The sequence below is a fragment of the Plecotus auritus genome, assembly GCF_963455305.1.
Source record: "Plecotus auritus genome assembly, chromosome: 1".
NCBI classification, from domain to species: Eukaryota; Metazoa; Chordata; class Mammalia; order Chiroptera; family Vespertilionidae; genus Plecotus; species Plecotus auritus.
In genome coordinates this window covers 80952746-81024834 of record NC_137770.1, presented here as the reverse complement: position 1 = coordinate 81024834, position 72089 = coordinate 80952746, and the positions used below count along the sequence as shown (strand labels likewise).

General features: G+C 41.1%; 5 protein-coding genes and 1 pseudogene across 6 annotated transcripts; 2 read left to right on the top strand and 4 right to left on the bottom strand.

Moving 5' to 3' along the window:
* Nucleotides 1-5582: 5582 nt before the first annotated feature.
* LOC308254558 (olfactory receptor 11G2-like) lies at nt 5583-6524 on the top strand (the record flags this gene model as incomplete). Its single annotated transcript, XM_080680748.1, has 1 exon — nt 5583-6524. One exon carries the CDS (start codon nt 5583-5585, stop codon nt 6522-6524), a length of 942 nt encoding a protein of 313 aa, XP_080536874.1.
* A 5367-nt stretch (nt 6525-11891) lies between these two features.
* Nucleotides 11892-12639, bottom strand: LOC308254725 (small ribosomal subunit protein eS1-like; annotated as a pseudogene). Its single transcript has one exon. The product of its transcript is annotated as a small ribosomal subunit protein eS1-like (transcript).
* Nucleotides 12640-25978: 13339 nt separating this feature from the next.
* On the bottom strand, nt 25979-26944 carry LOC308236822 (olfactory receptor 11G2-like; the record flags this gene model as incomplete). The annotated part of the gene is made up of 1 exon (XM_080646915.1): nt 25979-26944. The coding sequence occupies one exon, from the start codon at nt 26942-26944 to the stop codon at nt 25979-25981; it is 966 nt and encodes a 321-aa protein (XP_080503041.1).
* Nucleotides 26945-35484: 8540 nt separating this feature from the next.
* On the bottom strand, nt 35485-36492 carry LOC308254499 (olfactory receptor 11H6-like; the record flags this gene model as incomplete). Its single annotated transcript, XM_080680589.1, has 1 exon — nt 35485-36492. One exon carries the CDS (start codon nt 36490-36492, stop codon nt 35485-35487), a length of 1008 nt encoding a protein of 335 aa, XP_080536715.1.
* An 8989-nt stretch (nt 36493-45481) lies between these two features.
* On the bottom strand, nt 45482-48244 carry LOC308254430 (toll-like receptor 11; the record flags this gene model as incomplete). The annotated part of the gene is made up of 1 exon (XM_080680530.1): nt 45482-48244. The coding sequence occupies one exon, from the start codon at nt 48242-48244 to the stop codon at nt 45482-45484; it is 2763 nt and encodes a 920-aa protein (XP_080536656.1).
* A 12896-nt stretch (nt 48245-61140) lies between these two features.
* Nucleotides 61141-64891, top strand: LOC308236777 (olfactory receptor 4Q3-like; the record flags this gene model as incomplete). Its single annotated transcript, XM_080646788.1, is given in 3 exon segments — nt 61141-61187; nt 63926-64854; nt 64857-64891. Coding segments are annotated over 3 exon segments (1011 nt in total).
* Between the last annotated feature and the right edge of the window lie 7198 nt (nt 64892-72089).

The window sequence follows — 72089 nt, the reverse complement described above, 5'->3', positions numbered from 1 at the left end:
GTCAAATTCATCAGTCTCCCTGCCTTGGGGAGGAGCCTGCTCGGACACCAAGGCTTAAAGTCAGGTAGAGCTGCCACTGCTGTGTGTGTGCAGAAAGCCTTATTGTGCGGCTGGGGTCTGGCAGTTCCTATCCGCTGCTGTGGGGCAGTGGGGAGGGGGATTGGCTTTGTGACTCACAGAAATCTGCAGTCGGGGTGTCTGGAGTCTTGGTGTCTGCAGCTGTGGTCATAGTCTTCTACCAGAGCGGCTGTAGGGTCCCAGTTTGCTACGAGACCAGACTGGGTGGTGGCAAGGCTAGGATCCTAGTCTCAAGCAGTTCTGGTTTTCAAGATGGCGTGGTCTCTGTGCCACCGGTGTGCCCTGGAATGTTTGCTGCGGCAGTGGGGTTTTGCCGTCTAAGACTGCCCGGATTGGCAGCCCCTTGGAGGACCTGCAGGGTCTAACTGTCCCTAATTCACTCACACACACACCCACTCAGGTCCACACACTGCTCTATCGCTCCCTCATTCTCTCACACACTCTCCCTCCCTACCTTCCTGCCAGTCACCATCTTTTCCCTTCCAGAGCTCTGCACATCAGTTTTAATTGTATTCTACTGACTAGAGCTCAGTTACATGAGCACACCTACCTGCAAGAAGGCTTAGGAAAAAATGTAGTTTTTGAAGAGGAAATGGACTTTTCTCTCTCACAATGTTATAACTTCCTGGTTGACCAGCATCTATCTTGTTTGATCTGTATGTGGAGATAAGGAGTTTGTAAACAATGGAGATAGGTACCGTGTTTTCCCGAAAATAAAACATCCTCCTAAAATAAGACCTACTTACAGGTTTCCTTCTGAGTGAAATATAAGGTATCCCCCCTAAAATAAGGCCCCCAGGCTCTGTCTCAGAATGAAAATTAATTTACCATAAACTGGTTGCTAGGGCCGCCCCGACTGGCGTCTAGCAACCAGTGACGTTACGCGGAGTCCTGACATCACTGCTGTGTGGAGGCGAAGCGGAGGTCGGAGTGAGCGGTGAGCACGGGGTGGGAGAGAGGAGGAGACTTTCGCAGATGCGTGTAGAAGAACAGGAGGATTAGAGCGGATGGGACGTGGCGAAGGTGGTGAGTGCTGGTCTGTCTCTGGTGACACTACCTGATGCTCGCAGCCGCCTTCATGATGACTGAAGGTTCTCAGTCAGTGGCAGACCCTGCTCCAGCCCAGATCCAGGCCCCAGCAAGCCCAGTGACAGTCTCCAGGCAGGCCCCAGGGGGTAAATGTCTGATAAAGGGGTAGGGGGGATATTGGTGAAGGTGTTCAGTGGCACAGGAGTGGGGTGAAGGGGATCACTTAAAATGACACAGGAGGATCAGAGGGGGCAATCAAAATGACACAGGAGGATCAGAGGGGACAATCAAAATGACACAGGAGGATCAAAAGGGGTTACTAAAATGGTAATCCCCCCTCTGATTCTCCTGTGCCATTTTGATTCCCCCCTCTGATCCCCGCTGTGTCATTTTGAGTGATCCCCCTCCCCCCACCTTGATACCCCAATTCCTTTTTTTTTACCCCTAGAAATGAGCGCAAAAAGAAAAAGCTACTCCGTGGAGTACAAGAAAGGAATCGTGGAAGACTCTTGGGGCCAAAATCTTACTGCTTTCTGCAAAGAGAAGATGTTGAGTATCCGATTGGTTCGAAAATGGCGAGCAGAGTATGGTAACCTCATTGAACAAGTGGACAAGGGAAATGCTAAAAAGCGCAAGTGTGGATCAGGTCAGCAACCATTATTTTCCGAGCTGGAAGACCTGATCTGTGAATGGGTTGTTGACAGGAGAGCAAAGGCTTTGGTTGTGAATAGGGCTCAGATTCAAGAATTTGCCCTTGCAATGGCACCACAGTTTGACATAGCCCCCAAAGACTTCAAAGCATCACAACACTGGCTGGATAATTTCCTTCAGCGAAGTGAACTGTCTTTAAGAAGATCTACAACATTGTTTAGGTTGGAAGATACTCAAGTTATTAAGCGAGCACTTGCATTCAAGTCCTTTATTGATGATGCTGACTTCTCTAAATACAATCTTTCCAACATGATTGCTATGGATGAAACTGCAGTGTTTATGGGCCAATCATCTCAAACAACAATTGAACAGTGGGGTGCCTCTTTAGCGTACATTCCCTCCACTGCTTACAAAAGTGCACGTGTTTCCTGTATTTTGGCAATTCGTCTGGATGGCACTAAAATCCCACCTTTAATCATTTCTAAGGGCAAGAAGGAAAAGATTGAACGTGTTTTTATTCCTGAAACTGAAAAAGCCTGGGCCACACAAGCATTTATAAGGAAGTGGGTCGATTTAATGCTGCCGCTTGTTATGCGAGGGAGCCAAAGAGGTCTGCTAGTCTGGGATGCAGCCAGCACTCACCGCGCTAAAGACATGAAGACATTTCTTCACGAAAGAAAAATAGATCAGATAATGATTCCCACAGGAATGACGGCCTATCTCCAGACTCTTGATATTGCAATAAACAAGCCATTCAAAGACAATTTGCGCATGGAAATTAATGACTACATTGAAAATAGAATGGAGAGAAATCAGCGTGGAAACTTTGTGAAACCTAAACTGCAAGAAGTTGTGACTTGGGTGGAGAATTCATGGGAGAAAATCACTGACAGTTGCATTGCAAATGCACTGCGAGCAGGCTACCTTGACAAGAAGTACTCATTTAAAGACAGTGCTATTGCTAAACATGAGAGATTTGGTCCACTGATTCTGAAAGAAATGGAGTCACAAGACATTCACCAGGAAATTCAGGAATTGGATTGTTATGATGATGTTCCAGAAGATGATGACATGATTGTCATTGAATAAATGAGTAAATTCTTGATACTGTAGGATTCACAGTTTGTCTGGTTTGTGTTGACAACTACTGTACTACTGTACCATATACAGGTAATAAATTTCCTTTATTTTCATTTAACAATAAATGTGTACCGTATTCTTCTTCATGGAAAAATAAGACATCCCCTGAAAATAAGACCTAGCGTGTCTTTGGGGGCAAAAATTAATATAAGACACTGTCTTATTTTCGGGGAAACACGGTAGTTCTGTGGATATCTGAGAATTGGCTCATTCTGGATATAGTGGATGAGTTCTTTAAATTACCATTTGGACAACAGGAATGGGAGACTATAAACCTAACAAAGTTTGAAGATAATGATGTATCTCATGTCAAAAAACTTTGCTAGCTTAGAAGTAATTTATTAAGGTTAGGAGAGGCAACTCTGGAGGGAATGATGCTGTGTTAGTCTGGAATATGTGTGTATGTGCATGTGTTTGCATGTGAGGGTACATATGAGTGTGTGCACATATGAGTGTGTGCACATTCATGTAGTTTTAATCTCTAAAATGACAATTACTAGAGATAAACATACTCGAGTCTGTATGATGCATGTTAATTGCCTTCATGCTCCTGGGGTTGAGGTCTCCAGAGACAGGCTTCAGAGTCTGGAAGGGAGAAGTAATGGGGAATGGACAGATTTGTGGCACGTTCTATTCTCTGAGTAAAACCTGAAAGAGATCCATGAGAAGAAAGGAACCCAATGGTGTTTTATCAAGTAGCTGACATCTCAGACTCATGGGCTGCCTTAGAATAAGTGGGTATGGGCAAGATGGAACAGTAACTTCTTTCCTATATCTGAATGTCCATTCTGTTTTATATATCTACTAGAGGCCGGTGCACAAATTCGTGCATGGATGGGGTCCCTAGGCCTGGCCAGTGATCAGGGCCGTCTCACCCAGTCCCGATCAGGGCAATTGGGATGGCCGGATGGAGGGAGGGACTGCGGGAGGTTGGCCGGCTGGCTGGGGGGAGGGACCATGGGAAGTTGGCCAGCCGCAGGAGGTTGGCTCTGGGAGTACACCGACTACCAGGGGGCAGCTCCTGCATTGAGTATCTGTCCCCTGGTGGTCAGTGTACATCATAGCTGCTGGCTGGTCATCCAGTTGTTCAGTCATTTGGTCGTAACAGTAGCTTAGGCTTTTATATATATATAGATATGAAAAAGGAGCATAAATTTTTATGATTATTTTCCTTTACAAACACTATTCCAATTATATAAACCTTATTAGACATGAGATTAAGGAAATATTTTTTGTCAAAGTATCATTTTGTTTGTGCAGGTCATCTGCAAAGAATTGCATTCTTTGCCAACAAGAAAATGGGAAATTTTTCTTTAAGACTTTGGCAATAATTTAGATAGCTCTCTTGTTTACTGCTCTTTTTCACACAGATGACAGCATAGCCATTGTGTGTGGCTTGTAGGAGAGAAAAACCTTGTAAGTAGAAGATCATTTATTTAATGAGCTATAATACTCAGATTCAAAAGAGTCAAAAGAAAGCAGGGGACTGGGGAATCCAGTGGGATCTGAGAGCTACCCAAAGGCAACAACAGGAGTTGACCTGTGGGAACAGAAAGGCTCTGAGTGGGACTATTGTGCTGGAGTGAGTGGCTCTCTCCTGTGAGTCATCCCAGGTGAGAGGACAATCAGAAGAGAGCTCAAGAGTATTAATGTGGCAAATGGAAAGTGAGGCCTCTTTATTTTGTGTCTTTCTCCTCTGCTCCTTGAGCAGCATTTAATTACCTCTGCTGATTTTAAAGACAAAGAGATTAGGTTTCTATACATTTTTTGAATCCATCCCTGTTATTTTTTGCTTACAGGTTACCCTAGGTCAGCATTCAATAAACAATTTTTACTGGGACTATTGAAATAGCTTTCTAATAGTTTCCTGCTAGTTTCATTGCCCTGTAATTGTCTGGCAAATGGTCTTTCAAATGCAGCTTCCATAAACCTAGATTGTTTTACTCTTATACTAGACCAGCTGCAATTGTTTTTCATTGACTAGCAAATTAAGTCTGAACTAGTCAGACTGGCAGTGAGTCCTCTGTCATGTGGGTCCCATATTTTTTTTTTTTTCCGGGGAGGGGGTGGCTTTGAAACATCTCAGGTGCTGACCTCAAGTGAGGCCAAGCAAAGCAACTATCCACTTTTATTCATCATGCCCTCTGAAGAAGACACTGTGCTATTGCAAAGTGCCCAATAAGCTTCACTATTGTGTCTGTGTGGGAATGGGGCATGGGGTGGGTGTCATTCCCAGAGAGCTCAAACAGGACAGAATCCCTAAATCACCTCCCCCTTTTTAGACATGATCTTTTTTAAAACTTTATTTTTATTGTTTATATTATTATATATGTCACCCGTTACCTCCCTTTGCCCACCTTCACCCGGCCCCTTTTCTCCTCCCCTTTGGCCGTCCCCGCACTGTTGATCTTTGATATAAGCTCCAAAAGAGTAGGGTCTCTGCTTTTTTATTCATTGTTTCCCCTACCCCCTATTTCCTAGTGCCTGGCAGTAATATGTGCAAAAATGTTTATTAAATAAATGCAGGAGACAAAGAAAGAACAACTCATCTTCTGAAGGGAAGATAGTAATATTGTAACTCAAATTGAGGAAAATAAAGATATATCTCTTTACCAGGAAGAAGAAAACTAGTGTAAGTATTTCTGTGTCTTTTACTGTCCCTGTCACTTCCACAGGTCAGATTAATGAAGACTTTGGATACTACTAATATCTCTGGCTTCGTGAGTGAGTTCATCCTCCTGGGTTTTCCCTGTCGCAGAGACATCCAGATCCTCCTCTTCGTGTTCTTCTCCTTCATTTACATTCTGACCCTCCTGGGGAACACATCCATCATCTGTGCGGTATGGTCAAGCAGGAAACTCCACACACCCATGTACATCCTCCTGGCCAACTTCTCCTTCCTAGAGATCTGCTATGTCAGCTCTGATGTGCCCAAAATGTTGGCCAATATCATCTCTCAGACCAAGAGCATCTCCTACACAGGCTGCCTGCTCCAGTTTTACTTCTTCTTCTCCATGTGTGCTGCTGAAGGCTTATTTCTGTCAGTGATGTCTTTTGATAGATTTCTTGCCATTTGTAGACCTTTGCACTATCCCAACATTATGACCCATCGCCTATGTGCTCAGTTGGTGGTCTTCTGCTGGGTAGGTGGCTTTCTCTGGTTATTGACACCTTTTACTCTAATATCTCAGGTGCCCTTCTGTGGCCCAAACACCATTGACCATTTTCTTTGTGATCTGGCACCTTTGCTGGCATTGTCCTGTACTCCAGTATCTGGAATTACTCTGGTCTGTGGTATCATTAGCTCTCTCATCATCTTTCTCACTTTTCTGTACATTCTTGGCACTTACTTCTATGTCCTAAGTGTGGTGCTACAGGTGCCCTCAGGCTCAGGAAGGCGTAAGGCTTTCTCTACTTGTGCCTCCCACCTTGCTGTGGTGTCTCTGTTTTATGGTTCAGTCATGGTGATGTACGTTAGCCCAGGTTCTGGGAACTATTCTGGTATGCAGAAATTTGTGACCTTGTTCTATGCTTTGGCAACTCCATTTTTTAATCCCCTTATCTATAATTTCCGGAACAAAGATATGAAGGATGCACTAAAGAAAATTCTGAATGTATCATTGTGACAAATCTCTAAAAGATTCAAAAGCCAAATTTAATATAATGCATCATTAATATTTAGGAAAATAAATATGGAAGATCATGAGATGAATAGGATGATTTTTCTCCCTTTTGGTTTATTTTATTTTCATATATTGGAAAGGTGATTTTCAAAATTCATTAGACTCATGATTTAAATCTCAGGAAGTTATTACTCTTATGTTCCAGATATGTCTATACTTAAACTTCTTTATTTTTAAATACAATTTAATAAGATTTCATATATTTCTCTATAATTGAGTTTCAAGTTTCTCTTTTGGTTTCTATTACATGCTTCTTTTTATTTTATTTTTTATTTTTATTGTTTAAAGTATTACATGTAGTATTACATATGTCTCTTTTTCCCCCCATTCACCTCTCCCCCTCCCTCCCACCTCCCTTACCCCTCAGCACATGCCCTTACCCCCTAGTGTCTGTGTCTATTTGTTATGCTTATATGCATGCATACAAATCCTTTGGTTAATATCTTAACCCCCACCTACCCTCCCCTGCCTTCCCGCTGAAGTTTGACAGTCTGTTTGATGCTTCTTTGTCTCTGTATCTATTTTTGTTCATCAGTTTATGATGTTATTTATATTTATGATGTTATTTATGGCTTATTTTGCTTAGTATAATGCTCTCCAGTTCCATCCATGCTGTTGCAAATGGTAAGAATTTCTTCTTTTTTATAGCAGTGTGGTATTCCATTGTGTAGATGTACCAGTTTTCTAATCTACTCATCTGCTGATGGGCACTTAGGCTGTTTCCAAATCATAGCTATGATAAATTGTGCTGCCCACTTCTAGAAATATATCCAAAGGATATATGCACCCCTATGTTCATAGCAGCACAATTTACAATAGTTAAGATTTGGAAACATGCTTCTTAATGTACTACAACATCCTCAAACTTGGCCTTTATCAAAGCCAGTTGTTCTTTCTTAGAGCATAGCAAATGTCTAATGCATTGCAAATATAAAATGGTTAACCAACAACCCTTTAGATAACCAGATTAAAAAAAGAACACACACCTCAACATCAGGGACTATTTAAAAACACTACTTAAAAATACTTTATAATTTCAAGTATAGTTTTGAGAACCAACAAGAATCCTCAGTAGGGTTATGCTAACTTCATTGACTCCCTGCACTTTGCTAATACTACACTTTAGGAGGTAGGTCCAAATCTTCAGACACACGAAGTCTAGCTAATACTCAGTGTAAGCCAAAGAGCTATAGACTTTGTGAGATCACTACTATACAGACCTAAGGTGCACTTATTTTCAAGTAGTTCTTTGTCAAATTTTGGATGCATGTCTCTCAGAAGTAATTAATACTCTCTATTCTTGTTTTCTAGGTAGTAATTTAATTTACAGTATTATACTTCATGAGGAAACCTTAGGCAAAAACTTTGTTCTGGGGTAACCCCAACACTAACACTATTTTAATTTATTAATTATTTTAAAAAATATTTTTATTGATTTCAGAAAGGAAGGGAGAGGGAGAGAGAGATAGAAAAATCAATGATGAGAGAGAATCATTGATCGGCTGCCTCCTACATGCCCCCTACTGGGGACCAAGCCCACAACCCAGGAATGTGCTCTGACTGAGAATTGAGCTGTGACCTCCTGGTTCATAGGTCAACACTCAACCACTGAGCCACACCTGCCAGACATATTAATTATTTTTTAAATCCTCACCTAAAGATATGTTTTTATTGATTTTAGAGAGAGAAGAAGGGAGAGAGAGAGAGAGAGAGAGAGACAGAGAGAGAGAGAGAGAGAGAGAGAGAGAGAGAGAGAGAGAGAGAGAGACATCATGCACCCTGACCAGGGATTGAACCCGTGACCTTTCCGTGTATGGGACAACACTCTAACCAACTGAGCCACACTGGCCAGGGGAACACTAACTTTATTTTTAAACCATAGTCAAACATCTGCAACTTCTTGCTGGTTATTTTTACATAAATACCCATTTCAAATTAAAAAATTGAATCCTACATTTGCTAATCTTTTAAATTAGCTCTAAAAAATAAAAATTTTTTCTCTCTTTTTATTTTTTGCTCAATCTCCCCAACCCAGCTCCCACTCCCCAACCCCAGTCATCAGCCCATTTTCTATGAGTCTGTCTCTATTTTGCTTGTTAGTTCATTTTATTTGATCCTACATATGAGTAAAATCATATGGTACTTGTCTTTGACTGGCTTATTTCACTTAGCATAATGGTGTCCAGGTCCATCCATGCTGTCTCAAAGGGTAAGATTTCCTTTTTAAAAAAATAATTAATGAATACAACAACAGTGTGGTGATTGCCTGGCAGGAGGAAGGTGCAGCAGGCTATAAGAGCGATAAATGGTGATGGACAGACTTGACTTGGGGTTGTGAACATGCAATACAGTTCATAGGTGATGTGTTGTAGAATTGGGCACCAGAAACCTGTATAATTTTGTTAACCACAGTCACCCAACTAATTCAATAAAAAGGAAAAAATAATAAAGGAAAAGAAAAAAAAGTAAAAAACAACTAAATTAGCTCTAGCCTTCCTTATTTGTCAATGGCTCTACTGTTAACCTAAACTTCAAATCTTAACATTTACAATCCCTCATCTCCTCATACCCAATCCTAATGTTATTAAATTATGTGGCATCTTCCCTGTGATATTCATCATCTTTACTCATTTTTGTCCAGGTTCTAGCACTACATTATACCTATGAAGCCATAATAACTTCATAAATGGCCTCTCTGTCTCTGATGTCTCCCATGTCAAATTTCAGAATCATCTTTATAACCAAAGACCCTTTCCATCAGTCCTCATATTTATTTCCTCTCTACTTACACAGATTTATGGGTCAAATCACAAATCTTTATTTTTTTTGTGTGTATACTTGTCATTATAACTTTGTTCAAACCCATAAAATGCACAACACCAAGAGTGAACACTAATGTAAACTATGGACTCTGGGTGATGATAATGTATGTGGGCTCATCACTTGTAACAAATGTGCCACTCTGGTGGGGGATGTTGATAGTGGGGGAGGCTACACTTGTGTGGAGTCAAGGGGCATGTGGGAAATTTCTGCATACCTAAAACAGCTGCTGTAAATAAGAGAGACTTCATATGTATATGTTTTCCTCATATAACCAGAGAGCTGGAGGACTCTCCATAGCTACTGCTCTGTGCCACATCTATGACATTTAGTTTGTAGATCCTCATCCTCTTCGTGGGTCATTTGAATCAAAGATGTATCAGACCTCAGAATTCTCTTACATGAATGTGATAAGAGTAAAAACATCACCTGAGAATTCCAGGAAATACATTCTTGGAACAAAAATGATCTTTGTTGGTATTAAGAAGAAGGGAGAAATGACAGGCTTGATAGCTTATCTCAAAAAAGAGCTAATATTAGCTACACTGCCTTATTTGTTAAAAGATGGAAATCTTTATCATGATTTTTAAGTTATATGTGCCATATTTAAATTGAGTCATATTCCATTTTCTCTCTCTATTTTTTAAAATTACGTAAGTAATATATTTTATAATTAATTTTTATTGTAAAAGACATACAAAATAATGAAAATCCTCACATCCATATTATCTCTTCAGCAATGTGCTCAGTTTGGTGGATACACTTCTAGACCCTTTTCTGTGATTTATATATAAAAATATAAATTCTGGGTTTTAAATGAATATGTAAATTGGATTAAACCTAAATATTTCTATACAACGACTGACCCTCTCACCCACCCCTACTGTCACCTAAATAGCAATGTCTGAATTTCCTTCAGCTTCTGTAGGGACTATTAATCTGAAACAAGTTAGGACAATGAAGCTGGAGACACAGTTCTTCAAGAAAGACCCTTCCTTGGAGGTGGTGCACACTCATATGAGAGCACTGCTCCCACAACACAGTGTGCTCAGTGGGGTCTTCTGTTACAAAAATCAGGAATTAAATCAGGAAAACCTGTGAAATAAGAGCACACTTGTTGTCTCTATTGATTATTGAAGGCGGCTTTGAACTGGAAAGCCATTGGTTGGAAGGGATGATATATGATGTTTTAAACCAGAACTAGACCATCTAAATTATCTATGTTTGAGATTTAATGAAAGAGTGTGTTGTAAGTGCCCATAATTTTATTTTAGTGTGACCATAATTTTACTTATACAGTAGAACTGACTATGATGGGTGAGAATGCATGTAAAAAGGACAAAAATGTGATAAGGAAAGAACAAGAGTGGAAGGAAGGTGTGTTTCAGAGTTGTTGTTTTTGAATAAGAAATACCTCCACACCCCCCCTTTTTAATTCAAAATTAAGGTGAGAATAGGGAGACCTTGAGAAAAAGCCTTTGTTTTAAGGGAGGCCATCCCTCAGGAGCAGTAGAGACAATCACAGTGCACCACTCAGTTCCTAAGTGTGTTTTACATTCAGTAATGAGCTCAAACGTGAAAGACTGTCCCTGAATCCATTGGTGAGATGGTTGCCTAGTAATGGCCCCTCTGGTTTGCTGCTCACCTGACACCTCCAGACAGGTTCTGGGTCTTAAAAACCAGACACATATTAGATGTCACCAGTTTCTTCAAGGCTTTTGGAGCAACCCTTCTTTTATATGTGCTTTTAAAAATGACATTAAAAGTTCACTTTAACAAATCCCCAAATACTGTGTATCTTTCCAATCATCCCTAAAAATAACGTTCCTGGCCCTAACGGGTTTGATTCAGTGGATAGAATGTTGGCCTGCAGACTGAAGGGTCTGAGGTTTGATTCTGGTCAAGGGCCCATGCCCGGGTTGCAGGCTCGATCCCCAGTAGGGAGACTGCGGAAGGCAGCCAATCAATGATTCTCTCTCATCATCTCTCTCTCCCTCTCCCTTCCTCTCTGGAATCAATAAAAATATATTTTAAAAATAAAGTAGAGCCTACTATGCTTAAAAAAAAATAAAATAAAAGTAACGTCCCTGCCCATCTTTATCACCGAGTCTACTGTGATTAAAGTTGGTTCCCATTTCCCCTGCAGACTCCTGGCAGCAGGGACTGAAGCCTGCTGGAACTGTTGGAAGTTTTCAGGCTTCATGAGAGTAAGAAAATCTGGGGTCTCATTTAACATTGAGTATCCTCTCATACCCTCAACCCCAAGGATTCAATGTCTTTCTATATTTTTAAACTATCTTCCCCCTGTTTCAAGGACACTCTACCCAGCTTTATATCATGCTTAGATGACAGTTTTTCATATCTGCTATGATCGATTACTGGGCAGTAGCTTTTACATGCATTATATAATACTACTATATAATTCTCATAAAATTCTTTCAAAGAAAGTCTTACCATTTTATTATCATTTTTTTCCTACAAATAGGATTTTTATTTGTCACCATTAAAAGTATGACTTTTAAACAGATTATTGGACTAGGGCCTCATATTCATCAGCTCATTCAACTTTAGCACTTATCTCATCCTCAGTAGCTTTTCCCGAACTGCTGCCTTTACCAGGAAGCTCCATGAGTTTCCCAAGTTAAACTTGGGCTTCTCCAGCATTTTGACTTTTCTGACAAAGACATCATGGAGCAGAGAAATAGAATGGTAGGGCTTTTCTATGTCTCTTCCAGTGCTCTCTGGAATCAGTTTATTGACCACTTCTTCCAAGTCATTTGCCTGCACCTCTCGGATCATGATTTCCATCATCTTGTCAGGACTTGGTGGACCTGCTGATGCTGAGCACAAGAGGTCTTCTGAATCTGATTGTCACATTTTATTATTAAAACCAACACAGAATAGACAAAGCAAATAACCATCGGTTGTCTTGACATCAACATGAGCTTCAATCATGCGCTGCCATTTTTTGATCATGGAGCACATTTTGTCATGGGTAAGATCCATGTCATGGAAATTAATTAGGCAGTTTTGCCTTGAAAATTCTCAGTAATAACTTGAATATTCTAAATGCAGCATCATCATTCTGCAGATCAGGTAGGCTCACTTCAAAAACACCACCCCTGAGACCATTAGATGCAATTTTTGTTCCTTGAGTTCTCATGACTAGTGTTCTTCCAACATTTCTTATATTAAACATAGCTGGTGCTTTCACATTATACGAATCTTTCTTAAAAAATGGATCAAAAAGTTTCCTTTTTGGTACTTTCATAAGGCACTTGTTCTTGACAATCACCATAGTGCTGCTCAGAAAGCCAAAAAGGCAAGTCTTACCATCCTATCTAATAAAAGAGTAATGTGCAAATTGACCATCACTCCAACACACAAGATGGCCAACCCCATATGGTCAAAGATGGCCACCCCCATGTGGACACAAGATGGCCACCACAAGATAGTCAGCAGGGGAGGGCAGTTAGGGGTGACCAGGTCAGCAGAGGAGGGCAGTTGGGGGCAACCAGGCCTGCAGGGGAGGACAGTTGGGGGGGACCAGGCCTGCAGGGGAGGGCAGTTGGGGGGGACCATGCCTGCAGGGGAGGACAGTTGTGGGGGGACCCAGGCCTGTAGGGGAGGGCAGGTGGCGGTGATGAGGCCTGCAGTGGAGGGCAGTTAGGGGCAACCAGGTCGGCAGGGGAGGGCAGTTAGGGTGACCAGGCTGGCAGGGAAGGGCAGTTAGTTGTGACCAGGCTGGCAGGGGAGGGCAGTTAGGGGCAATTGGGCCAGCAGGGGAGCAGTTAGGTGTCGATCAGGCTGGCAGGGGAGTGGTTAGGGGGTGATCAGGCTGGCAGGCAGAAACAGTTAGGGGCAACCACGCAGGCAAGCAGGTGAGCAGTTGGGAGCCAGCAGTCCTGGATTGTGAGAGGGCAGTCAGACATTTCTCAAGGGGTCCCAGATTGGATTGGGTGCAGGCTGGGCTGAGGGACACACACACCCCTGTGCACAAATTTCGTGCACCGGGACTCTAGTTTAAAAATAATTAAACAGAAGCCCACAGAGGGTAAAAGTTTATATTTGGTGGTGATTCAACTTTGTTTATTTCTATAAATAGGGTGCCTAAAGTGAAAAAGTATAATCTGCCTATGGCTACTACCTATTATTCTTTTCTCGCCATTGTTATACCTTTTGGTTACTCTGGTAAACTTCTATTAACATTACTATTTTGGCTTCTTTTATTCCTTAAATATCTTATATAATAAAAGGGTAATATGCAAATTGACCCTAAGGGTGGAACGACTGGGAATGACCGGTCACTATGATGCGCACTGACCACCAGGGGGCAGATGCTTAACGCAGGATCTGCCCCCTGGTGGTCAGTGTGCTCCCACAGCGGGAGCTCTGCTCAGCCACAAGCTGGGTTGAGGGCCGTGAGTGCAGCAGTGGTAGAGGGAGCCTCTCCTACCCCCTCAGCAGTGCTAAGGATGTCCAACTGCAGCTTAGGCCCGCTCACCAGGGAGAGTGGGCCTAAGCTGGCAGGTAGACATCCCCCGAGGGCTCCCAGGCTGCCAGAGGGATGTCTGACTGCCAACTTAAGCCCAATCCCCCAGGGAGCAGGCCTAAGCCTGCAGGTGGACATCCCCTGAGGGGGTCCTGGACTGTCAGAAGGTGCAGGCCAGGCTGAGGGACCCCCCTCCCCCAAGTGCATGAATTTTTGTACACCAGGCCTCTAGTATGTATATATTTTAAATCCTCTCTCGAGGTTATGTTTTCATTGATTTTAGAGAGTGAAAGGGTGAGAGAGAAAGAAACATTGATGTGAGAGAGAAGCATTGATCAGTTGCCTCCTATATGCACCCTGGCAGGGGATGGAACCCAAAACCTAGGTATGTGCCCCAATCGGGAATCAAACCTGCAACTCTTTGGTGTATGGGATGCACTCCAATCAACTGAGCCACTGGCCAGAGCCTTCCTTAAATATTTTTACTTTAAACACTGTACTTGATAAAGTTGTTCTGAAACTGTTCTCTATGATGTAACTTTCTGTTTATCTCTGTAAAAGAGATTTCACTGAAAAATGAGTGCTCACTGTGAACAAAGATTTATTCAAAACAATTTTTGCCCACAAGGAGCTATCAGGGTGAAGATCTACTGTGGCAAATGGTCCAGCAAAAACCCTGTGCAAAGACAAAACCTTAAGTCCTTTTTTCTTTTCTTTGCTGTTTAAGTAGATACATGGTAGCCTTACACTGATGGTGCGGTGCATTTGAACTCCTGGGAATGGTTCATAGGAAGATGAGGGTCAGACCAGTCTCAGATGTTACCTTCTTCTGTTAGAGCTTTAACTCTCATTAGGCTTCTTCTCTCTTCTCTGAGCTTTAGTCATTTTGTACAGTGGTATGAAGTGGCAGGAACCAGCCAGAATGTGTGTTTTTTAAAAATTTATCTTTATTGTTGAAAGTATTACAGATGTCCTCTTCCCCTTGTTCTCCCCCTCCTCCATTACCTCCTCAGGCCTTCCCCACACTATTGTCTGTGTCCATGGGTTATACATATATGCATATAAGTTCTTGGTTAATCTCTTCCTGCCCACCCGGCATCCTTCCCTCTGAGAATCGTCAGTCTGTTGCATCTTTCAGGTCTCTGGGTCTATTTTTTTTGTCAGTTTATTTTGTTCATTAGATTCCACTTATAAGTGAGATCATGTGATATTTGTCTTTCTCTGACTGGCTTATTTCACTTAGCATAATACTCGGCAGGTCCTGCCATGCTGTCTCCAGAATGTTTTAATGCAGCTGACAAAGGAAGCAGCTCACTCACTCTGTTCAATGTTTACCGGTGCCTATAGAAAGTAACTAAAGGGTAAATACTTCTTAATAGCCTTAACTTTTAGCTGCCCTAACTTCCTGTTTCTTCTCATACTAACTGAAGAATACTCTAATTTCCATTTTGGTTGTATCACTGATGTATCTGGAAATCTTAGACCCATTGATGCTTTCATATCACACTTAGAGACTAGACTCAGTTTTAACCTCCAGTGACTTGTTTATGAAAAACTTCTATTGATTCTGTCACTTTGATGATGGCTGTCTAACCTCTTTGTTACAATATTTTGTTATTAATACTTGTTGGTATCCCATTAGTATGTAACCTTCCAAATCAGTTCTTTCCCTTTTTAATTTCAGAAGTATCTCAGAAACCCATCCTCTCTCACATTCACCTGCCCAAGAATGAAAGTCATTCTGAAAAACAAAAACAAAAACCTGAAACTTTCTAAATGTTTCAGATAAATTCCTCAAATGTAATATTGGACCCATATGTTTTTATCTCTTCAATGTTTTGTTTTTCTCTCTTCCCATTCTCCGATTTTCTTTCTATGTGTTTTCTTCTTAGAATTGGTGTCATGACAACTGAGGTTCTGTGATATCACCAATGATCTCATTGCTTTACCACTCAGCCTGTCAGGTGCCCTGATGAAGCCAATTTGGATAGTCTAGTACTATGCCAAGCTTCAGCCAAATAAGACGTTTCACTGCTAAAGAGAAAAATGCCCTAAAAAACATCAGAACAAAAAAATGACATAACATTATTATATGGTATTTACCCTTCTATTTATCTACACTAATAAAAGAGAAACATGCAAATTGACCATCACTCCACTACACCCACAGCCAATCAGAAGCGAGTATGCAAATTAGCCCAACCAAGATCGTGGCGGCCACGAAGCTGGAGCGAGCAGGAGGCTTGGGTTGCTCCCGGCAATGGAGGAAGCCAAGCTTCCTGCTGCCCTGGCCAGCCCTGGCCTCCACTCAAGGCTACAAAGTTTCAATTGTAGAAGATAAATAAATCCCAGATACCTGCTTCCAGCTGGCCCTGGCCTTCGCTCAAGGAGGCACTGAAAAAAAAGAAAGAAAAGAAAAAAAGGAGGGGCTGGGAGTCTGGATCACCAGGGGGCATGGTCAGCCTGAAAACATCCCTCAGATCCTCACCCAGGCTGGCCACACTCCCATGGGGTGAGGGTCCCCACTGGGGGGCTTGGACAGCCTACAAACAGCTATCAGCCCCTCATTGCATCAGTGTAGGTCAGATGGAGGTGATCAGGACAGTGGGAGGGGGCAGTTTGGAGTGAGCATGCCAGTAGGGGGGCAGTTGGGGGTGAGCAGGCTGGCAGGGGAGGCAGTTGGGGGTGAGCACACTGGCATGGGGGGCAGTTGGGGGTGATCAGGCTGGTGGGGGGCATTTGGGGGTGAGCAGGCTGGCGGTGGGGGACAGTTGAGGGCGAGCAGGCCAGCAGGCAGAGTGGTTAGGGGCAATCAGGCAGGCAGGCAGGCAGGTGAGCGGTTAGAAGCCAGCAGTCCCGGATTGCGAGAGGGATGTCCAACTGTCGGTTTAAGCCCGATCCCTGTAAACCGGCAGTAAGACATCTTTCGAGGGGTCCCAGATTGGAGAGGGTGCAGGCTGAGTTGAGGGACTCCTCCCCGCCCTGCATGAATTTCATACACCAGGCCTCTAGTCCTATATAATAAAGAGGGAATATGCTAATTGACCATCACTCCGTCACAAAGATGGCTGCACCTACAGCTGAGGCCAAGTTCCCATAAGGAGCCATAACAAGCAATCAGCAGGGACCTGAGGCTATGCCCTCCCCTGCCCCCGTGGGGCTTGACAGGGAACCTCAGGCCATGCCCCTGCCCTGGAGTCAGGCTGGGGGACCTCAGACCGCACGCTCTTCCCCAGTGCCAGGCCAGGGGACCTGAGGCCATGCCCCCCGCCCGGCAGGGTTTGACGGGGGACCTCAAGGTGTGCTTCCCGTCCTGGTGCTGGGCTAGGGGACCTTAGGCTGCTCCCCCCACCAGGTGGGGCTTGACAGGGGACCTCAGGCCATGCACCCCATCCTGGCACTGGGCCAGGGGACCTGGCGCTACGCCCCCTGCCCAGCAGGGCTTGACAAGAGTAGGACTGGCCAGATCTGGATCTAGCCCAATGAGGGGGGACGGCTGGGTCTGGGTCTCACACGATTTTGAGGTGCATGTGGGTGGGCGGGGACTTGATTCTGGGTCCCATGGTGTGCCCCAGACTCTGACAGGAGGAAGGTTTTCATATACATTTTACTAATTTTCTTTCATCTCTGACACTTCTATTATAGAGAAAGGGCAAATAGCAATATTAAATGATTTCCTCTAATTAATCCCCTTTTAATGAGCATGAATTTTGTGCACCAGGTCACTAATATTTACATAAAAATTGAATTAAATCAGACATGTTGCTTTGCAACATACTAAAAAAGTATACAAACCAGAGAGAATATTTTGCCATGTTAGTAAAAATAAGTCTACCTAATCACTAATGGTAGCATAATATTACATTTTATGGCTATAGCATATTTGTTGAAGCACTTTTCTCCTGTTGGACATTTAGATGGTTTGTCTTTTATTTTCCTATTAAAATTCTGTGATGATGTTCCCTTATGATGAGTTACTCTAAATGCATTAGCTGATCAAAATGTATCTATAATTTCAAGGCTTTTTTGTTTGCCATATTGCTAGGTTGATTTCCAAAAGTGCTGTCCCAACTTACATTCCAACTAGCAGGTTGAAAGAATGATCAGTTTTCCTCAGTTTGAAACACACACACACATACACACTATTATAATTCTTTCTAAAAATTACCATGGTAAGTATTTAAAAGTAGCCTTATTATTTCAACGTGTATTTATTTCATTAATAATTGGGCTGAATTTAAAAGAAAATTTTATTGGTCATTTTGTCTTTTCTCCCATTTCTTCCCATTTATGTAAATTACATAATTACATTATGTATGTAATTCATTGTTCTATTTATGTGTTCATTTTTATGGATTTAAAATAATGTTTTATATTTTGTGAATATTCGCTTTTGTTATTTTGGGTATTTGCTTGTTCAATATATGTATAGTAATTTTTTAAACCAAAGTTATTTTTTATATAGACACTAGTAGCCCATCATGTGATATTGCACACAGTAGGCTGCCCGCTGCTTCCGTGGGAGCCTGTGGGAACTGCAGCACACTGATGGGAGCCGTGCTGCTTCCACAGGAGCAGTGCGGCTTCTGCGGGAGGCGGAAGCGAGCTGCGCTGCTTTTGTGGGAGGCGGGCCTGCCGTCTCGTCTCTGGGCCTCTGCTCGGCGGCGGAGGCTGTGGGCTGGCCCCTCATCCCCCAGAGGCCCTCCGCGGCTGAGGCGTCACTGAGGCGACAAAGCAAGCGTCCTGCCTTGGCCGCTCCACGCCTGCTGCCCAGAGGCCCTCCGTCACCGCAGTGATGAAGCAAGCATTCCGCCAGGCCGCTCACGCTGCCCGCTCTCAGCGGCAGTCCCCCCAGGACTGGGGGACTCCGGCGAGGCTGAGGGGACTGGGCGCCGCCATCTTGTGGCTATGGGCACTGCCATCTTTGTGATGAGTGATGGTTAATTTGCATATTACCCTTTTATTAGATAGGATATGTCTAACGCTTCCTCTTTATATGTGTTTTTTGTCCTCACCCAATGATATTTTTTCCATTGATTTTTAGGAATAGTGGAAGAGAGAGGGAAAGACAGAGAGAAACATCGATGTGTGAGAAACACATCTATTGGCTGCCTCCTGAACAAGCTCTAACCAGGGCCCTGGCAAGGGAGGAGCCTGCAACTAAGGTACATGCCCTTGATTGGAATTGAACCTGGAACCCTTTGGTTCACAGGCTAACATTCTATCCACTGAGCTAAACTGACTAGGGCGCCTCTTTATGTTTTATACTTTGACTTTATGTTTAGGCCTGTAATTATACCTTGGGATTATCAGATGTAGAATTGAAAATGTCTCTCTTTGTGAATAGAAAATGTGTACATTTATTGAAAGGAAGGACAGCATGTTCCCAGAATAAGTGGCAGTTTCAGAAAGGATAGATGATCACTTCTCCAGAGAGGAAGGGGGTTGATGTAATTAACTTGCCACCAGCTGTCTTTCTCAGTGAATGATACTACATTGATGGCTCACCATCAGTCCCTGCTGCTGGCTGGTAGTCCTTGTTAGTTACTAGAGCAGCCTCTTGCTAGGAGGCCCATGTTTTGGGTGGCATGCATAGCCTCAAACCTACCATGGTGGCTCCTCCATTTGTGAACATATTGCACAAACTTCTGGATGGCATGACAGAAGCTGCCTGACATGTAGTACAAATCATTCTATTCACGTGGTTTTCAAGTTTATCCACTGTGGTAGGCATTGATGCGAATCACCAAGATTTGTACATTTTGTGTCCAATCCCACAGTTCCATCCACATGCCTCCTTCCTACCTCTAATTTTCCAATTTTACTTTTTCCAGATCCTCGACTGGCTAGAAAAACCACGTATTACAGCCGAAGAGCCCATTTATAGCCTTACCTCAGGCTCTTTTTTCCTATTGTGCAACCAAACAATGAAGTTTACTGCTTTCATCTGCATATTGGAAGAACATGGCCTCACCATCAGGATTTGGAGCCAGCCTCTGAGTTAGGCTGAATGCAGCAGCCATCTATTGTTGGCTCACATGAATATATTGAGTCAACTCATTCATGAAGTAGAACTGAGCTTCTTCCATTATTTACTGTTTGTTGGAAACCCCTGATGAGGCCATAGGTGTAAACTCAGGAAGAGGTGTTCGTATAGCAGAGGTAGGTGAAGTGTCCTCTGAACGTGCCTGGGCATTCACTCAGGTACCATTTCTAATGCGTTGCTGTTCTTAACTGAATTTATGTGACAATATCCAGCTCATTCTGAGAAGCTCTATTTGCATAGCCACTCAATTTCCCATGGTAAGATGTTCAGTTTTTTTCAACCAATGGAAATCAGGACATCCTTTGCAAACAATAAGTAGTTCTATGCAGTAGAAAGCATGGCCTTGTTCTAAGACTCAAGGGAAATGCACTACAAGTCTAATGCTGCTTATCACACCATATTCTTATCTATTTAGCCTGAGAGCAGGGCGACATGAATAGCAGCCTGGACCTATTGTAGAGGTTCCTTTTTGCACTGGGCCCACTCAAAATCAGCAGTCTTCCACATCCATCACTTGATTAATATGTCAGAGCCTTATTCAACAAATTTGGTTTTATCTGCCTCCTAAATATCACGAGTCCCGCCAAGTTCTGTGTAGCAGGGGTTGTAAAATATAAACTTGTCTTTTATTTTAGAGGCAATGTACCTGGGCTTGAATGGTTGAGCTGAGTTTGTTGATCTTAAATATACGGTGTCCCCTGAAATGTATGCACATGAAGCATCCATCTTATATAAATACTGCTGTTTGAAATTTTAGCCCTGCTATTTGGCTTCTGTAAATTCTTGCTTGCTAAGACTACTCCCACTTCAGAGAGGCCATTAAACCTTCCCCAGACAAGGTTATCAGTGCTGGTGCCAGGCCAGGCCTCTGGTTGAGGTCTCGAGGCCCTAGCATATACAGGCTCTTTAAGAACTTGCAAAAGGGTCCGGAAACACCCCATATTTGGGAGACAAAGAAGGTAAAACCATATAAATAGGGAAAATTCCTCCATGTTGGGGCCCAGAATTTGAGAGACATTCTCCTCTGGACCTGCATGTAATAAATGTAACTCCATCTCTCTAAGTATTGCTTTGTTCTTCTTCGGTTTTCTGTAACACACACACTTTAAATAAGGCTGCATTTATTAAATACATTTCATTTTCAGAATTGAGCTACCAGCTGTTAAAGTATGTATACATTTTTGGGGACACCCTGTATGTCAAGGAAATCAAAAGTTACCCAATTCCATCGCTCTTACAATTACCATTGTTTCCATCCACTCAAGTGCTAGAGCCATTTCGTAGACAAGTGCCTTCCCTTCCACCTGTGCCTCCTCCCAATTTATCAAGGGTCAAGTCTTAGCAAGTGTGGTGCTCTTCTATACTAGGGGTTATCACCACTTGACTTATCCACTGCACTGGGGTCTTTGCTGCCATCTTTCCAGGATTTCATACTGAAAGTTCAGTTTCTAGGACCACTTATATTATCAGTGGTGCTCATATGGGCTCTCTTGAAAGAAGAACCTGAGACAGGATTTGGATGCCAACATGACCTTAGAAAGAAGGAGCAGGGAGAGTAAGAGGCGAGGAAAAAGTCACTGAGGAGACTTCATTCCAGGATCTCTGAAATGCATAGGGAATGTCTCCCCCAAAGAAAAATGTTTGATGCATTTATCCATCTGTTTTGACCCATAACACTTCAGGGCTGACCCTACACAACAGCTGGGGGGCTCTTATAACCTCTGAGAACCTCTGAGGCAGAAATTTGAAAGATACATGGTACTTTTCATGTGGGACATTGTTAGTATGAGTCAAAATTCATACGGAACTGCTCAATACAGCTGTAGCTGAAAATAGAAGCTCACTAAAAGCATCTGCTGCATTAACCTTCTGGTTTCATTATAATTTACTAATTGTGTGACATTAGGCAAATTGCTAAAACTCACTACAACTGTTAGCTTTCTAATTTATTAACATGACATTGATAATAACCTGCTCCCGGAGGTTGTTGTATATAATAAATGCAGGGGCTATTCTCAAAACATATTCAGTGAAATAATAATTCTATGAGGTGATTTGGGGGAAAAGGAAGTTATTCTGTCAAACTTGGATAAAGGTCTATTCTAATATATATATTTTGGAGATTTATACTGCTTAGGATATTCTTGAAGGCTTCATGAACTTGGTGTACCCCATTACTTGCTTTATTTAAATATAGGACTTTTTAAACTTAAGCAAACTTATTTTTCCTTTTCTATTAACTCCACATGGATTATTCCTAGAAAAACATGTTTGAACACTTAGAGATAAGTGTTTACATAAGTGACTTATCTCAGTGACTAAGAGGTGATAAGTGTTCAAATGGTAATGCATATATTGAAATAAATGAAGTAAGCTGCAAGGCTGTCCTCTTTGTGTGGGGGTAAGAATTTATTATATGGTTTGAAAAGATTGTAACTTTTTAAAACTTTATTTTTATTGTTTATACTATTACAGATGTCCCCACTTATCCCCCAGCCCCCTTTGCCCACCTCTAACCCCACCTTCCTTCCGGTCATCACCACATTGTTGTCTGGTTGAGGGGAGTGTGTGAGAGAAAGTCAAGAATCATCTACTGAGTGAGACAGAATTTTGTTTGTATCCTTATAAATAGTTCATCTCTTAAAATGAATTAGACACATTTGAAGTTCAAATTTTGTTACCACTACATTCTTAACTTATAAAGTCCAGAATTCAGACAAAGTTATTAAGTTAAGTTGGATTTCTTTCCCTTACGTGTCAGCAACCTGAAATATGAGGTGAACATCTTTTTGGGTTATGGAAAGCCTGAGATATAGAGAGCCTAGTTAATTATTATCTCAAGGTTGGCTACAAATGCAGAAACCACACACTGTCAGAAATAATCACTTGAAATTTTATTAATTATCACACATTTTCATCTCTTTTCCAAATATGCTAAGAAAGATAGATGACTATGGAATGAATGAACCATAAGTTCCCAGAGGAGAATCATAATTAAAGCAATCAGGAAAAGAGCATCCATCTTACACTTATATTAAAGATATTTTTATGCAGTTTTGCTTATGTAAATAATTTGTCCAGGCACTTGCTTGTCCATTCAGTTCACTTTACTTCTGTGAAATAGAACAAACTTCTTGTCATGAAACTCCCAGAAATCCAGTCCTTTCAAGTTCAGAAAACTTCAAATCCTTGATTCTTTTCTAAAGGAAGTTTAATTACAGTTGTACTTCACCTTGTGGAATCTAATGACTCTCTGAAGGCTGTAAATGTAGCTCTGTATATTACATATTATTTTCCTACTAGAGGCCCAGTGCACGAATTCGTGCACAGGTGGGGTCCGGCCAGTCCCGCCTCCGATTGGGTGGGGGGGGGGTCAGTTGGGGGTGAGGCTGGCCAAGGGTAGGGGCCACGGGCAGTTGGCAGGCCAGCCCTGTCCCCAGTTGGGGTGGTGGGGTCAATCAGGGATGGGCTGATTGGGGGCGGTGCTGGCTAGGGGAAGGGGCCATGGGCAGTTAGCGAGCTGGCCCCACCCCCTGGCTGAACTCCCAGTCAAGGGGACAATTTGCATATTAGCCTTTTATTATATAGGTTTGCCTTTCTTTACATCTTAGAGTTATCCTATAAAAGCCCCACAGATGGCCAAACGGTGAAAATAAAATGCATAATCAAACCAACAAGAATGATTATATATTTTAAAGAAGAGAAGATCTTTAGAGACATTTTGGATAATGAAATATGTCACACTGCAAAAATATTGACACAAAATATGGCCCTAAAACCTGTCAATTAACACTGGATTTGCAGCAAAGGGAGTTAAGTCCTGACTAATGCCTGACCCTTTACAGTTAGCATCTATCTCAATCCTATTGGATATAAACAATAGCCACTAAATTCCTAATTCTTATTTTGAGTGCTTTCTGAAATACTGAACTCAGTCCTCTGTATTTGCAGGTTCAGCATCTGTGGATTAAACCGACAGCAGATTGAAAATATTTGGAAAAAAAGTTAAGTTGCGGACGTGTACTGTGTAGTTAGGCCTATGATGCTTGCATCTGTATTGAAAGTGTACAGACTTTTTTCTTCCTATTATTTCCTAAACAATACAGTATAACAACTATTCACATAGCATTTACATTGTATTAGAATTACAGTTATGCACCACTGAATGACAGGATACATTCTGAGAAATAAGTAATTAGGCAATTTTGTTGTGCGAACATCATAGAGTGCACCTAACTGAAACTAGATGGTCTAGCCTGCTACATACCTAGGCTATATGGTACAGCTTATTGCTCCTAGGGTAAAAGCTTGTACAGCATGTTGCTGTACAAAACAACATGAGATTAAATCAAGCAAAGAGAAAATGATTCAATCAAGAGATGTGGTAAGCAGATGTATGAGACTGCTGCTGGCATAATACAACCTCCTGTTTTACAGCTAACTTTTTTTTATAAGTAGAAAGGTTTTATACTCTAATGATAAAAACTATTATATAGTAAATACATAAACCAGTAGCATAGTAATTTAATATCTTTATCAGGTATATGTATTGTACATAATTGTATGTGCTATATTTTTATATGACTGGTAGTGCAGTAGGGTTGTTTACACTAACATCACCAAAACATTATGTGAGTAATGCATTTTGCTATGACATTGTGTTAGCTACATCACTAGGTAATAGGTATTTTTCAGCTCATTATACTCTTACTAGAGACTCGATGCATGAAATTCGTGCACTCGGGGTGTGTGTGGGGGGGTCCCCCAGCCTGGCCTGCGCCGTCTTGCAGTCCAAGAGCCCTCAGGAGATGTTCCCCCATGGGGACCAGGCCTAAGCCATCAGTTAGACATCCTTAGTGCTGCCACGGAGGCGGGAGAGGTTTCCACCACCGCCACTGCGCTCACCAGCTGTGAGCCCGGCTTCTGGCTGAGTGGGCCCTCCCTCTGTGGGAGCACACTGACCACCAGGGGGCAGCTCCTGCGTTGAGTGGGATCGGGCCAAAACTGGCTCTCTGACATCCCCCGAGGGGTCCTGGATTGCCAGAGGGAGCAGGCTAGGCTGAGGGACACCACCTGTGCACGATCCAGGCTGGGGAGGGACAGGGAGGTTGGCCAGCGAGGGAGGGACCATGGAAGGGCTCCAGGGCGGGTCTAGCCCATCTCGCTCAGTCTTGATCAGCAGGACCGCAGCAGCAAGCTAACCTACCGGTTGGAGTATCTGCCCCCTGGTGGTCAGTGCATGTCATAGCTAGTGGTTAAGTGGCCTTAGCATATCATTAGCATATTACACTTTGATTGGTTGAACGGATGACCAGACGACCAGACACTTAGCATATTAAGCTTTTATTATATAGGATGGGATCACCATTGTACATGCAGTCCATTACTGACTAAAATGTTAAGTGGCACATGACTGGATAGGTAATCTAGAGATGATTTAAAGTATATGAGAGGATGTGCATGGGTTATACAAAAATACTACACCATTTTATATAAGGGACTTGAACATCCATGGATATGGGTATCTGCAGGGGTAGGGGTGGGGAAGGTGGGTCCTGGAACCAATTCCCCTTGGATACTGAGGAAAAACTATACTTAATGTCCAGCTAGAGCTATTTGTTTTTTAAAAACCTTAGAGTAAAAACATGTATTATTCTTTGCAGATAGTGTGATAAGGTCACATTTGCAAGGTTGGATTTATTTCATACAGAAATCCTTCTTTTTAGTCAGTAATTCTCAGTGGAGGAGAATTTGTTTACAAGTTTATGACCTATGCTACATCCTTATATGTTGCTCCAATTTTGAAATACAAAGCTTATTTATACTTCCTTTAAGAAACTGTTATATATAAAAAGTTCAGTTTTCTTAAGACAATTTTATTTCTTAAATAAGATTAACCCACTCTGTAGTGGTGATATTTAAGATGACAACAGGCTTTATTGTTCCCTAACCAAAACTATTGAATTCTCTAGAAAACAAACTTGCTTATATCTTATTACGATAGGTTGTGGCGGAACTTGCTTTACTCTTATTTCTGATTTATGTTTTATGACTGTGTATTTCAGTCCCAAAGACTTTCCTTAGGGCAGCCTTCATTTCCTTGTTCCTGAGGCTATAAATCAGAGGATTACAGAGGGGTGTTATCACAGAATAAAATAAGGCCACAATTTTCTGTACTTCCACTGGGTGTCCAGATCCAGGACTAACATACATCACAATAACAGAGCCAAAGAACAGGAGCACCACAGCCAGATGGGAAGCACAAGTGGAGAACGCCTTGCGTTTGCTTGCTGCCGAGGACATTCGCAGCACAGCCAGGATCACCAGAGCATAGGAGCAGAGGATAAAGAGAAAGGTGCCAACCATGAAAATAGCATTGAAAGTAGAGTAAATGAACTGTGTCGTGGTGTCTTCTGAACAGGACAGCATCATCAGTGGCACAGGATCACATATAAAATGGTTGATGATATTTGGGCCACAATAGGGCAACTGTGAAATGAGAACAACAGGGGTTAAGAAAAGCACGAATCCACCCGACCATCCAAAGATGATGAGGCCGGTGTATAGCTGTTTAGTCATGATGTGTGGGTAATGCAGAGGACGGCAGATGGCAAGGTACCTGTCAAAAGCCATGATGCAAAGGAAGAAGCCCTCATCACACCCTAAAGAGAAGAAGAAGTAGAACTGTGCAAAACAGCTCACAAAGGAGATGGACTTGCTTGTGGAGAGGAAGTTGGCCAGCATGTTAGGGATGGTTGTGGTGACATAACATATTTCCAGGAAAGAGAAATTTCCCAAGAGGATGTACATGGGGGTGTGAAGGCGCCAGTCCCACCGCACAGCACAGGCAATGGCTGTGTTCCCCATCAGGGTCAAGGTATAGGCTACTAAGAAGAGCCCGAAGTAAAGGAGCTGCATTTCTGGGCTCGAGGGAAAGCCCATGAGGATAAAGTGACTCACGGAGTTGGTTTCTCTGCCGGACACATTCATTAGTCTGGAAGACATGGAGATGACATTGGCTATTGCACTTTAATGGAGATTGCTGGTTCTCCCTGAAAACACCAAATTCCTTTACAATTTTTAAAATAAACAATGAGGTTTCTGTTAAAGCAACAAAACTGTGATCAACACAACCTGTTTCCAAAAGTATCATTTCATTTTGGTAAGATGCAAATAAGTAAAACCTTGGCTTGGGGCAATCATTAATCATTAAACCGGGTGAGGATACTGGATTACACATGAGTACTACATTTGTAATTTTGAGTATGTCACTTAACTTCTACTTGTCTATTTTCTCATCTGTTTACCATATAGATTATATTACATTCAAATCTGTGTATGTAAAATTTATCTCTAAAGCATTACACAAAAGTAATTTATTATGATTAGTATTACTGATAATAATACCAAATAAAATACTACTTACATTAAGACATTTCAAAGGTTCTGTCTCACTGAGATACAGTGAAAGGGCACAGAGAATACTCCTTTTTGTGCTTGTTAATGGGATTGTAAAGTAATGACCCAAAGGCCTCTCTGGGGCCAGCGCAGTTGCTATATTATATATGTTTGGAATACAAGACATGCTTTCACTCTATCCAGCTGTTGGACTCAGCCCCACATCCTGGGGAAGAGCCCTACACTTTGGCACCTAAAATTTGCTGGTTGAACATTTTGAAACAATCTCTCTTGAATGTGAGAATGAAACATGCCACGTGGGGCATCTGACATAGGGAGAGCACTGCTCTGAGTGACTGAATTACTGACTGTGACTAGAGTTGGCCAAAGTTCCACAAAATGTTGTGAAGTAGAGAAAAGTGTTTTGATTGTGTGCATGACATTTCCATATTACTTTCATAGCGGCTTTCTATGTTTGGTCTTTCTTCTCTTTTTACACATACCTCTCGCACATATGTATACCTATTCTAGGCATTTTCTTTTGAGACAACCTTGAAACATGAAATGGCTTGCTTCACTCATACCTGCCTGCTGTCCCCTTGCTCCCAGTTTGTTGTTACTCAATCAAAGCTTTTCTTTTATACATCTTGTTTCTTCAGAAGCCTACTCTTGGCTATCATGTTTGCCATCTAAAGTGGAAGAACTGCTGTGTGTGTATTCTCGTTGCTCTTGGGGCTATGTAGATTGTATTGAGTCTGAATGCAATGTGATAGGTCAGTCTATTTGTTTCCCATAGCAATAACATCATACCAGGTGGCAATGTAGGGCAGGCACCAGAATTTCTCAAATTATAAGAGTTTTTTTTTTGCTTTGTTTTGTTGTGTGTGTGTGTGTGTGTGTGTGTGTGTGTGTGTGTGTGTGTTTTGTCCTGGAAGACATAGATCCCTCTTGATTTGTTGTGATTGTGAAGTAAGTTTAAAAAAATATTTAGGATTTTTTATTGTGAATAATTGTATGATTTTTCTCAGCTGAGGTGGTTGTACCCTAACTGAATAGGAACAAATATCATCTTGTCCAGAGACACAACCTATGGAGCTAGTGAATCTTGGACATTTGCTAGGTTTGGAAAATAGAGTGCCTTTAACTTAAGAACATTTAAATTATACTTAAGTACATAGAGTACAAAATATACAGAAGAGAGGAAAAGCATAATATTGATGTAAGAGGCAATTTATATGAATGTTTCAAAACTACCCTGATGGGATGCCCACAAATTATTCTGCTAATTTTATTGAAGAAAAAGCTCACTTAGCTGCTACACAAGTCTTAGTTGCTCTCTTTCACACTCTGATCTGTGTTCTGATACCTTGTCATACCCTACTCTAAGCACTCTTTATTAGTCATTTTCACTGATAATTGGACCCCTATTAGTGGTAAATGAGTGTCAATACTCACCCTGCTTTGGTCTTCTGTTACAGTATTTCTTGGGAGTACAAACTGTAGAAAGTCACAATCCAAAGAAGATCCTATAAATTCAAGAAACAGAGCATGCAGATACTGAATGGTTTTGTCATTTAAGGAAGAGTTATTTCACATAATCTTATTAACAATACATTTAATTAAGAGCAATATATGTATTGGAGAGATATGATATGAGTGGTATCGAAAATTTGTCATATTTTCTATATTGAGAAAAGATTGATTGTAATATTGATAATAAATCCACCTCCAGAAATTTATTAGCTATACATTTTTACATAAAATCTCCAGGCCTCTTTGTAAACAATAGTCATTAATATTTAAAAAGGATAAGAAAGCTATATGAATGCATTTCCAAAGATTCAGAAACAAGAGAATAATTAATATTTTAAAACTTTTCTGTCTGAATTTGATTTTAACCAGATATTTACACTTTCAGAACAAGAAGAAAGCACTTCCCAGTAAATTTATTTATGCAGAAAAGTCAGCTCTTATAATTGGGCATGCAAAGTTTTAACTCACTCCTTGAATACAGGCCAAGAAGAGAAGTCAGAAAGGGGGAATAAAATGTTACCCCACAGAGTGAAAAGCATGTGAGGAACTTCTGCAGAACTGGATGATCCAGTGTGTAACCTTCCATGAGTTGCAAAGAGTAAATTTTTTTTCTTCCCAGATTGAAAACCCATATTTATGGTAAAGATGAGAGCACAGATGAAGGGTTCATCTAAATTTATTTCCTTGTCATAGCTTTTGAGATCTGGGAGCCTCTCCCTGGTATTTTTAAAGTCTTTGTTCAACAGATGAGATAGTTTTGAATTTTATTTAATTATAATGAAATCCCAAGCCCTGCTATCCCTGAGGAATAATGTGCTTACCAAACTAGCTTCTTATCATCTCTTGTGCTTCTAGTAACCAGGCATTGCAAAAGGTTCCTAGGGAATAATGAAATAGTAATAGTTTGTTATAATAGTTACAACAAAAAGATGTACATTAAATTCCCCGTTTCTATTTTGAAGAAGAAAAATACAGTTCTTTATTAACTAGTATTCTCAAATTTGTTACTTAGAGACATTCCAGTTGCAATTTTATGATAGAAAAATGACATTTTAAATGCTAGACTTGTATAGGCTATTTAATAATGTTTATAGAGTGCTCAACAGATACTAGAAATATAGTAGGGTAAACAAAATAGAAAAAAAATCCTGCTTACCTAGAAAAATTGAATGGGGGGCGGGAAGAAAAGCAACAGAAAATAAATAAAATGAGTAAATGAATTAAGTGCCTTTACTTAATCAATAAAGAAATTAAAAAAATTAAAAATAAAAGGTATTATATATATTTTTCATTTGAGAAAAATGAAGTGTAGGAATGAGATGGATTGGAAATGGGCAGGACTTGGACTTTCTAAAAATACTTAAAAAATATATTTGTATTGATTTCAGAGAGGAAGGTAGAGAGAAATAGAAATGTCAATGATGAGAATCATTGATTGGCTGTCTCCTAAATGCCCCCACTGGGGATTGAGCCAGCAACCCAGATATATGTCCTTAACCAGAATCAAATCTGGGACCCTTCAGTCCACAGGCCAACACTCTATCCAGTGAACCAAACCAGCTAGAGCAGGACTTAGACTTTTAAATACGGTTTTAAGGAAAGCCTAACAGAGACATTAATATTTGAGCAGAGGCTTGAAAAAATGAAGGACATGGAGAGGGGTTTTCGGCAGAAGGAATAACTAATTCTAGGAACAAGAGGTAGGAGTGTGTTTGTCAGGTCAGGGAAAGAACAGGGAGGCCAGTGTGCTAGAGAAGTGTAAACTGAGGAGAAAGCCCCCTGTGTGGTACCAGTCCATTATCTCCATTTCTTCTTTTTATAACATTTGCACTCCATTATACTCTTTTTTTTTAAATTTAAAAAGTTTTTTTTTCTAGATTTATCGAGATATAATTGACATATAACAATGTGTGAGTTTAAGATGTACAGTGTATTTGATACACATATATATTGCAAAATAATTACCACCATAGCATTAGCTAACACCTCCATCACCTTGCAGAATTATCATTTCTATTTTGTGGTGAGATAGTAAAGATGTTCTCTTTTAGCAACTTTAAGTATATAGTACAGTGTTGTTGATAATAATCACCAGGATCTATATTAAGTCCCTCAAACTTACTCATTTTACAACTGCAAGTTTGTATTTTTTGACAAACATTCCCCCATTTCCCATATCCCACACCTCTGGCAACCACAAATCTGCTCTCTGTTTCTATTCAACTTTTTAAGATTACACAAACAAGTGCTATCATACAATATTTTTTTCTCTGTCTGACTTACTTCAGTTAGCATAATGCCTTTAAGGTCCATCTATGTTGTCACTAATGGTAGGATTTCCTTCTTATGGCTGAATAATATTCTGTTATATATATCTTTTTTATCCATTCATCTGTAGATGGACACTTAGGTTGTTTCCACATCTTGGCCATTATGAATAATGCTGCAATGAACATAAGATGCATATATTTTTCAACGCTGTTTTGTTTATTTCTACTCTGATCTTTATTATTTCCTTCTTTATACTCACCTTGGGCTTTGTTTGCTGTTCTCTTTCTAGCTCCTTTAAGAAATGTAAGGTAAGATTATTTATTTGAGATTTTTCTCATTTCTTGAGGTAAACCTGTAATGCTATGAATTTTCCTCTTAGGGCTGTTTTTGCTGTGTCTGTAGAGTTTGGATCATTGTGTTTTTTCTTTTTAAAAAATGTATTATTGTCAGTATTACAAGGTGTTCCCCTTTACCCCCTTTTTGCCCCCCTCCACCCAACCCCCACTTCACCCACACTATTGTCTGTGTCCATGGTTATGCATATATGATCTTTAGTTAATCTCTTGCCATCCCTTCCACTTCCCTTCCCATTGAGATCTGTTATTCTGTTTCATGCATCCATGCCTTTGGACCTATTTTGTTTATCAGTTTATTTTGTTCATTAGACTCGACATATATGTGAGATCATGTGATATTTGTCTTTCTCTAACTGCCTTATTTTGCTTAGCACAATAGTCATTTTCATTTGTCTCAAGGTATCTTTTTTTTCCCTTGATCTCATTGTTAACCTGTTTATTTATTTAATATATTTTTTTATTGATTTCAGAAAGTGGAAGGGAGAGATAGAAACATCAATGATGAGAGAGAATCATTGATCAGCTGCCTCCTGCATGCCCCCTCCTGGAGATCGAGGCTGCAATCCAGGCATGTGCCCTGACTGGGAATTGAAATGTGACCTCCTGGTTTTTGGATTGATGCTCAACCACTGAGCCACACCAGCTGGGCAAAACCCATTTATTTTTTAGTAACATGTTATTTAAACTCAATGTGTTTGTGTGTTTTTCAGTTTTTTTGTTGTAACTGATTTCTAGTTTCTTACTATTGTGGTTGGAGAAGATGCTTGATATGATTTCAATCTTCTTACATTTATTGAGATTTGTTTTGTGGTCCAACATGTGGTCTACCCTGGAAAATGTGCCATTTTCTGCTGCTTTGGGCTGTAAAATGTATATTCTGCTGCTTTGGGGTGAAATTCTCTAAAAATTAATTAAATCCATCCAGTATGTCATTTAAAGTCATTGTTTCAATGATGCCAATGGGATAGATCTCCTACTATGACTGTATTCCTGTTGATCTCTCCTTTTATGTCCATCAAGATTTGCTTTATAGCCCAGCCAGTGGGCTCAGTGGTTGAGTGTCAACCATGAATCAAAAGGTCACAAATTCATTGGTTGTTCTCTTCCCACACAACCCTCTTCTGTCTTCCTTCTGAGGTTCAAAAGTCTGTTCATGCTTCTTCCTATATTTTCTTAATTACAAAATAAGTTTGGAAACAATTATGTAAGTTTTTATTTTGGAAAAATAAAAATTAAACAATATTATAGTGTGAGCATTTTCCCAACTCATCAAATATATTTTAAAACATGATTTTTAATATCTGTATGTTATTCTATAATTTGGACATATGATAATTCACTTAACTACTCTCCAATTAGTGAACATTTGGATAGGTATAATTCTAATATTATTACTTTATTTTCATTAAATTTATAAATTTATTTGGGAAGAAATGACAAATTTACAACATTTACTCATTACATTTAGAAACATGGTAGATATATCCATTTATTCATATTTTTATTTTACTGTTTTAAGGTATTCACAGTTTTCTTCTCATACACTTCACTCCTCTTTGGTGAATTTATTTAGAGGTATATTACATTTTCATTGTTATTATAAATGGCCTTTTACTTCCATTATATTTTCTTCCTGGTTATTATCTTTTATATACTTACTTTGCATCTGGCCACCATTTTAAATTTTCTTATTGATTTTATTAACTTTTTGAAATTATTTTTATGAGAATTCGCATCCAATATTTACTGGTCTTTGGTAAAAAAAAAAAAATAAGTACTAGGATGAGAGCAAATTCTGAGTTTCAATTCAAGAGATAAATGATGAGTATTGGTGTGCTGTGTTTAATTCCTAGCTTCTTCTCCCTCTTTCTTTAAGGAGAGTTGGGGGGTTAAATACTTACTTTCTCCCTTCATTCAATAACTCTAAGAAAGAAAGTGGGAAGGCTGCCTGTGGCTCACTTCTTCTCTCCCCCACCAAGGGATATTGGATAAGACTCTGCAAGTTGTTCCTGGCGTAAGGGAATCTGTTCAGTAGAAGGAGTTGTGACTGTCCCCTAACCTGTGCCCTGGGAGCAGAAATGTGCACTCTGATGTGTGTGAGGGTCCTTCCTGAGGAAGGGGTGCATAAGGGCACTTCTAAACAAGACTTGTAGCTGAGGGGCTGCTTTGTTATTTTTTAAAACTATATTTTTTTGCCCTGACCGGTTTGGCTCAGTGGATGGAGCGTCGGCCTGCGGACTGAAGGGTCCCAGGTTCGATTCCGGTCAAGGGCATGTACCTGAGTTGCGGGCACATCCCCAGTGGGAGGTGTGCAGGAGGCAGCTGATCGATGTTTCTCTCTCATCGATGTTTCTAGCTATCTGTCCACTCCCTTTCCTCTCTGTGAGAAATCAATAAAATATATTTAAAACAAACAAACAAACAAACAAAAAAAAACTATATTTTTATTGGTTTCAGAGAGGAAGGGAGAGGGAGAGATAGAAACATCAATAATAAGAGAGAATCACTGATTGGCTGCCTCCTGCACACCCCCTACTGGGGACCAAGCCTGCAACCCAAGCATGTGTCCTTGACAGGTATCGAACCTAGGACCCTTCAGCCCGCAGGCTGATGCTCTATCCACTGAGCCAAACCAGCTAAGGCTACTTTGTTATTTTTGTGATTTATGTAAAGAGTTCATAGACTAGCTTTGGCCCTGCACCCAAGTTTTAAAATAAGTCATGCCATCATCCCACATAGAGCCTGACTTTCATCTTTGTATAGCTAAAATTAAGATAGACTGGTGAATTTGGTCTTTTGTGCTCCTAAAAACTGGGCATAATTTCACTAGTAAATGAATCTGTGTTCTCTCAGAGTAGGACTTATTAACTAAGATGCAATATGATGATTCCAGGCCACTTTGAAAATTAACTGGAGAGTAATATACCTCATTTCAGACATTGGCAATTCTATCTTATTTATAAAGCACTTAATATATGAATATTGTTTTAATTTTTTTCCAAGTAATATTGTTTCCAGGTCTCACCTCTATTTTGATTCAGTACATTTATTCTTTTGCACTGAGTGGTGGTACTAAGATAAAGAAGGAATACATCAAGTTATAAGAACCTAAAAAAGTGACCAGTTGGAGAAAACTATTTTCATAAGATCCTGCTCAAGAACTAGTTTGGCTGAGAAGAAATTTTTTGAAAAGTCCATTTGAGGAAGAATTTCAAACCCCAAAGGGTCTGTGGATGAACAAAATTATTTTGAATAAGAAAAGGCAAGATGTTCTGGCTACTCTTGTGGGTGGTGAGAAGAGGATGAGGAAGATAGGAAAAGGCGGCATCAGGTGTACTATGAGAGATTGATGGGGTGTTCATCTTGGTGGCCCTTCCTCTGACTTTCCCTAGCCCCAACCTGCAGTCACGCTAATAAACTCATACAGTGCTGGAATGAGTTTGGGTTTTAGATAAAATGTTGGAGGGTATGAGTCTCACATCCAGATTGATGTGATCAAACAAGACAGCAGGTAGATTCAGGAGTGGGAGGAGAAGCACATGTTAACATGCTTGTATGGTGCATGTGTGTGCGTGTACGTGTGTGTGTGTGTGGGGGGGTGTATAAGTAGATAGTGATGAGGACTCTGGACATTTAATCACTATGAAACTGGGGGCTAGAGACAAATTTACTGAAATCCGCAAAAGATAGTAATAGACCAGTTGACCTTTGGATTGTATATGTTTTTTTTCTTCAAAAATGCCCGAGAATATCTGGCATTTTTCTGTTTCCATATGATATACATAGGAATATTAATACAGTGAAGCCTCATACAAATAAATGATTTATGAAAAGTCTGGTAAGATCTTGTTTATTACTTGCTTTATTGAAACACATCCCTAAATATATTCCAGGAAACATAGGAAACATATTTGTCTCTCAAATTTACTCAAGACTATTAACCTCCTATAATTTTATATTACTATATGTACTGCACATATACGGATTCTAGTTCTGGAGAGGCTGTCTTTGACCAAATCTCACAATCCTCAGCAGTTTTCTCAGGGCCTTCTTTATTTCCTTATTCCGGAGGCTGTAGATCAAGGGATTGAAAAATGGAGTTAACACAGAATAAAATAAAGTCACAATTTTCTGAATCCCTGCTGGATTGCCTGCTGTTGGGCTCACATACATCACCATGATAGAGCCATAGAACAGGGACACCACAGCCAGGTGGGAGCCACAGGTGGAGAAGGCCTTCTGCCGGCCTTCTGCTGAGGGGACCTTCAGCACAGCTATGATCACGAGGGCGTAGGAGCCGGTAATGAAGAGGAAGGTAGAGAAAATCAGGACCGAGTTAAAGACCGCACAGGTGATCTCAGTGGCAGGAGCTGGCACACAGGACAACTTCATAAGGGGTCCTGGGTCACATAAAAAATGATCAATAATATTGGGGCCACAAAAAGGAAGCTGGGAGATGAGATAAACTGGGAGGAGAAAACAGGAGAAGCCACACACCCAGCAGCAGGCTGCCATTCTGATGCAGCGTGGAACTGTCATGACAGTGGGGTAGTGCAGGGGCCTGCAGATAGCAAGGTACCTGTCAAAGGCCATGGCAGACAAGAAGAAGGTCTCAGTGGTGCCCATGGAGAAGAAGAAGTAGAACTGGAGGAAGCAGCCAGAGAAAGAGATGGTGTTGGTCTCAGAGAGAAAGTTGGCTAGCATATTGGGGACAGTAGAAGTGACATACCAGATCTCCAGGAATGAAAAATTGGCCAGCAGGATGTACATGGGTGTGTGAAGATGGTGGTCCCACCACACTGAACAGATAATGCAAAGGTTCCCAATGAGCGTTAGGACATAGATCACAGAGAAGAGTGAGAAGAGGAGGACCTGGATCTCCCAGGTACAAGGGAATCCAAGAAGAATGAATATGCTCACAGGGTCAGAGTTATTATTCCTTCCGAGGTTTTTCATTTTTTCTCTCCTAAAATTGCAATAACAAGACATTGCCATGTTACAAATTACTCTACAGAAAATTTCTCATTAAGATGTTCTCTGCATTTCTTTACAATTCAGTTAGCACCATAGTTTTAGATTACTTAAAGATTTTTCAGCATTCTTTGTCCTAATGTGATACCAGTAGTGGGAGAAAATAAAAAACTTGGGGGTGGGTGGGTGGGTGGATGCTTATTACAGCCTTACAATTGTGATCACCATGCCCATAATGATCCATTAAATACCTGCCTTTGTTTGGTGTCCTCAACACTACATAAAATAAGGTAGGTTCTCTCTTGCCATTCAGAGGCTTTTAAACTAATTCAAAAACATCAATCTGGGCCCAACATAGGGAGGTTCAAACAATTGTACAGTTTAAGTTCCGTGTTAATAGAAGAAAACATTGCAAGAATGAATAGCCACAAAGAAGAGTTTGTTTACAATTGTAATTTTTAATGCTATCATATGCATAGTTTCATATAGGGTTTCTTTCTAGGTAGTATTAGGAATGTTGGAAAAGAGATAAGGAAAATAACCTTTAATCAGTGATTGTTTACAGCAAGGTCAATTCCAACATTTGTGTGCCCTATTATTTGGAAAGATTCCATGAAAGAAATTACACAATTTTCATTGTTAATTTCTCTCAGTGTTTAATGACATATACACAATTCTGTAAAATACTCTTTACTTTTACATTGGTCCTCTTTGCAATTAAAATCTTGTTACTGAAGAGGAGTAAGCTCCATGCAGTGTCATCTTAAATAAACATTTTACATGAAATTGGTGTGAATGAATGAGGTTCAGACTACAAACCAACATGGTTCTCTTTTAACTGAAATTCACCTTAACTACAGTACACAGGCTTCAGTCCTCATTTGTAATTTATCAGATACTTGTAAAACACCTCATGACAATATCTACATTTTGCCACATAGAGCAAACAAAATAAAACTACAGTGTTACATCATTGAAAGCACTCTGGGATTTGAATTACATTACTGTCCACGGACTATTCATTCTCATTTCTCTTTCTCATATATAAACACACATATACACATATACATAATATGTATATACACATACTGTTTACATATATACATATGTACATATGTACATATATGTATATATTCACATCCTACCTAATAAAAGAGTAATATGCAAATTAACCATCACTTTGCCACACCCACAAGCCACACCCACCAGCCAATCAGGAGCGAGTATGCAAATTAACCCAACCAAGATGGTTGCTGCCACGGAGTGAGCAGGAGGCTTGGGTTTCACCAGCAATGGAGGAAGCCAAGCTTTCCACACACCCTGGCAGGGCCAGGCCTCCACTCAAGGCTACAAAGTTTCAATTATAGAAAATAAATAAATACCAGAGACCAGGGCCTCTGCTTGGGTCACTGGGGGGCGTGGCCAGCCTGCAAACCACCATAGTCCCCTTACCCAGGCCCCACGCCCCAAGGGAACCCCCACCCTGATCCAGGACACCCTTCAGGGCAAACCAGCTGGCCCCCACCCATGTACCAGGCCTCTATTCTATCTAATAAAAAAGTAATATGCAAATTGACTGTCACTCCAACACACAAGATGGCTGCCCCCATGTGGTCAAAGATAGCAGCCCCCATGTGGACACAAGATGGCCACCACAAGATGGCCAGCAGGAGAGGGCAGTTGGGAGGGACCAGGCCTGCAAGGGAGGGCAGTTGTGGATGATCAGGCCAGCAGGGGAGGGCAGTTGGGAGGGACCAGGCCTGCAAGGGAGGGCAGTTGTGGATGATCAGGCCAGCAGGGGAGGGCAGTTGGGAGGGACCAGGCCTGAAAGGGAGGCCAGTTGGGGGTGATCAAGCCTGCAGGGGAGGGCAGTTAGGGGTGACCAGGCCAGCAGAGGAGGGAAGTTGGAGGCGACTGGGCCTGTAGGGAAGGGCAGTTGGGGGGGACCCAGGCCTGCAGGGGAGGGCAGTTAGGGGTGACCAGGCCTGCAGGGGAGGGCAGTTAGGGGTGACCAGGCCTGCAGGGGAGGGCAGTTAGGGGTGACCAGGCCTGCAGAGGAGGACAGTTAGGGGTGACCAGGCCTGCAGAGGAGGACAGTTAGGGGTGACCAGGCCTACAGGGGAGGGCAGTTAGGGGTAAACAGGCTGGCAGGGGAGCAGTTAGGCATCAATCAGGCTGGCAGGGGAGTGGCTAAGGGGTGATCAGGCTGGCAGGCAGAAGCAGTTAGGGGCAATCTGGAAGGCAGGCAGGCAAGCAGTTGGGAGTCAGCAGTCCTAGATTGTGAGAGGGATGTCTGACTGCCCGTTTAGGCCCGATCTACTGGGATCGGACCTAAACGGGCAGTCAGACATCCCTCGAGGGGTCCCAGATTGGAGAGGGTGCAGGCTGGGCTGAGGGACACTCCCCCCCCCCCCACCGTGCTTTTTAAAACCAAATCCTTGATATTTTCCTTCTCCTACTGTGCTCTCCCTGTATGTGATCTGTCATCTAGCCCTTGACATAAAAACCATCCATGTGGGATGAAGCCGAATTTTGTCTCCCTACCTATAAAGTCTCTTCTGCAACCTGGATTTATCCATCCAATTTCTTTTTTTTTTTTTTTTTTTTAAATATATTTTATTGGTTTTTTACAGAGAGGAAGGAAGAGGGATAGACAGTCAGAAACATCGATGAGAGAGAAACATCGATCAGCTGCCTCCTGCACACCTCCCACTGGGGATGTGCCCGCAACCAAGTTACATGCCCTTGACCGGAATCGAACCCGGGACCCCTCAGTCCGCAGGCTGACGCTCTATCTACTGAGCCAAACCGGTTTTGGCCATCCAATTTCTTACTCAACATCTCTGTTTGGAATATAACATAACTAAAACACAATATGCCCATTTCTAAACTTTTGGTTCTTCCAACCTCAAACTGATTGACTCCTACTGCTTTGCCACATCATTAAATGGCACCTCCATTTGCTCAGTTGCTCAGGCCATAAACGTTGACTACATCTTTATCACCTCTCCCAATACTCTACATCAGCACCATCAACAAATCCACTAGGCTTCACGTTCAAAAAATTCAGAATCTGAATAGTTTTTAGCAGTCCCATCAGCTTCCACCATGAAATCCTCAAACTACTGCCAACACCTCTTAACTTACCTGTTTCCATACTTATACTAGTATACTTAGAGACTATTACCTGCATAGTACCTAGATGGATAATTTTTAAAATCTGATGTCAATTACTTGCTTCCAATTAAACGCACTTAGGATAAGTCCAGAATTCCTTACCCACTCTATACAGACAATGAGGCCTTCCTCCATGCCCTCATTTCTTACCACTTTCCTTCTCCAGCCGCTGATACTTGACTATGCTAAGTGTGGTCCATACCAATGCCTGCAATATCTCTCTCTCTTCCTCACTAATATTCACATGCCTTACTTGGCCTTATTCAGATTTCTGGTAAAAATCAGAGACTCAGAGAGGCCATCCCAGTTTAGCCCATATTTGTTACCCTGTTTTCCAATCCTGCTTTAGTTTTCTTCAAAGCACATATCACCACATGGCATTGTATTCTATACTTAGTATGTATTTTTGGTCTCAACCACCTGGAAATAAGAGGAGGGGGACATTTTTTGTTCATTGAATTATTCCCAGAATCAAGGACAGTGTCTGGTATATTACAGGTATTTACTAAATATTTGTTTTCTTAATCAGTGAACATGCCCTATATGTAACCAATTAGAAAAACAATTGCTTAGACTGAGGGGAAAAAAGAAAAAAAAAGAATACAAAGATTGAAATCTCCAGTTTACTAACAAAAACAAACAAGCAAACCCCCACTTCCCAAACAAATAAAAAGAAAAGCAAGGTAACAAGGACCTTGCTATGGGGCTACACCTCAGTCTAAGTAAACAGGAGGATATCCATGACAGGAGCCTACTTCAGGCAATGCCATCCAAGCTACCTCTCTCTCTGAATCACTCCATCTTTCTTCGTGTCCCTTTTATCCACTCTACTTGTGCTCCGTGCTTTCTTACTGTTGCTAAGTTGTAATCATGCTATAAGGGTGTGTATGTGTGTATGTACCAGTATATGCACTGCTTTTTGCTGTCTTCTGTCTGTTTCTATAACTGGTGATCCATATCTTTAAATATTTTTATTGAATGCTTTTATAATCTTTTCCTCTTATTTTAAACAGGTAAGTGAACTGTTTTAGATTGCTCCCTCTTAAAGACCATGTGGGTATAGTCTGTAACTGACATTTACTTCCTATGTAGCTAGCCAACGTGCTTTAATAGAAAAATGTTCTTCTCTTATTGCCTGATATTTTCTTCTGCCTCATATTCAGAGTTAGGAAATCTGGTATATATGACTTGAATGAGTAATAAGTTATAGAATAAAGTTGCCATTCCACAAATTTTCCTGGCTTATGTTGTTTTTGGTTCAGTTAATATCTGAAGTCAAGTAAAATATTGTTATTTTTATTAAATATATTTACTTAAATATTTATAAATAAAACACATATAACAACATTTATTGAGACCAGAATTGATTCTGGAGATTATGTGATATAGTTGAGAATCTAATCAACTTCTAATATAGGAAAGCTAATTTACATTTTTTTTCAATCTTAGACTAACATTATTTTTTTAAAGTTATTTTTCAATTATAGTTGACATACAATATTATATTAGTTTCAGGTGTACAACATAATGATTACAGATTTATATACCTTATCAAGTAATCACACCAATAAACCTAGTACCCATCTGACACCATACATAGTTATTACAATAGTATTGATTATATCCCTATTCTGTACTTTTCATACCATGACTATTTTCTGGATACTTTTCACCTTTTTAACCCTAATTTACATTTTATGTGGAGAAAATACAACACTTTTAGAAGAAGATGAAAAAAACATTATATGTAATCTAAGCTGTCTGTGCCTTACCTGAAGCTGTTGTTTGAGAATTACAGAATCCAGTAGAGGACAGACATCCAAATTTGGGTTTCTCTTTCCCAGACAGTGCAGTCAGACTCAGTTTTCTTGTTCTCTCATTTCAGCAGGAGAAAGTGTGTGGCAAAACCAACACAATGGTGCTGGCATCCAAGTTTCTTAGAAGGCTTTCAAAAGGGGGTGAGTGTTGGAAAGTAATATCAAGAATAGCAATTACTTAATGCTTATAGAATGAGCATATTGTTTAAACAGCATGAAAAAATAGTTACATGCAGTTGTAAAGGGCACTGTGGTCTTTCCTGATCTGGGAAGGATCAATTGCACCCCTACCTCTAAAGAAGAGTATGTAGCCAACACATTCTGAGCCATGGCTACTCTGTCCTGGGCAGCCCATCTTGGAGGGGTGGTGCCCCAGAGCACTCTGTGTGAGCACATAAGCCTTCCTCTGAGCTCCAGGCCATGTACACTTTTTAATAAACGTGTCAAGGTTTGTTTCTGACCCTTCTGGGTTACCCAACTTTCCCCAGTGGCCTCAACTAGGGATAACAATGAGAACATTTTGGCCAGATCTCAGAAAGTATTCCTTTAACTGAGGTCTAAATTGGTCCAACCTCCAGGGGAATCAGGAAAGATAATAAGGCCTGGGTCTAAGCTGAAGAATAAGTTGGCCTTAAGCCTTAGAGCAGAATATGAACTATACAAATATAGACACATGAATAAAAAAAGAACCTGAACTATAAGCAGAAGTGTCAGTATATATACTTATAGTAAGGCAGCTGTGTTTTCCCACAGAAGAGATGATACTGGATTTAGAAGTAAAGATGTAAAAGCAAAGGGTTCTACAAATCCCAAGAAGAGAAAGGCAGAAGTTAGTTATTGCAAATCCTTCCTATATAATAAAAGGCTAATATGCAAATTGACTGAATGACGGATGGACCGGTTGTATGACATGCACTGACCACTAGGGGGCAGATGCTCAATGCAGGAGCTGCCCCCTGGTGGTCAGTGCACTCCCACAGGGGGGGCGCTGCTCAGCCAGAAGCCAGGCTCATGGCTGGCAAGTGCAGCAGCGGTGGTAGGAGCCTCTCCCACCTCTGTGGCAGCTCTAAGGATGTCCAACTGCCAGCTTAGGCCTGTTCCCTGCATGAGTCAGACATCCCCTGAGGGCTCCCAGACTGCGAGAGGGCGCAGGCCAGGCTGAGGGACCCCCTGAGTGCATGTTTTCATACACTGTGCCTATCCCATCTAATAAAAGAGTAATATGCAAATTGACCATCACTCCAACACACAAGATGGCTGCTCCCATGTGGTCAAAGATGATCACCCCCATGTGGACACAAGATGGCTGCCAGAAGATGGCCATCAGGGAAGGGCAGTTGGGAGGGACCAGGCCTGCAAGGGAGGGCAGTTGGGGGCAATCAAGCCTGCAGGGGAGGGCAGTTAGGGGTGACCAGGCCTGCAGAGGAGGGAAATTGGGGGTGACCGGGCCTGCAGGGAAGGACAGTTGGGGGGGACCCAGGCCTGCAGGGGAGGGCAGTTGAGGGGAGCCAGGCCTGCAGGGGAGGGCAGTTGGGGGGGACCAGGCCTGCAGGAGAGGGAATTTGAGGGTGACTTGGCCTGCAGGGGAAGGAAGTTGGGGGCGACCGGGCCTGCAGGGAAGGGCAGTTGGGGGGGACCCAGGCCTGCAGGGGAGAGCAGTTGGGGGCGACCAGGCCTGCAGGGAAGGGCAGTTGGGGGAACCAGGCCTACAGGGGAGGGCAGTTTGGGGGGACCCAGGCCTGCAGTGGAGGGCAGTTAGGGGCAATCAGGCTGGCAGGGGAGTGGTTAGGGGGTGATCAGGCTGGCAGGCAGAAGCAGTTAGGGGAAATCAGGAAGGCAGGCAGGTGAGTGGTTGGGAGCCAGCAGTCCTGGATTGTGAGAGGGATGTCCGACTGCCTGTTTAGGCCAGTAGGATAGGGCCTAAATGAGTAGTCAGACATCCCTCGAGGGGTCTCAGATTGGAGAAGGTGCAGGCTGGGCTGAGGGACACTCCCCCCCATGTGGACACAAGATGGCTGCCACAAGATGGCCATCAGGGGAGGGCAGTTGGGAGGGACCAGGCCTGCAAGGGAGGGCAGAATTTCGTGCACCGGGCCTCTAATAGTAATTTATAAAACATTTCAAAGACTCACTTCATCTATTCTATTCTTTCCATAATTCTATACATATCCCAGCCCCAGGTCTGCTGTGGTAATGTTGGGATTTTTGCATTAGTTCCATGAGGACTTGTCTGTCAACTACTGCCTCACTTGTTTTGTGAATTTGCCCTTTTAATCTTGACAGCCAAAGAAAAGCAAATCAAACATTTGAATCAACATTTTTTGCCACAATATGACTTCAGAATGTATAAATGGAGGGAATGATCTCATCCTGTTTGATTCTACAGAGATCAGACACTGTGCCTTTACAAGTTCTGGGGTTAAGCAGTACCTGGGCAAACTGCAGTGCACTTGGACTTAGAGGGGCTGAGAAGTACGAAAAATGAGTAACAGTGGGAGGGAATGGGATATTTAAATAGCTGAAATAAAGGGAGGGTGATTATTTAAGAACAATACAATTCCTTTGTTCTATTGGAACAGTGGAAGGGTAATTATTTAAGAGCAATACAATTTGTGCCATTTGATCCCCGAAGTTCAGAATTAAAAGTAATAGTTAAAAGTTATAGGGAAACACCTTGTAACTCAATAAGGAGGATGACTTTCTTACAGAGAAACCTACCCGGTGATGGCACAAGCTGCTTCAGAAGACTACTTTACATCATGACTTTGTTAGATACAGGCTGGGAAAGTAGTAGAAAGGATTTAAGTATCAGAAGCAAATTTCTTTTAATACTGAAATTCCATTATATGAATCTAAGATGTGTCAAGAAAAAAAGAAAACTATCCAGATAACATCAATGAAATAAACAAACAAATAAACCCATAATGGAAAACAGTAAGGTTAATGAGAACTTGAGGTTTTCATCAACACTGACAAAAATGAACCATGTTTTCTAAGGGTCATTAGTTGAAAGCAGACAAAGGGGCGGGCGAAGGAATTCTGGATTGTGGATTGGTCAGCAAAATCCCAGAATTATGCCATGGGACTATAAATAGTCTGCTATTAACTGAAGAAATTGTTATTTTTTCCTGAAAGAGAAAAAAATTGTGGAACTCATTCAATGAGCTAAAGACTGGGGGTGGGGAGGACAGGGAGAAGGGAGGTTGGTGTTCCCTAATTGAACAAGGAAAACAGATATGACCAGGAGGTGGCAGTAGCACACACAAGTTTATTTGGTGCCTTTGCTTTGACAGATTTGCGGGCAGGGGAAGCTGTTTGCCTGCTTTAACTTTGTAGGAAGGTAAGTTGTCATTGGTTAGAGATAACTGAAAGACAGAGTGGAGAACGTAGTCATGGATGTGACTTAGAGGATCTGGGTCCAAAGCCAAACTTTGTGATATACAGCTGTACCAAGGTCATAAATCACATAAACTTTATGTACTCAGATTCCTCACAGGTAATATAGAATCAAAACTATTGTGCTCCCCATGTAAGACTGTTATTGTGAGAGCCTCTTCAAAATTTTGGATCTTTGGTGAATTGAAAATATGGCTTCAATTTAGCTTCAACACAAATACCTCATTGATTCTTGCCCCATTCCACTAGAATAAAATACTTTTTTTTTTAAACCAAACAAGTAAATACATTACTCTCATAAATTCATTAGAATGAATTTATTATGCAAAATGCAGATGTGGTTCTAGAAAACATTTTATATATTCTTTTTTAGGGGATGCCTTGTGTTCAGAGGACTAGCAGGTATCACAACTGTTTTTTGAATGAATATGTCGTTTCCAAGTGCTAACATGTTATCCCATTGGAATGTGGTTTCTCCGTGTGTCATTTTTAGTGTGGCAAGTCGGCTTGAGCTGAGCATTGCCTGTAGAGCACTGCCTTCTGAGCCTGCCCTCCTGAGATGTGCTGGGTCCAGGTCCCTGCTGGGAGTCCTCTGGCTTGGCTGAAACTCTCTTCCAGAGTCCCTAATCCTCTCTCTCTTGCCCAGCTTTCCTTAGCCTTTTCCGGAGCTGTTCACAGAAGGCATCCCACTCAACCCTCCCTTGGGACAAATCAAAGTAGTCTTCCTTCTGCAGCCACCGGCCCAGGCGGTGGTAGCTATGCAGCTGCCGCCGATCAATAGGTTCCAGAAACAGGAGCAGAAGGCAAGCAGTCCCAGGCTTGGCCACCAAGGTGTGGGTGGCAATCCTCAACTCCAGACTGCACCAGGGACTTCCCAGGGCCTGGTGGCTGAGCACACAGAGGATGGCTCTGCTGCTCTCCATGCTGGCGGCCATAGCATCCATCCTGTCCTGCCCAACCCCAAAGTCCCTCTCAGGCAAGCATAGCCTCAAGCCCTCGCCATCTGGAAGAGGCTGCTCCAGCTCAGGAACCAGTTTTTCCAGCACCCAGGCTTGGTCCTGCTCACAATAGGATATGAAGACATCATAGTGGAATTGATTTCTGGGGTGCTGCCCACCCAATTTCCACCACCAGGCATGAAATAGGGTCCGCAGGCGGTGAAGCCAGGGCCATTTAGGACAGCTAAGCAGTGCAAGGAAGGTCAGCAGGAGCACCAGAGTGATGCTGGTTAGAAAGGCCTGAAACTCAGAATCATGTGAGCAGTGACCAGAAAGGAAGGTGAGCAGTGGCGTCTTGGAGTAATCAGAGGCATTGGCCTTGCAGATGGATTTCTCCAGCCCATACACAAAGGTGTTTGGGGCCCGTGTTGCCCAAGGCCCCACCCAAGAGCTTTCACACTGGCAGGTGAAGGTGACATCTGAGAAATAAACATATTGCGGCATCTGGGGGATTAGTTCCTGGAGGCTGCTGTCCAACCCCAGGGCCCATTCGGAGTTGAGCAGCAACAGCCGAAGGAGGCCCAAGCCCCTGAAGCTGGAGACGGAGAGGTTCCCGAGGTTCAGGTTGCTCAATGCCAGTACCTGTAACAGAGGCAGCTCTTTCAGTAGCGTCTCCAGCTGCACTGATCTTGCATTATAGAGGACATCCAAGTCCCCCAGCTCCAGCACTCGCAGCCTGGGCATCCCAAATAGATGCAGATCTCCTGCGCCACTGTGATCAGACCAGAAGTGCAAGTGCTCCAGGACAGGGAGCCCTAGGAAGACTTTCGGCTGAGAGGAAATGAAGGTGCTGTAGCCTCGCAGAGTGAGATGACGCAGGGAAGGGAAATGGAGTGTGGCGTTGACCGGATGCAGCAACATATAGGTAGTTTGTAAGGTAAAGTTCTCCAAGAACAAGAAGGGTTCTCCCTTGGGGACCCTAAACACTATGGAACTCTCTGCCCATAACTCCAAGCTGAGCAGTGCTGGAGGCCAGGGAGGGTAGATCTCCAGCATATTAGAGGAACCCAGCTTCAGATGGCTCAGCTTCAGGGGACCCTGGAGCTGTCTGCCTGAGATATGCTCTAAATGGGTGCCCAGGAGGTTCAGTGAAGTAAGGGCAGGAAGAGGGGAGAGCCAGTCTGGCTTTAGCATCTTAATTTGGTTCCAACTCAGGTCTAGGGTTTTCAGCCACCTCAGTCCTTCCAGGCTCTCCCTGGATAAGTTGGAGATGTTGTTACCACTCAGCCAGAGCTCCTGGAGTTGAGGAAGAGAGGAGAAGGCCCTGCAGGGCAGCACACAGAGCTCATTGTGAGACAGATCTAGCACTCTCAGATTTGAGCTGGCCAGCCCTCCTGGGAGCACCAAGGTTGGGCCCAGCTTATTCACTGACAGATTGAGCCTCTGAAGCTGGGGCAGGGCACTCAGGAAACTGGAGGGAAGTAACTGAAGGCCATTGGCATGAAGGCTGAGGAGTTCCAGGGAGTGGCAGCTTAGGAGATCTTCACCTTCCAGGTTCCGGATTTGGTTCCTCCCGAGGTCAAGTGCACGAAGTGCAAAGTAACCCGTCACATTCCCAGGCAGTTTTTTTGCACTGGTCCCCACAAGGTAGAGGGAGTCCATGTGGAGCAGTCCTGAGCCTAAAAGGTCTAATGCACTTAGTGGGGTGCCATCCAATCTCAGGGAATGGAGCTGGAGGCCTCGCAGAGCCTGGCTACCCACACTGCTCAGTTGCAGGTTGGCAGACAAATCCAGCAACTCCAGGAAGGGAGTCGGTGGGCTAGAGCTGGGTGTGTGTGAGGAGCCAGAGACAAGGTTTGGGAAGAGCCCTTGCAATTCCTGCAGGTCTTTCAGACAGCTGTGCCTCAGGGTTAGACGACTAAGGCTGATGGGCAACTGGATATCCTGGCTATCATTCAGGCAGTAGCCATGGAAGGAAAGGGTGTCGAGGAATCCGAGGGGGTCCAGTGCATCTGGAGGGAGAAACAGGCTCAGGCAACAGGGAGCATGATGCTCAAAGGAAAGGTGCTGCAGCTGGTCCAATCCTTGAAACGTCCCAGATGTAATCCTGATGGTGCCCAGCTGCAGCCTCAGAAGCTGTAGTGTGGGGAAGTGTCCAAAGGCACCAGCAGGCAGGACGGTAACTGTGCCCTGGAGACATAATGCCTCTGTATCCTGGGGCACTACTCTCAGGGTCTGAGCCAGGTTTTTGATATTGGAGCATGATGCGAAAAGGTGCAGTCCTGGGGCCAAGGTACAGAATGGGATGTAGTAGGAGATGTTAGGTAATAGGGAGCTGTCTCCTATGGTGCAGTTGGGAGCAGTCCATGCCCAGCTCATCAAGCCGAGGCTCATCAAGGCCAGCAGTAAGAGTGAGAGGAGAGGGAAGGAGAACCGAGGTCTTTCCATCATTGGTCCTACTTCTAGGGAAAGAGAGGACAGAAGATGAGGGTCAAATCCTACAAAAGCCAACAATCCCAGGTCTGGGCCTTCTGATACTGACAAAACACAATATGTGTGGGACAGTTCTGTGATTACAATATAAAGGAGACATTTGGCCAAGCAGAGGACTCAAGCTATGAGCACTTAGCTATGCCCCCATGCAGACAGAAAGCCAGTGGAGACTGAAACAGAGACAGACTAGCAAGAAGAGCCTGCAACGTGTGAGAGATCTCAGCAGAGAAATGGGTGTCACTTCCCAATTCCCCTGCTGGGAACCATCAGCTCAGGTTTCTAACTTCTTTGGAGGGGAGCTGTGAGCTATGAATGGGCTACTTTCAAGACTGGGCAGCAACTTTACTTATTACAAAGTAGATTGGAGGAGAAACAAATGGTAATGATACAAACATAATAAGATCTGAACATACACTCTTTTAAAAAATATATATTTTGTTGATTTTTTTTACAGAGAAGGAGAGGGATAGAGAGTTAGAAACATTGATGAGAGAGAAACACCAATGAGCTGCCTCCTGCAAATCCCCTACTGGGGATGTGCCCACAACCAAGGCACATGCCCTTGACTGGAATCGAACCTGGGACCCTTCAGTCCGCAGGCTGATGCTCTATTCACGGAGCCAAAGCAGTTAGGGCACACTCTTTTTTTTTTTTTTTTTAACATACACTCTTATTTGATCCTTAGCCAAGTGATATACATGGGCCCAATATTAGCCTTATTTTACTCACAAATGTCAAAGAAGTTAAGTGACTTGCCTGAGGTCACAGGAGTAAAAGTGGTAGAGCTGTGGCTACAGTCCAGGTATTCTGCCTCCAAATCTGATGGTCTTTGCACTCAAAAGTAGTCAGGCAGGACTAAAGAAACATTCCAAGTGAATTCTACCATTGAGTTTATGTTGAGTTTTAAAGAGAGAGTAAAAGTTAGTTCAGGTGAAATATAAAGCAAGTAGAAAAAGTGGGTGGGAGAATGAAATAGAAAACACAGTAAAAGGGAAAAACAAAGCTGTGATACTTTTTGTGTTTAGAACATAGTGCAGAGGGAGGAGGTCCCACTGACCCTTTCTCACTGCTGACTATTCCTTTCCAATGGTAAGGCCTCCAATTCCCTAGCATGAAATGAGCAGTAATCATATATCTCCGATCTAGGTCACTGAAAAGATAGGAAGAGGCAGGAGAGCAGGCTGGTCCTCTGGGGGAATTAGAGGATAGTTAACCATAGTGAAGGGCACTGTCCTCCTGACAGGGTTTGGGATTATTCAGAATTCATGCCTTTGGACAAAGGAGGGTTTGGACACTTTCCCTTGAGTTTGCCATGAGGATAACCTGCCTGGGTGATCGCATAAAGCTGCCTTTCCTCAAGTCCTATTCCTTCAGCTAGGAGCATCATAGCTGTATGTGCCTCAGACTTCAGTGAAAAGTTCAGAGGAAGTCTGAGGAAAAGGGCCTGGGGAATTCATCATCTGGTTGACTCAGCCTTGAAAAACTACCAGTCTCATTGTGAATGTCACTCAATACGCTCAAATGCTGCACCGTTCTATTTCAATGGCTACTCTGGAATGTTTGAAAGGCTGTTTCTTGAGCCCACACTGCAGTCCCTGACTTGTCTAATAGCATGCCCCATTCCTCTTGAATTAGCCTCTCTAATCTAGTATTTAGGGAGATTTTAGGATCTGGAATACATCTCAGCCCAAGGAGACACAGGGCCTTGGGGAAGAGATCCTAGGAATACAGAACAGTTCTGGGTTGTGGAGTGGTCCTTTGTCCCTAGGAAATCAACTTTGATGGTATTACTGGAGGCAGCACTTAAATGCTCCACAATGACATTTCCTCATTTGGACAGTTCGATTGTGACAAACTTTAACCTAAATGTTCCCCTTAAGTTCTGTCTAACCCCTGCCTAGCTTGAGGCCTCCAGCCTCCCCTGAAAAAGGCCAGGGGCACTGTAGGGGGAGGGTCTCCACTTTTGCTTTCTTGTTTGCTAATTTCACTACTTGCTCACCCACCTTGTCCACAAAACTTACCTGGCACTCTGTTTACCACTGAGCAGAGGAAATGAAGGGCAGCCGAGACAAGTTGAAACTTCTCAGGATTTTTTCTCACTTTCTCCTGCAGGAAAGGCGTAAAAGCCCTTTCTTCTGTGGTTCTTTCCTCTCCAGTGGCTGTGCCCTCTCTCCCACATGGGACCAGCCAGAGCAAAGAGGAGAGTGCTTTGCTAAGCTCTTAACTTCTCCCCAAAAGTTCACTGTTCTCTCTCTTCCCTCTCAATAACTTTTTCTATTTTATTATTTCCTCTTTTTCAGTCTGGTTTGGGGATTTTAGTTCTCACTATTGTATCATATCCTCCTAACACCTGAAAGAACAATTTTTTTCTCCATTTTCCAGGATCATATTCTTTCTTTCTCACAAGAGTGACCCACTATTCCACCATTTTTACCTCTTTCCTCTCAGTCCTCCCAATATTCTTAAAATTAAGCTCCTTTGTAGCAGGATGATTGAAGAGGTACTGGAGGGAACTGGAACTTAAATTCGAGGTTAGGAGTGCAGAGGAGAAGAAATAAGAAAGAGAAATCATTTCTATCTAAATGGTTGGATCTTCTTTTCCAGAAGATATAAGCCATTAAGAGATTTCTGGGAGGAAGTCATAAAATCGGAGCCAGGACTGGGTTTGGTAATTTAATATTCCCAAAAGAGAAGTGTCCCCCACATTGTAATTCATATTATGCTTGACTTGACTGAAACTCTTTTTGGATATATAGTTTTATGGCTTTGTTTTTTTGGAGTAACAATTGCATAAGCTTAATTATGGCAATATTAAAATATTTCTCTCATCATTTATCCCAAGCATTCATTTCTTTTTTTTTTTTAAATATATTTTATTAATTTTTTACAGAGAGGAAGAGAGAGGAGAGGGATAGAGAGCTAGAAACATCGATGAGAGAGAAACATCGATCAGCTGCCTCCTGCACACCCCCCACTGGGGATGTGCCCGCAACCAAGGTACGTGCCCTTGACCGGAATCAAACCTGGGACCTTTCAGTCCGCAGGCCGACGCTCTATCCACTGAGCCAAACCGGTTTCGGCCCAAGCATTCATTTCTTAAAAAGTATCACATGAGTTGCTTTTGTTTATTCAGGATTGGAGAAACAAATTTATGTTTATTTTTTCACACCCATTCATCAATTTTGACTAAAATCTTAGGCTCTATAGAGCCTCATTTTATTGTTTTTATTAATATGTTTGTCTTTCAAAACTTTTCTATCCACTAAATCTGTCTCTCTTCTTGTGTTTTTGTATATAAACAAAATATAACATTGAGAAAAGGGGCTATTTCTAAAATTTCATCATTTTTTTTTTACTTATTTCATCATTTGTTTACTTATTTTACAGCTAATACATGTGTATCAGAGTATGTTAGCTGCATACTTACTATCCACTTTTCTTATTTCCTGATTAATACAGCCTCAATTCTATTTTGGTGGCAATGTGCTCAGCTTGAAAAATGAAATTATGACAGCCTTCCTTGTATGTAAGGGATCATGTGACACTTCAGTTCAATCAAAAGCTTTTGCTGTTAGAAGCTTTAGCTGCCATCTTCAGATAATAAGGTGGTTTTGAGAATGAAAATATGTACTAAAAATGGTTTGTCAAAAAGCCAGGAGAATCTGAGTCCCTGTTGGCATCTTAGAACTGACTACCTCTGACTGCCTATCTCTACAAGTTTATATGGGAGGAAAAAAAACTAAATATTTTGCATTAGCTGCTGTTACTTGGGTTTCTATTATAAGGAGCTAAATCTAAGTCTAATGTCTATGACAATTCTGGGTCCATGGATAGATCTTGAGTTTCCTTTTTGTTTTCATCATTCAAGTGGGTAAAATGTAGATTAACTGAATTATTTAATACAAAATATTATTTGTTCTTTTAAGTCTGAATTCTTTTCTTCTTTTGAATTGGTGGAATGGTTATTTTTTTAAAAGTGTGTCTGTTTTTATTAAGATGATTAGAGTATATATATATATATTGGCTTATATTTTTTTTAAAGAGATGAACATTTGAAATAGGTTGTTAAAAAGAAACAAAAGTAAATGAAATATAGGTATTCAAAGCATCATAATTCAAACTCTCTTTAGTGAAAATTTGTTCTTATACTAGTGGCAAGCAGGGGGCTCAGGTGAGAGATAGGAAAATATAGATAGGAGGTCCCTGGAGAAATTTTTCCTGTTTGGATTCATTTTATTGCACAATATGTTTCTTTATTCCCTCTCTTTTTCTGTCCCAAGCATCCAGACCAAAAACTGTAAAGCCAGAGTTTTCTGCCAAGAACCCCTCTCTCTTTTAGAGAAAGAGCTGATTCTGAGCAAAATAAAAGCACTAGGGAGCAAAATTTACTCTTTTCCACAAAGTGAACCCTATATAAAAGTCGTATAAGAAGTTCTGGAAAGGCATATGTTATCAGGACCTCCAAAAGACAGTAGCATTATTTTTTCCTAATTCATAAAGTAGAGGGAAAGCTTAAGTAAGTAATACATCTGAAAGTACCACTCTAAATTACATATCCCTTTCTAAACATTACATTTTAAAAATATGTTTTTATTGATTTCAGAGAGGGAGGGAGAGAGATAGGAACATCAATGATGAGAATCATTGATCGGCTGCCTCCTGAATGCCACCCACTGGGGATCAAGCCCAGTATCCTTAAGTTCCCAGGCTGACCCTCTATCCACTGAGCCAAACCAGGTAAGGCTAATCATTACATTTTAAACTTCCCATTCTTTTTTTTTTTCATTAAATAAAATATACATGTTTATCATGAAAAAATGAGGAAACAAACAGACATCAACATAAAAAAGGAAAAAAAAAAGAATCTAAATTGCCCATAATATCATCACACAATACTTAAGTAAGCTTATATGATAATAGTGTTTCATGATATGCCTTTTTCACTCAGTAACATATTTTACTTATTAAATATTTTTAATAATTTGTATAGTAATTGTCTTAAAAATGAAAAATGTAATATAGAAATTACACAAATTATTATACAAATTATTTGTGAGGATGAACTGAGAGACTATGCAAAGTCTTTTGTAAATGGCAAAGAGTTTCACAAAAGAAAGATATTTATAATATTAACTGAAATAAATTACATACACTGTATTTATAAGATCTTACTCTGGTTACTCTCATTTATTCATCACAGTGACAAAAGTATTGTCAATAGCTCTACTTTATATATTAAAAAATTAAGTTCACACAAGTAATTTGCATAAGCTCACACAGTTAGTGACAGTACTTAGGTTTGAAACCAGTCTATCTGATTCCAGAGTGTTGGTCCTTCTTCTCTATGGTAGTAGAAGGGTGTGGGCGCTGTAGTTGGTTAGCCTGCCTGGGATCAAATACCATCTCCAACTAATTAAGTTATTCTGGGTGCCTGTTTCATCCTTAGTAAATTGAAGATACAATAATTCTGACCTGAAATCATTGGGTTGTCATGAGTAGTACATAAAGTAACACATGTAAAAGACTTAGAATGGTGCCTGGCACAAAACAAAACCAGTGGCTCACAGTGTTATTATTCCTTTCAATGTTGTAGTGGTGAATTTGCACATCTAAACTTGCTAAAATAATAAGTTCACATTTTTGTTTTTTTATAATATTGTTCTACCATGTGCCCCATACCCTTATTTTTCCTGAAATCCTGTACATACAAAATGTTTCTTTTGTAAATAAATATTACTTTGTGAGGGAGTTAGTTGCAATTGAGGGAGATTCTATGTTTGGTCAGCTTAACAAGGGTTTGAAGGCAGCTAATAAACACAATGACTCATATTTGAAAGTAAAAAATATTTTCTGTTTTCATTTCCTCTGAAAGAAACCATTAACCAGTACAATTATTTTAAAATATCACCTTGCGACAGAAGGAAGGCCAAGAGACACATGAAAACATGCTCAAAGTCACTAATTATCCGAGAGATGCAAATCAAAACGACAATGCGATACCATTTCACACCTATCAGAATGGCTATTATCAACAAATCAGCAAACGACAAGTGTTGGCGAGGATGCGGAGAAAAAGGAACCCTCATGCACTGCTGGTGGGAATGCAGACTGGTGCAGCCACTGTGGAGAACAGTATGGAGTTTCCTCAAAAAACTGAAAATGGAACTCCCATTTGACTTAGTAATCCCACTCCTAGGAATATATCCTAAGAAACCAGAAACACCAATCAGAAAGGATATATGCACCCCTATGTTCATAGCAGCAATATTTACAATAGCTAAGATTTCGAAACAGCCTAGGTGCCCGTCAGCAGATGACTGGATCAGAAAACTATGGTACATCTACACAATGGAATACTATGCTGCCATAAAAAAGAAGGAATTACTACCATTTGTAGGCACCTGGATGGAATTAGAGAACATTATGCTAAGTGAAATAAGCCAGTCAATGAAAGAAAAATACCACATGATCCCACTCATTTGGGGATAATGAAAAACATTATAAACTGATGAACCAAAAGATAGTTACAGAGGCAGTAAAGCATCAAACAGACTGTCTAATTACAGCGGTAAGGTTAGGGAGAGGTGGGGGAAATAAGAGATCAACTGAAGGACTTGTATGCATGCATATAAGAGTAACCAACGGATGCAAAACATTGGGGGGGGGTGAGGGCATGTATGGGAGTGGGGGTGGGGGGGGTAATGGTAAGATATGTACACATATACCTTAATAAAAATTTGGAAAAAAAAATATCACCTTGCTGTGTCCTTTTGAAAGCTTAACTGTTCAGAACCAAAAAAGAACACTATTTTCTTACAGCCATCCCTAATGCTCTTTCTCTCTCCCCATCTTTCTCTTTGGGATACAGTTGGCTTACAAAACAAACAAACCAATTACATATAAGTTATAGTGGTATGTCCAATAATTTAATGTGGAAAGGCTTGTGAATCAATCATAGTGTTTGGGGTTGTAAAAAAAGGCTCTTGAAAAGCCAGTGAAACATATGCACTTAGTAATCCAAGGCAGAAAGTGCTGACATTATGGTGGACATAGTTCCAGATGTTTCTACCTATTCTTGAGTCCTTTGCTTATCTGATCTCAGGCATCTTAAAAACCACGTACTCTGGGAAAGGGTGTGGCATTAGAAAACATCCTCAGTAGACCAGATAACTAGGAGATATATGGCAGCATTCTGATAAGATTAACTAAAGAGCTCAACAACTTCTCACATCAAAGCCTTTAAAAACTGGAAAAGGCAAGGATGTGGATTCTCCCTAGATGATTGCACGCCTCCTACACCTTGATTTTTAGCCTAGTGAGACCTTGTCAAACTTCCAACGTACAGAACTGTAAGATGATAAATTTATTTGTTTAAGCCACCAATTTGTGGTAATTTGTTACATTCCCATGGAAACAGAAAAGTAATGCAGTTGTTTTTGTCTTTCCTGCTCATTGTTCTCAAAAAGTCATTGTGGGATTCTCTGACACCTAGGAGGAACACGCCTTCCTCCTCAGAGGATTTGGGTTTGTGACTGTCAGGCACTTGAGGACACTATTTGTTAGGGACATCCTTAAGCAAAGGCAAAGTCTGAGATTCCCACTATGTACATCAAGGCTGCCACCTCTGTGAGGGCTTCTCTGTGGCCCTAATTTCTCAAGGATTATTTTCTCTCCTTTTTTCTCTCCCCCTGTACTCATTGTCAAAGCAACCTTCCCTACAGTTCTCTAGAATTGGGATGTAAAATACGCTTAGCTCTTTGTATGTCAGCTTAAGGTGCAGGGTATCTCCTATAAGGCTCCTCATCTAGGGGAGATCATGGGCCTTAACTTTGATCTTGTTTACAAAGCTTCTGAAATGAATCCCAAATTTGTCATGGTTGGGAATGCTCTCAGGGAAAATGAAGGTTTGATACTCCAGTTTTTTGCTCACCTCTCTGACTCTAAATTACCCAAAGAGTCCAACATTGCTTCATTACTTCTGTCATTTCTACTTCTAAAAAAATCTTAGTTTGGCAATTTCTCTTTACTTCTGTTTTCTTTTTAATCCATACCTAAAAATGTCTAATGGCTTTAAAATATCTAATCTATCCATTTATGCCTATTTTCTTTGCCAGTACCCTAGTGTAAGCTATTATTGGTTCTTTTTTTTTTTTTTTTTTTTTTTTTTTTGGATGCGGGAGGCAGCCAGTTACCTGCTTTCCTGTTTTCCCCTATCTGGATTTTCCAGTGGTATTACAAAAATGTTTATGAAATAACTGCAGTTACCTTTTAACAACCTTTTCAATTTCTTTCAACTCCTCTTAGAACAAAGCCAAAACTCCTCACTATGACTTAGAAAACTCTGCAGGTTCTGACTTCTGGTTACCTTTTCAACTCATGCTCTCTCTTGTTCACTGTATTTTAGTCACTATGTTATCTAACTTGCCTCTTATCAAATTAATTAATGCAATTATAAAAATCTGTAATTATTTTGTGTGTTGCTTGTCTTCCATATTAGAACGCTTACTCTGCAAGTGCCTCTTCTATCCTATTTAAAGCCTTAATCACTTCAGACATTAGGTCAGTGCCTGGCATATATTTTCAGTTCAGTAATATTTGTTGAATAAAAATATATTTTCATTTGAGCCAGTTTCATGAGATAGAGGTATTCATAATGAACACTTGGATAAATCAGTTTGGTTTGGTCATTTTGGTTTAGAAAGAGCTATGTATTTTTCTCCATCATCTTATAATAGGTTGGAATATAACAAACATACATTTTATATTTTGTGTGATTTTGCTTTGTTTTCACATAAAAAAAAACTGGTTAATATGATCTTCATAAATTTCCTCTACTAGTTTTACTTATCAGATGAGCTAGTATTCCTTCTGCATATCTAACATTATTAAAAACTAGAGGCCCAGTGCATGAATTCATGCATGGGTGGGGTTCCTCGTCCTGGTCAGCAATCGTGGCCAATCGGGACCAGTTGGGGCTGGCTAGCCAGGGGCAGGGACTGCAGGAGGTTGGCTGTGGGAGCTCACTGACCACCAGGGGGCAGCTCCTGCATTGAATGTATGCCACTTGGTGGTCAGTGCGTGTCATAGCGACCCGTCGACTGGTCATAATGGTCACTTAGGCTTTTATATATATAAACTAGAGGCCCGGTGCATGAAATTTGTGCACGGGGGGGGGGGGGGGTGGGTCCCCCTCAGCCAAGCCTGCACTCTCTCCAATCTGGGACTCCTCAGGGGATGTCTGACTGCCAGATTGGGCCTAAACCAGCAGTTGGACACCCCTCTCACAATCCGGGATCACTGGCTCCTAACTGCTCACCTGCCTGCCTGCCTGATTGCTCCTAACTGTCCCCCCTGCTGGCCTAGTCACCCCCAACTGCTACTCCTGCCAGCCTGGTTGCTCCCAACTGCCACCCCCACTGGCCTAGTCACCCCTAACTGACCCCCTGCTGGCCTGGTTGCCCCTTACTGCCCCCCCTGCCAGCCTGGTCACCCCCAACTGCCCCCCTCACCAGCCTGGTTGCCCCTCACTGCTCCCCTCTGCTGGCTGATTGCCCCTCATTGCCCCACCCCTGCTGGCTTGCTGGCCCCCAACTGCTCTCTGTGCTGGCCTGGTTGCCCCATGCAGCCTGCTGGTCAGTCCTTTGGTCGCCCCTCACTAACCCCCCTGTCAGCCTGGTCACCCCACACAGCTTGCTTGTTCAGTCGTTTGGTCATCCCTCACTACCCCCCCTGCTGGCCTTGTCACCCCTCGCAGCATGTTTGGTCGTCAGTTCGGTTGCGATGGTTGCTTAGGCTTTTATATATATAGATGGTCACTTAGGCTTTTATATATATAAACTAGAGGCCCAGCACACAAAGTTTGAATGTGGGTATGGTCTCTAGGCCTGGCCTACAATCAGGGCCATCTTCCCCAGCTGCCCACAGCTGGCCCTGCTCCCTGCTGCCACCTACCCCTGGTTCCCCGTTTGCTATTGGGTGATCAGAGCCTGTTGGCAGGGGAAGGGACCAAGAGGTGGTCAGTGCACCTCACATGACTGATCTAGTGTTTGTTCTGCCGTTAGGGTCAATTTGCATATTACCCTTTTATTATATAGGATAGAGACCTGGTGCACGGGTGAGGGATAGCTGGCTTGCCCTGAAGGGGCCCTGGATCAGGGTGAGGGGTCCCTGCTGGGGGGTGGGGCCAGCCGGGGGAGGGGCCGAGGGCTTTGTAGGCCAGCCCCACCCCGGATCAGGGTGGGGGTACTCCCTGGTGCTGGGGCTGGCCTGGGAGAGGAGTCGCAGGTGGTTTGAATGCCCGCCATGCCCCGGCTTTGTCAGTGAGGATGTCCCAAATAAAGTCTGGAAGACATCAGGTCTATCTAGTCTAATTAGCATATTACCCTTTTATTAGTATAGATGTAAAATTATGTGTTTAACTAAATTGAATTTTATTTTTGACAAATGTTTCTGTTATCAACTGTGTTGGTCTGCAATGTGTTATCTGATACATAATTTCCAATATCCTTTCTTAATATTAGATACCTAGACAATTTTTAATAAGATAGAATGCAAAAACATTGATTATCAGGCATAGTTTAAATTTTCTTTCTATTTTAATATATTATAGAATGGTTACCACTGATGGAGTGATTAACTATCTTTAGAGAATGTTAAAGCACATATTTATTTTGGTATTTTTACAAAACATAAAGAGGGGTGTGTGTGACTATAGGCATTCATAAAATATGTGCTTATTGCTGATCTGCTGAGATGCTTGTGTGTGACAGAAATAAGTATCAACTCCTATTTTTCTTGATGCTGGTGAGGAAATAAAAGTGAGTTACTGTGTTAGCTTGTTTGAGCTGCTATACAAAGATACCATAGATGGGGTGGCATATAAACAACAGACATTCAGTTTCTATATTTCTGGAGGCTGGTAAGTCCAAGATCAAGGTGCCCACATATTGGTGTCTTGTGAAAACTTGCTTCCTGGTTAATAGATGTATCTTCCCATGGAGAAAAAGTGAGGCAGCTCTTTGGACGTCTCTTCTAATCAGAGCACTAATCATATTTATAAACGCTCCACCCTTATGCCCTAATCCTCTCCCAAAGCCTTCACCTCCAAATAACATCACATTGGAGGTTAGGTTTCAATATATGAATTTTGAAGAAACACAAGCATTCAATCTATAGCAATTATTTTGCTTAAAAGTTATTATTTATGAGTGGTTGAAACTGCTAAATACATCAAGGAAACACAAATGTATATGCAAAATAATGAATATGTTTTTGTTTTATGTGTAAGTTTTAAGAGCAAAGAAGAGTTATTTGTTTTAAAGTGTGTCTGGTTGTGCCAGGATTTGAAATAAAGGGGTAAATGATAAAATGATAAAAGATAGAAGTTTGAAGGAAATTACATTTTATTTACCTTAAAGTACCCACAAATAATTTTTTCTTAGAAGAAATTTTACTTCAGGTTAATTTCCTAGCTCTGTTCATTGGAAACCTAATAATGGTAGAATGTTAACTAGTCTACTAGGAAATATTTCTTAGGTAAAAATGAGTTAATTGGTAAATTTTTTATCTGGAGTAAGATGATGAATGACTTATTAATTCTTGGTGAAAAGTCTAAGATTTGGGTTTTCTTGAGAGCAATGACTCCAGTGACTGAACATGTCTCTTTCAGGGATTTTGGAAGCTAATCTGACAGTGTTGGGACAGGAGCTATTGACTCCTATGGGCCTGAATCTTCTAATCAAGGTGGATTCTACATCCTCACCTGTGTATATCTCACCTTTTCCCCCCTGAGCTGTCACTTTGCAGAAAAAAGGAAAAGTCTAACAACTGGAATGCTGTGACAACTCCTTCTGCAAAAGAGAAATGTCTGATACTATTCTGCTGGTATGCTGTACTTCCTGTCTTTATCCTAAGTGAAATCCAAGTATAAATGTGACTTTTTATTCATATTGTCACATTAAAATATTGTTTAACAAGCTTACTCAAGGACATCTAACTCTAGGGGATGTAATTTTGTTTAACTTAGTCCTTCCTAGTGCTGGGATCTCTGATGTCATACAATTACATAGTTAGAGGTAATAGAAAATTGCTAAATTATGTTAATTTCCTTTTCAATATGGCAGAAAAGATAATCCCAAAGGTTAAGGTTGTATTGCCATATTCCCATTAGGACATTAACTGATTTACATATAACTTACTTCAGTGTTCTTTTTTTATACTCTGAGCATGTAAAGTCACACAAATCTTTTGAATTGGCTTTCTCATCTTACCATCCCTCTTAAAGAGTTAGATGCAGTTTTTAAAAACAATTTTATTGATTTTTAAAAATTTTTTTAGAGAGAGAGGAAGGGAGAGGGAGAAAGAGAAACACAGCTGTGAGAGGAAAACGTCTATCAGCTGCCAACAGGGAGTCGAGCCTGCAAACTGGACATGCGTCCTGACCGGGAATTAAACCAGCGAACTTTCAGTGCACAGGGCGATGCTGAAACCAACTGAGCCACGCTGGGGTTCAAGCGCAATTTTTGACATGTATTCATCACCTATTTGCTCGAGAATTACATTTTGTAATAACTAAAAATTGTACTTCGACAGCAGCAATTTATAAAAATATTAAATTGCTAATGACAACAGCTGTATTTTCTGTATAAGATCCAGGCACCAATTAGGTAAAATGTTGAGGTGTTGCCAGGAGACTTGGGTATTGTATTAAGGCTCTGTAGCACCTTGAAGGGTATTTCTGCTTCTACAGTTTCCAGTGATAACTCGGTATATATCATCCAGCCTAGCCCACTCCAGGATGTATGGTTGAGATAGAAACCTGTGAGAAACATTTTACTCAGGTACAGATTGACATGTGGAAAATTGGTAGTATACCTTGTGTCAAATTAGTCAATCCAAGGTAGGTAAAAGGGGTGAGTTGTGTTATGCAATGAGGTCTGACTGTTTCAGGTCACCTTTCTAGCAAGAACTGAGATGCAGACAATTCAAACAGCAGCAGCCTTGGGAATTCCAGGGCTCATTAAGCTGAGCAGTGGCGTAAGGACTATAAAAGCCTCAGACATACCCAGAGCCCTAGGGATGAGAGATCTTTCCAATCTGTACAGCCAGCTCTCCATTAGGGCTTGACTTACTAGTATAAGAAAGCAGTTATGCACAGACTGGGCAACTGTGATGGTTTTCTCAGAATTTCTCATTTTGCTGGCTTGGAACTATGAAGAAGGGGCTGGGAGATGAATAACAGGGTAATATATCCCTCCCTTAAACCCACGTAGCTCCTGACATGCAATGATGTAAGTTTCTTAGATATATTTACTAAAAGATCCACTCACCACCCCTTGCTCTTCTTTTTGTCTCTGAAACCATTTTTATACCCCCAGTTGTCTGTATTTTTTTCTGGATACACTCTGTCATTCATTATTTTTACATTTAAGAAATCATTGGAGATTTCTTCTTCTAGATTTATACTCTTAGGTGCATTCACATAATAATGAAATTCCTATAGCAGCAGGGAATTCTAGGACTGGTGGTGTCTTCGAAGGTGGTTACAAGGTTTGGATTCAATAGGATCAACTGTATATAACAAGGCACTGGATTCATGCAATATTGTGATAAGACTACCTAATTCTACAATAGTTCCTCCTAGACTTTATTTTCTATTTCTTAAATCCTTTTTGTTGCTTTTTAAAAAAAATCTTCTTCACTTCCCCCAATTTAAAATGCAATAATTCAAAGCCAAAAAGATTTATTTAGAGCAGAAAGATGATGCCCATCTTCAATGAATGATGTCTATTTCTTGGTGTTTCAGAAGAAATTAGAAAACACATCAGATATCTTCAAAAGGAGTTCACATGGCATTTAAACTCCAACTAGAAGATCACTTTCCACCATTGTTTTGAAGTTTCTTTTTCTGAGAATGTTTTAGTTCACAATAGGCAAAAATAAACAGGCAAACTAACAATCTATGTGCTCTATTTGAAAAAATCCCCAACAACTTTCATGAGGAAAACTTTACTTCCATTTTTAGTATTTTCTGCACAGATCTCCCTGGTTCCTTGATTAGAAAAACTATAATAGCTGCTCAGCTATCCACAAATAGTCCTCGACTGGGTAAAGAGCTTGATTTTTGTTCTCTCCCCTTCATGCCACATTTGGGTCTTTCCACAGAGACTTTCGTTTCCTTGCTCAAAAGCAGGTGAAGAGGATGGTCCCATATTTGGTGTGAAAGAGACATCCAAAAGTTCCTTAGGCCTCCAAATCTGTCTTCTGCCTGCTTATCTTGAAATAATGTATACAGAGAAATTTCTTGGTATTAAGAATTTTTCTTTTTGAAATTCAGGTACTTTTCTGCATTGTCTATGTAAATCCTTGACACCTAGTTTGAATGACTATCAGATAACTTTCCCTGAATGATTTGAAAGAACCAAGTGCAACATTGAATAGGTAACTAGTACTGAGGACAGAAAAATACAAATTCTGTCTCACTTAATATTTTGCCTAGAGCTAGTTCTAGATGGAAAGTATCCTAATCTGGACAGATAGCATCTACTAATTCTTAAGTGCTTCAATGGAAAAAATGTATCAATGTTTCCTGATTTTTCATTTGTAATCCAAGATATTCCCACCCCATGTTGGAGGTGACTGTAGGTGTAGGGCAGGAGTAATGGATATACAATATCTTAGTATGTTCTTTATTTCTCTTAAGTGGATTTATGGGTGTTGAAAAGTCCAAAAGCAGCATAATTCTCATTTTTATTATCCTTCCCTACAAAATGCGTCATGGTGAGCCTCTTTTGTATATGCCTCAATGATATGGATCACAGCCTTTGTTTTTTATTTTGGTAATTAGTATGTCCCAGCAACTATCCTACTCATCCTGAATTTGTTGTTTTCCTAAACGATAAAGGTAAAGATTTTATTTCTTCTAACCTAATCTCTACAAACTTCCCAATTTTTCCTAAATAATTTGTTTCTTAACATGCTCATTTTTAATAACTACTAACCTTTGTACATTGCAATTCACAGCAAAAAATATTCTTCCATCAATTTGACAAATTATGATGCAGTAAGCACTAGAGTACCAGTACAAAGGCAAATAAGCAATATTTCCTCACTTTGAAGGACTTAGTCATTTTTTGGGGAAAGTGTTTGTTGCTCAAAGACAGATTACATTTGATTCCCAAAGCAGCTTTGGGAGATATATTATCCCTGTGTTAGACTGAATAAACAAAGAATAAAACTCAGGTTTAATACCTTGCCTGAGATCACTCCATTGGTGCATTAGAATTGGGCATTGGATCCAGATACTTCATTCCAGAACTCTTGTCCCTAAAGAATATGATTCTATCTATGTAAAAAAATGAAATTATTTTTATGCTCTCATCATCTCATGCCCAGGTCATTGTCTATCTTCCTCGTTGGTTGTAAATACAATTTAAAGGCATTGCAGGAATAAAAAGTTGGAAGAGATACAAAATATTCCTTGTTCTATTTATATAGAAATGTACATTTCCTACCTCACAGAAGTTGCTGAAGTTTTCATTCTTAGAATATGACTTATAAACATCAGATTCAAAATCTGATGACTTTCCCCCCTTTTGTCTAACTTAAACCTCTCTTGTTCTAATTTAATTCTTCTAGGTCACTTGGTATTCTTGACTTAGTGAAAAAAGAAAACAATTCAAAGGTGACAGAATTTGTTCTTCTGGGCCTATCATCCTCGTGGGAGCTGCAGCTATTTCTCTTCTTCTTATTTTTGTTGTTTTACATGGCTATTGTCCTGGGAAACCTCTTGATAGTGGTAACAGTGCGAGCTGATGCTCGCTTACTCCAATATCCTATGTACTATTTTTTGGGCCATCTGTCCTTCATTGACCTATGCCTGAGCTGTGTTACTGTGCCCAAGATGTTAGGGGATTTTCTACGGCAGGGCAAGATCATCTCTTTTCCAGGATGCCTAGCTCAAATCTACTTCCTGCACTTTCTGGGAGCCACGGAGATGTTTCTGCTGACAGTCATGGCCTATGATAGGTATGTTGCCATATGTAATCCTTTGCACTACCTAACAGTCATGAACTGCCAACTCTGCTTTCAGTTGGTTTTTGCCTGCTGGTGTGGGGGCTTCATTCACTCTATCACACAGGTCATACTGGTCATCCAGCTCCCCTTCTGTGGCCCCAATGAACTGGACAACTTCTACTGTGATGTCCCACAAGTCATCAAGCTAGCCTGCATGGACACATATGTGGTAGAGGTACTGATGGTCTCAAACAGTGGTCTGCTGTCTCTTGTCTGCTTCTTAGTCTTGCTCTTCTCTTATGCTGTCATCCTCATCACCCTGAGAGCTCGCTTCCGTCAGAGCCAGAGCAAGGCACTCTCTACCTGTGCCTCCCACTTAACAGTGGTCAGCCTGATCTTTGTGCCGTGTGTATTCATCTACCTGAGGCCTTTCTGCAGCCTCTCTGTGGATAAGGTGTTCTCCGTCTTTTACACGGTGATCACACCTATGCTGAACCCCCTCATCTACACACTCAGAAACGCTGAAATGAAGACAGCCATGAAGAAACTGAGCAAAAAGCATGTGGCATCCTGGTGCTGCCATGTTAAAGGATGAGCAAGAAGAGGTGATTTAGAAACCATACTCTTTCTTGGGACACTCTTAACTCATCCTGTACCTGAGTACATGCATGAAAATCAATTTGGTGACTTTGGTAGAAAAGAGAAACCAGCATAAAATTATCGCTCTTGATTATAGTTGGAGGTATAGGTGACTATCTCAGGTGTTGAATATTAAGCAGGGGATAGAGGAGTGCTTACTGCCCCACAAATAATAGCAGTAATTAATCGAATAGTAGAGGCAAGAGGATGCCTTAAAAGATCAACTCTTCTATCCTTTGCCTATTAGTAGTCTTACTTTATTTAATTCATTTTACTTTTAAACTCTATTCAAGTGAAAGAAGATATCACATCTCCTTTGGTGTTCCAGGGTTTCAGAATCCAGGGTTTGGTGTCAGGAAGTCCCTTCTGATGTCTCATCAGAGTCTTTTCAGAAGCAGTGTGACTTTCTTTTGTCTTGTCTCAAATGAAGCCTGAAAACATCATTAACTCCCTGTAGAGGAGTGATCACCCAGGAATTGTGTTCTGTATTGTGCCAAGTTTTAGAAATGCAGTTGAACAACCCACAAAGTTTATGTGTGAAAAAGGGAGTCTGGGAGTATTGGTGATGGCAACTTTTTAGTATTCTGCTCTAGAAGAGGCACCCCATTTTATCTCGAGGTTTTCTTTGAGTGGAATTATGGTGAGAGAAAGTTGACTCTTTAACTGATTATAATATTTAAGAGCTACAAACTCTAAATAAAAAAATAAAGAAATGAACTGTGCCTGCCCTTGAGGTTTTCGTAGTTATTACCTCTCAGTCTCAAAAGTGCTTTGAGGAGTAGATAATATTATTCAACTTCATTTTTATAAATAAACTCAGATTTGTTAAGTGTCTTGCCCAAGATCACTTAGAAAAAATGTAGTCAACCAGGAAAGCTAGTAATTATAGTTAAGATTAAGCTAATCTTTTTCTCCACAGAAAGAGTATTTATCCCAAGTACATGGACTAATCACTTCATTTTGACTATATCTGTATAGGAGCTCCAGAACTAGGATGTCCCTAAAAACTTTCCCTTAAACATTTATATTTAAGGTTATCTATTTCTGATATAAGGCTCTTTGAAACTTTATGGCTAGTGAAAGGCATTTATTTACTAAACTAGAGGCCTGGCACACAAAATTTGCACATGGGTATGGTCCCTAGGCTTGGCCTGCGATCAAGGCCATCTTCCCCGGCTGCCTGCAGCCGGCCCTGCCCCCACTGTGGGTTGCCCTCTGTGTGTGGGGCGACCGGCAGGGCGGGGGCCTTGGCTTGGCATTGCCCACGTCCCCCACCACCCATCCTCAGTTCCCTATTCACCATCAGGCAATTGGAGCCTGCCAGCTGGGGATAGGGACCAAGAGATGGTCAGTGCGCTTCACAGTGACTGGTCCAGCAGTCCTTCTGGTCATTCCACCATTAGGGTCAATTTGCATATTATCCTTTTATTATATAGAATAGAGGCCTGGTGCATGGGTGGGGGCCAGCTGGCCTGCCCTGATGGGGGCCCCGATCAGAGTAGGGGTCCCTGCTTGGGGCTGGGGCCAGCTGGGGCGAGGGGCCACAGGCGGTTTGCAGGCCAGCCACTCCCATGATCAAGGTGGGGGTCCCCACTGGGGGCAGGGCCGGCCTGAGCGAGGGGCCGTGGTTGTTCTGGTCTCTGGTCATTCTGGTCGTTGTGCCATTTCAGTCACTGGGCTTTTATTATATATGATAATAATATAATGATGCACTTTTAGGACTATTTTTATATTTGCTTTATTTCCTAATCAATTGCTATAGAGAGACTTCTCTGATTGCTTAGCTGAAAAACATACCTCAGAAAAAAATTCTAAAATCCCACCTAATATTAGGATTTTACTATGTAATTTGTAATACCCTTCAACACATAAGAGCTTTCTTTACACTGAAATAAAGAATGGACTTGCATTTTTGTGCTGGAAGTTAGTGACTTTATGTTTAAAAAACCATGTATATATCTGTATGTATATTTGTATGTATGTATTGCTACAGAAGGACTCTTAACAGACCAGGAACAAGGCTACCACTTGGATGATTTCTTTAGAGAATGAGTGAGGGTGAGAGTAGCATCCCTGGTATGGATCACACGCTCCTCTTTCTCGTTCACTCCACAGCATTTCCATAGAGATCCATTGCCCACAGTTAATATCTAGAAGAGCAGACAGGAGGAAGCTGCCAGAAAGGAGCACATGGCTGGCAGGAAGGCTTAAGTGATGCTGTGAGCCAGCCAGGCACATTGCGGGAACAAGTTTTCTTTTTGTATCAGCTGACTGAAAAACCTCATTTTCCTAATGTCCTTCTTTCACAGCAAAACTTAAGTTCTTAGGGAATGATTTTAAATGTCTTGTTGATAGCTAGGATTGGTAGCATAATATTCAGAAAAACAAGAACTTTGTATTCTCTTCTTGGCATTTTCAATCTTATAATACTTACTTGACCAATGGCCAATATTAACACTCTTAGTTAATAAGCTGATAACATTTCTGTTTTTCACACTGTACATGATTGACATTATCTATAGAGTTCCCTGCTCAAATGCTGTGAGCTCACTTCCAGGGTCTGCCTGAGTCTCTTCCTTGGGCTTATCCTCCTGAGGTTGGATCATACTGATGTGTATGCACCTATAGCTGAAGGGCACTGTATGTAAAGAGTGTGGGTAGAGCCATCTGGGGACTTCTTGTGTTGGGATTTGGAACCAGGAGAAGAGGCGGACTGGGGACTGAGAACCAACACTTGCTCTACCCACACTGCCATGCATGTTGTATATTTCAAGGAGTCTAAAGATTTTAAATTTGAAACTGGACTTCCAGTAATTACAAGAGTATGAGAACACTATTCTCTCAGTATGTTTTCAGGCTTTGTTAAAGACAGGACATTTAAAGTTTATTACTTTGATTTATAGTTTTTAGATATATGTACCTGGGTTCCATTTGTTTTCTTGCTCTGAGTCCCACAGATATTTGGGGTGGGTCTTTCCCTTCTTTCCAGCTCTTGTGGTCCTTGGGCTACTGAAATAACTGAAAGGAGACAAAGAGAAGCCTGCCTTATGTGATCATGGGAAAATTATTGATTTCATACTTTCAGAACACATGGGAATTAAGAATGAATATTTATAGCCTAGCTTCAAACTATACATTGTCAATGAGTCAATAATAGTGAAGGAAATAATAGTAAAGAGGCCAAAAATAATAAAGAAAAGTAGTGTTTTATTTGTTATTGTTGTTGTGTTGGGTTAGCAGTCCAATACAGGAATACTTAGTGGTCCAATATAGCAACACTATACCACTTCCCTTGCCCCAACTTTGAGTAAATTGTGCAAAATTATATGAAAATGACCTAAATATTTACTAAATAGTTATTTACCAATTACCCTTTAATATAGTTTTATAAGGAACAATTTAGTGGGGATTTTTAGAAGGAGAAGTTTTTCTCTCTAAAATTCTTAGAAACTAGGAAGTATTATTGGAAAGAAATCAGCATGCCATCACATTTACCCCAAATTAAAAAAACAACACACACAACATTTCCTGCGAGATGTTCCTCTAATAGATAACTCATAATGGTTTTTTGGATGTTTTAATATTCATTTAAATTTATTATCTATTATTCTAACAACTGTTTGCTGAGTATCTTTTATGTTCCTGGAAATGTAGGAGACATCTTTTCATTTGGGTGTTCCTCCATGCATCAATAGACCACTGAAATATATAATTAAAGATCTCTCAGTATTCACAAGAGGAAGGTAAATAGCACTCTAAGACAATATGTGAGCCTAGATGACTGGGGGAGTAGAGCAGAGAGATCAGAAGCATGAATTCTGGAGTCAGGTAGCCTCATCATGATCCAATTCTATCACTTCCCAGAGGGCAAGTGACTTAATCTCTCAGCACCCCTTTGACTGTAAAATAAACAATAGTATCTGCTTCACAGGATTCTAAGCAAAACTAAACAAAATAATAATTGTTAAGCTCTAATAAGTGTGTCTGCATATGGTCAGAACTCAATAACTCAGAACTCAGTTGACTGCTTATGTTATTATTATTGCTAATTGTACTGTGACACTAAAAGGGATATAGAGACTGAAAGAAGACTGCACAATTGTTTGATCTTAGAGAACCACCGGACAAAATGATGAACTAGAGCTTTTGACTCCAGAACCCTGCCATGTGACAGTAAAAGCCCTAACTCCCCCATCCATATTAAAATCAGCTCCAAAACAAGACATTTCGTGTTAGGTGATAGTATATGCTTCCACAAAATTATGTAAGAAGTCACATTTATAAGTCCTTTTTTAAAATTAAATGTTCTGTGTTCTTGGGATAAGTATCTGCTCAGGTCCTCTACCCATTTTTTTTTTTAATTTGGATTGTTTGTTTGGTGTTGAGTTGTATGAGTTCTTTATATATTTTGGATATTAACCACTTGTTGGAGCTGTTGTTTGCAAATATCTTCTCCCATTCGATTGGTTGCCTTTTTGTTTTGTTGTCAGTTTCCTTTACTATGAAGAATTTTTCAGTTTGATATAGTCCCATTCATTTATATTTTGCTTTGTTGCTACACAAAATTAGCTTCAAAAATTTTAATGAGATTGAAATCATACCAAACATATTTGCCAACCACAAGGCTTTAAAATTAGAAATCAACTGCAAAAAGGAAGCAAAAGTCCCCCACAAATATGTGGAGATTAAGCAACATGCTATTAAATAATGACTGTGTCAAAGAAGAAACAAAAGATGAGATCAAAATATATAGAGAGACAAATGAGAATGACAATACAACATATAAAAACTTTTGGTATGCAAAGCAGTAATAAGAGGGAAGTTTATAACATTTCAGGCCCATTTCAAGAAACAAGAAAAACCCCAAATAAACATTATAACATTACATCTTAAAGAACTAGAAAAAGAAGAACAAAAGTGGCCCGAAGTCAGCAGAAGAAATGAAATAATAAAAATTATAGCAGAATTGTATGTAATAGAGAACAAAAAGACCATCATTTTTAAATTTAAATAATTAAAAACATTTTTAGAATAATTTTAAATTCACAGAAAAGTTGCAAAGATAGTACATAGAGTTTCTGCATACCTAACTCCATTTCTCCTTTTGTTGATATCTTATATTAGTCTGGTATATTTGTCACAATTAATGAGCCAATACTGATACATTATTATCAACTAAACTCCATATTTTATTTATATTTCAATAGTTTTTACTTACTGAATAGGCTTACCCAAATTATCTAGCTTTATTTTCATGATAGTTATTGATTTATTGTCTTTATGCTCTTTATGTTCCTAAGAAGCATTTTGCAATTATTCCATGAACAAACACAGACGTGGTGAGTTTCTTTTACTTAAAGGAAATGGCAAAATATATAATGTAAATACAGTGCAGTTAGTTTCTATCTCTTAAGTGAATACTGGTGTATACTGGTACAGTGCAGTCCTTGCTCAGGCTAAAACAAACTAGCTGCAGCTGGGTTGGGGAGCCCCAAACCTATCAATAAAAGGCTCAAGACCTGGCACCAGCACCAGCCTGCCTTGCTTCATAGCTGGGCCTCATCTGGGCACTTCTAAACCCAATACAAAGAGGAGAAATCTGCACATTTTTCTGTAGCTCCTGCTGGATGGCCCCAGGCAGTGGTTGGCTTTTTACCTTCCTAGAGACCCAAGAACCAGTGTTCCCAGTGGTCAGTGTCAGACTATACCAGATTACAACTCTACAAATCCATGAGACACACTCAAGGGGCAGAATCAGTGAGCACCAAAGCCCCATTGAAGCAAGTCCTATTCATAGGGGTGTCTCCTGCATAGCAGCTCTTCCATTGTAGACACAGCTGGTCCTCATAGCCAATTGTCCTGGAGGTCAGTTCCTCCCAGTGACACCAACAGTAATCAAGTCTCAACAACAACAAGACTGTGCTCACAGCCAACAAAGGGGCGCACCTAGAGGTCCCAGCTCAGGTGACTGGGGAGGCTGAGCCACTGGGCTCTATAGGACACCTACTATACAAGGCTACTCTACCGACTCAAGGAGACATAGCAACTCTACCCAATACATAGAAAGAGATACAGGGAAGTAGCCAAAATGAGGAGCCAAAGAAACATGTCACAAATGAAAGAAGTAGAAGAAAGCAAACTACAGAATATAGAGTTCAAAACCACGGTTATAAGGTTACTCAAGAATCTGCTAGAAACCTCCAAAGGTCTTAGTGAGACTTTGAAGGATCTTAGCTAGAATGCCAAAAAAAAAAAAAAAAAAAAGGAAAAGGACCAGTCAGAAATTAAGCATACACTAAGTGAAATAAAGAATAATATACAGGGATTCAACAGTAGACTAGAGGATCCTGAGAATCAAATCAATGATTTGAAATGCGAGGAAGCAAAAAACACCCAACTAGAAGAGCAAAAAGAAAGAAGAATAAAAAAATATGAAGATAGTCTAAGGAGCCTCTGGGACAACTTCAAGCATACCAACATTCGCATAATGGGGGTGCCAGAAGAAGAGAGGGAGCAAGATATTTGAAGAAACAATGACAGAAAACTTACCCTACCAGGTGAAAGAAAGAGACTTACAAGTCCAGGAAGCACAGAGAGTTCCAAACAAGAGGAACTCAAAGAGAACCACACCAAGACACATCATAGCTAAAATGCCAAGAGCAAAAGACAAAGAGAGAATATTAAAAGCAGCAAGAGAAAAGCAGTTAGTTACCTACAAGGGAATGCCCATATGACTGTCAGCTGATTTCTCAACAGAAACTATGCAGGCCAGAAGGGAGTAGTAAGAAATATTCAAAGTGATGGATAGCAAGGACCTACAACCAAGATTACTCTACCCAGCAAAACTACCATTTAGAATTGAAGGTCAGATAAAGAGCTTCACAGACAAGAACAAGCTAAAGGAGTTCATCACAACCAAACCTGTATTACATGAAATGTCAAAGGGTATTCTTTAAGAAGAGGAAAAAGAAAAAGAAAAAGATAGAAATATGAACAACAAAATGGCAACAAATAAATACCTATCAACAACTGAATATAAAAATCCAAATAAATAAATAAGAAATCTAATGAACAGAATAAACTGATGAATAAAATAGAATCAGAGGCATGGAAATGGACTGACGATTCTCAGAGGGGAGGGGAGTGG